This window comes from Tinamus guttatus, unplaced genomic scaffold (assembly GCF_059628265.1).
Source record: "Tinamus guttatus ecotype Peru unplaced genomic scaffold, ASM5962826v1 Tinamus_guttatus_pri_ptg001207l, whole genome shotgun sequence".
NCBI lineage: Eukaryota > Metazoa > Chordata > Aves > Tinamiformes > Tinamidae > Tinamus > Tinamus guttatus.
In genome coordinates, this window is record NW_028289741.1 from 6,140 (window position 1) to 67,395 (window position 61,256).

Consider the following 61,256-nt stretch of genomic DNA (forward strand, 5'->3'; position numbering starts at 1 on the left):
GGGTGGTCAGGAGGGTGACAGGGTGACGGGGTGGCCGGGCGGGTGACAGGGTGACATGGTGACAGGGTGGCTGGGGAGGTGACATGGTGACGGGGTGACGGGGTGGCCGTGATGGTGACACGGTGACGGGGTTGGCCGAGAGGGTGACAGGGTGACGGGGGACACGGTGACGGGGTGGCCGGGAGGGTGACAGGGTGACGGGGTGGCCGAGGGGTGACGGGGATGGCCGGGGGGGTGACAGGGTGACAGGGTGACAGGGTGACACAGTGACGGGTGTGGCCGGGAGGGTGACAGGGTGGCCAGGGGGGTGACACGGTGACGGGGTGATGGGGTGGCCGGGGGGGTGACAGGGTGACGGGGTGGCCAGGGAGGTGACACAGTGACGGGTGACATGGTGACGGGGTGACACGGTGACGGGGTGGCCGGGGGGGGTGACGGGGTGACGGGGTGGGTGACACGGTGATGGGGTGACACGGTGACGGGGTGGCCGGGAGGGTGACGAGGTGGCCGGGAGGGTGACAGGGTGGCCGGGAGGGTGACGGGGTGGCCAGGGGGGTGACAGGGTGACCGGTAGGGTGACACGGTGGACAGGGTGGCCGGGAGGGTGACAGGGTGGTCAGGGAGGGTGACATGGTGACGGGGTGGCCGGGCGGGTGACAGGGTGACACTGTGACAGGGTGGCTGGGAGGTGACATGGTGAGGGGGTGGCTGAGAGGGTGACAGGGGTGGCCGGGAAGGTGACAGGGTGGCCGGGGGGGTGACAGGGTGGCCGGGAGGGGGGTGACAGGGTGGCCAGGGAGGTGACAGGGTGACGGGGTGGCCGAGAGGGTGGCAGGGTGGCCGGGGAGGGTGACAGGTGGCCAGGGAGGTGACAGGGTGACGGGGTGGTCGGGGGGTGACGGGGTGGCTGGGCGGGTGACACGGTGACACGGTGACAGGGTGGGTGCCCCGGTGCCCCGGTGACCCGGTGTCCCCCGCTGTCCCCCCTCCCCCCGCAGCGGGGCTGGCTCCTGGGCCCCGGCGGCTCCTACAGCTTCTGGGCGGCAGCAGCTCAAGGCCGAGGACGGGACCATCCCGGCCACCGAGCTGGCCACGCAGGTCATCGAGTACGCGCGCCAGCTCGAGATGATCGTCTAGGGGACACCGAGGCCACCACGTCCCCATCCCGGTGCCGGCTCCGCGTCCCTGCGGCGTTCCCGGCGTTCCCGCGGCATTCCCGGCGTTCCCGGTCCCCGCGGCGCCTTCCCGCGCTCAATAAAGCCTTGGATTCCCGGAGTGACCTCCTCGTTGTCACCTGTCCCCCCCCCCCCCCGTGATGACGCGAGGCGGGGGGCTCATGGGGGGGGTTTAATGCACCGGGGGGGGTTGGTTTAATGCACCGGGGGGGGTTGGTTTAATGCACCGGGGGGGTTAAATGCACCGGGGGGGTTGGTTTAATGCACCGGGGGGGGGGGGGTTAATGCACCGGGGGGGTTTAAGGCACGTGGGGGGGTGGTTTAATGCCCGGGGGGCATTTAATGCACCGGGGGGGTGGTTTAATGCACCAGGGTGGTTTAATGCACCAGGGGGGGCATTTAATGCACCGGGGGGGGTGGTTTAATGTACCAAGGGGGGTTAATGCACCGAGGGGGGGTTTAATGCACGGGGGGGGGGGGGTAGTTTAATGCATCGGGGGGGCATTTAATGCACCGGGGGTTTTAATGCACCTGGGGGTGGTTTAATGCACCGGGGGCGCTTTAATGCACCGGGGGGGGTAGTTTAATGCACGGGGGGGGGGGTTAATGAACCAAGAGCGCTTTAATGCATGGGGGGGGGTGTTTAATGCACGGGGGGGGGGGGGTGTTTAATGCCCCGGGGGGTAGTTTCATGCCCCAGGGGGGTGTTTAATGCCCCGGGGGGTAGTTTAACGCCGCGGGGGGTAGTTTAACGCCCCGGGGGGGTGGTTTAACGCCCCAGGGGGGTGTTTTAACCGCCCCGGGGGTAGTTTAACGCCCCGGGGGTAGTTTAACGCCCCGGGGCTCAGTCGTCCCCCGCTCCCAGCTCCTCGAACGCTTCCAGCAGGAATTCCGAGCCGGCCACGAGGGAGCCGGCCAGGATGGCCGTGGACACCCAGGGCGGCTCGGCCAGGTGGTTGGCGCTGGGGGACAGCCTGGGGGGACGGGGGTGGCAGCGGCCACGCGTGTCCCCGTGTGTCCCCATGTCCCTCCCCATGTCCCCAACCTGTCCCCATGTCCCCACCTTGTCCCCATGTCCCCAACCTGTCCCCATGTCCCTCCCCATGTCCCCAACCTGTCCCCATGTCCCCAAGCTGTCCCCCCGTCCCCATGTCCCCAACTTGTCCCCATGTCCCCAACCTGTCCCCATCCCCATGTCCTCAACCTGTCCCCATGTCCCCATGTCCCCCATCCCCATGTCCCCACCTTGTCCCCCGTCCCCATGTCCCCAACCTGTCCCCATGTCCCCCATCCCCATGTCCCCAACTTGTCCCCATGTCCCCAACCTGTCCCCAAGTCCCCATGTCCCCCCGTCCCCATGTCCCCAACCTGTCCTGAAGTTCCCAAGTCCCCCGTCCCAATGTCCCCACCTTGTCCCCATGTCCCCATGTCCCCCCCATCCCCATGTCCCCAACCTGTCCCAATGTCCCCAACTTGTCCCCATGTCCCCCCGTCCCCATGTCCCCACCTTGTCCCCATGTTCCCCCTGTCCCCATGTCCCCAAGCTGTCCCCATGTCCCCACCGTCCCATGTCCCCACCTTGTCCCCATGTCCCCCCCATCCCCATGTCCCCAAGCTGTCCCATGTCCCCACCTTGTCCCCATGTCCCCCCGTCCACATGTCCCCCCCCGTCCCATGCCCCCCCATCCCCATGTCCCGCCCCTTGTCCCCATGTCCCCACCTTTGTCCCATGTCCCCATGTCCCCCCTGTCCCCATGTCCCCACCTTGTCCACATGTCCCCCCCATCCCATGTCCCCCCCCGTCTCCATGTCCCCACCTTGTCCCCATGTCCCCATGTCCCCATGTCCTCCCCATCCCCATGTCCCCCCCCCGTCCCCATGTCCCCAACCTGTCCCCATGTCCCCCCTTGTCCCCGCCATGTCTCCACGTCCCCCCCTTGTCCCCGTGTCCCCCCCTTGTCCCCACGTCCCCCCCGTCCCGTGTCCCCCGCTCACCAGGCGCTCACGTTGGGGGGCAGCCGCCGGGGGGGGCTGGTGGCGGCAGCGGCAGCGCCGGCCGCACCCCCCCCCCACCTCGAAGGGGGGCCAGCGCGGGGGAGCCCCCCCCGGGGGGGCCGGCTCCGCGGGGGGGCCCTTGGGCACCGGCTCCGCCCCCCCCGGGCCGCGACCGGCCCCTCTGCGCCTTGGCCTTGACCTCCGGGGGGGCTCCGGGGGGGCCCCCTTGGCCTGGGGGGGCCCTTTGGCCTCCAGGGGGGTCCCCTTGGGCTGGGGGGGCCCCTTGGGCTGGGGGGGCCCTTTGGCCTCCAGGGGGGTCCCCTTGGGCTGGGGGGGGCCCCTTGGGGCTGAGGGGGGCCCTTGACCTCCGGGGGGGCCCCTTGGGCTGGGGGGGGCCCCCTTTGGCCTCTGGGGGGGCCCCCTTGGCCTGGGGGGGGCCCCTTGGCTGAGGGGGGGGCCCTTTGGCCTCCAGGGGGGTCCCCTTTGGCTGGGGGGGGCCCCTTGGCCTCCAGGGGGGTCCCTTTGGCCTGGGGGGGGCCCCTTGGACTGGGGGGGGGCCCTTGACCTCCGGGGGGGCCCCCTTGGGCTGGGGGACCCCCTTGGGTTGAGGGGGGGCTCCCTTGGCCTCCGGGGGGGCCCCCTTGGGCTGGGGGGGGCCCCTTGGGCTGAGGGGGGGCCCCTTTGGCCTCTGGGGGGCCCCCTTGGGCTGGGGGGGCCCCTTGGGCTGAGGGGGGGGGGCCCTTGGGCTGAGGGGGGTCCCCCCTTGGCCTTGGGGGGGGCCTCCCTTGGTCTGGGGGGGGGCCCCCTTTGGCCTCCGGGGGGGCCTCCGGGGCGACCCCCTTGGACTGGGGGACCCCCTTGGGCTGAGGGGGGGGCCCTTTGGCCTCCTGGGGGGCTCCTTTGGTCTGGGGGGGGCCCCCCTTGGCCTCCGGGGGGGGCCCCCTTGGCCTCTGGGGGGGACCCCCTTGGGCTGGGGGGGGGGGCCCCTTGGGTTGAGGGGGGGGCCCCTTTGTCCTCCGAGGGGGCCCCCCTGGGCTCCGTTCCGGGTGGCTCCGGGGCGGCCCGCGGCGGCGGGGGGGGGGGCGCGGGGGGGGGCCGCCTTGCCCGCCCCCCCCCCCCAGGGCAGCCCCTTGGCCTTGGCCCCCGCCCGCTTGGCCTTGGCCCGGGCCAGGGCCCGGCACGGCCCGGGGGGGGGGCACCCGGGGGCGGGGGGGGGGCCCGCGCGGCCCCCCCGCGCCCGCCGCCTCCCCCCCGGCGTCGCCGTCGCCGCGGGGCGGGGGGGGACACGGGGCCGATGTCCCCGTCGCTGTCGCTGTCCCCGTCGTTGTCCCCATCGTTGTCCCCGTCGCTGTCCCCGTCGTTGTCCCCATCGTTGTCCCCGTCGCTGTCCCCGTCGGTCCCTCGAAGCGGAAGGTCCGCGGCAGCCACGGGGGGGGCGGCGGCGGCGGCTCCGTGTCCCCGGGGGGGCCGTCGGGGCCGCCCCCGCACCGGGAACGGGGTGGGCGGCCGCGGGGGGCCCCTCGACGGCGCCGCCGCCCTCGGGGACGCGGGCGGTGACATCGGGCGGCGGCTCCGGTGCCACCGGGTCCCCCCGGGGCTCCCCGTGGGCCCCGCCGGGCTCCGCGGGCGGCGGCGGCGGCTCCGGGGCCGCTCGGGCGGCGACACCGGCCCCGTCGTCGCCCTCCCGGTGCCGCCGCGGGGGGGTCCCAGCTCCAGGCCGGGGGGGCCCCGTCCTGCCCCCCCGCTACGGACGGCCCGCTTTGGCGGCCCCGCGGCACCGGCCCCGCGGCAGCGCCTTCTTCCAGCGCCGGTAGCCCGGTTCCGACGGGACCCCCGGCGGTACCGGCGACCCGGCCCGGGCCGCGGGCGGTTCCGGGGGGCCCGGCGCCCCTCCGGGGTCACCGGGGGCTCTGCCCTTGGGTTCGGCCCGGTTTTTGGCTCCGCCGAAACCCGGCGCCGTCTCGGACTGCGCGTTGCCCATGACCGGGGGGCGCGGGGCGGGGGCGGGGGGGTCCCTCGGCGGCTGCGGTACCGGGGGGGTCCCCCAGGGTCTCCCCTCGGGCTGCGCCGCCCCCTGCCCCCCCCCGTTCCCCGGTGCCCCCCCCCCGTGCTCCGTGACACCCCAGCCCCCGTGTCCCCGTGTCCCGTCACCCCCAAATCCGGGCTGCCCCCCCTTCTTTTGATCCCCAACCCCCCCCCCGGTACCCCCCCCGGTGCCCCCCCCCACCTCTCTAACCCCCCCCATTTGGTCCCCAACCCCCCCGCCCCGGTGCTCCCCCCCGCCCCGGTGCTCCCCCCCGGTGCCCCTCCCCCACCTCTCTGACCCCCCCCCCCCACCTTTTGATCCCCAACCCCCCCCCACTGCCCCCCTCCCACCTCTCTAACCCCCCCCATTTGATCCCCAAACCCCCGGTGCCCCCCCCCGGTGCCCCTCCCCCCTCTCTAACCCCCCCCCATTTGATCCCCAACCCCCCCCCACCCCCGGTGCCCCCCCGTGCCCCTCCCCCCTCTCTACCCCCCCCCCTTTTGATCCCCAAACCCCCCCACCCCCGGTGCCCCCCCCGGTGCCCCCCTCCCACCTCTCTAACCCCCCCTTTTGATCCCCCCCCTGGTGCCCCCCCCGGTCCCCCCCCCCCCCGCCTTGCCCCCGCCCCCCCCCCCCCGCGCTCACCGGCCCCTCCGCCCGCAGCGGCGGGTGGAAACGGCCGCAACGGCCGCGCCTGGCGGGGGGGGGGGGGGGGCGGAACGTGCGTGCCCCCCCTCCCCCCCCCGCGCCGGGGCGGAGGGGCCCAGGCGTCCGGCGGCCGCCGCACCGGGAGCAGCAGCGGCGGCGGCCGGGGGGGGGGAGGGGGGGGGCATCTCCGCCGTGCCCCCCCCCTCAATCCCCCCCCCCCCCGCCGCAGCGGGGCATTAGGAGCGGGAGGGATCGCGGCGCTCGCAGCTCGGATCGGGCTCCGCTGCCGTGGTCAGTGGGGCCGGGGGGGGCACCGGGACGAGGGGGGGGGGGGCACCGGGGCGGGGGGGGAACGGACCGGGGCGGGGGGGGGGACGGACCGGGTCACCCCCCCCCCCCCTCCCGTTTTCCCGCCGGAGGGAGGGACCGGCCGCTCCGGGAGGGGGGGCGGGCGCCCCCGTTTCCTCCCGCCCCCCCGTGCTGGGCCCACGCGCGACCCCCCGTTCCCGCGCGACCCTCTCGTTGCGGGGGGGGGGGCAGCCCCTTCTCTAGGGGCCTCCACGCCCCCTCCTCCCGGCCCCCCCCCCCGCCGTTTTTATCCCCCCTTTTCCCTTCCCGAGGCGGGGGGGGGGGGGGGCATTTTGCCCCCTGCGACCCCCCCCCCCCGCCCTGTTCCCCGTGGGGCCCTTCGCCGTGGGGGGGGGGGCCGCGATGGCCGTGGGGGGTGACCCCATTTCCACGGGAGGGGGCGGGGCGGGGGCGGCCGGGGTGGGTTTTTTTTCTGTGAATGAACCGGCCCCCCCGCGCGTGCCCCCCGCCCCCCCGGGGCGCGCGCGCGCGTTTGTGAATGAGCGGCCGGGGCCCCATTCATAAAAACGGGGGGGGGCGGATTGGGGCGGGGGGGGGGGCCGCGCGCGCCCCGGCGGGGGGGGGGGGATAAGGGGGGGGCGGGGGGGGCACCTCGTCGTGCCCCTCCCCCACCCCGTTGTTATGGCACGGACAAAGCGCCGTGTCACGTGACCCCCCCCCATCATTCACAAAAATCCCGGCCCCATTGAGGGCTCCGCGCGCGGCCCCCCCGCACGGGAGGGGAGGGGGGGGGGGGGGCAGCGGGTCCCGGTCACCCCCCCGGTTGGGGGGGGGGGGGTCTCCGCCGCCCGCCCCCCCCCTCCCTCCCCGGGAGCCCCTCCCTTCCGCGGCGCGGATTGCCATGGCAACGCATGGTGATGTCACGGGGCCGCCCGGACGCCTGGGCCGCACGCGGGGCGGGGGCTCGCGTGGGGGTGTGGGGACCTGTTGGGGAGGGGGGGGGTTGTCCCCAAGCGTGAGGGGGGGGGGGGTGGCAGGTGACAGCGCTGTCCCCACGGTGCCCCCCCCGTGTCCCCCCCCCCCCCAGGTACATGCTGCGGGTGCGGGCCGTGGTGATGACCCGGGACGACTCGAGTGGGGGCTGGGTGCCGCTGGGCGGGGGGGGCCTGAGCCACGTCGCTGTCACCAAGGCCCCGCGGCGCCCGGACGGCGGCCGCCACCGGCAGCGCCTCATCCGCGGGCAGCGGCTGCGGGACCAGAGCGTGAGTGCGGGGGGACAGCGGGGACACGGGGGACCGTGGGGACACGGGGGGGACATGGGGGGACATGGGGGACAGCGGGGACACGGGGGGACAGCGGGGACAGCGGGGGGACAGCGGGGACCGTGGGACAGCGGGGACACGGGGGGACATGGGGGGGACAGCGGGGACCGTGGGGACAGCGGGGGACACCGGGGACACGGGGGGACAGCGGGGACCATGGGGACAGCGGGGACACGGGGGGGACATGGGGGGACAGCGGGGACACGGGGGGACAGCGGGGGGACAGCGGGGACACGGGGGGACATGGGGGGGACAGCGGGGACAGCGGGGACACGAGGGGACAGCGGGGACACGGGGGGACAGCGGGGACAGCGGGGACCGTGGGGACACGGGGGGACAGCGGGGACACGGGGGGAACAGCGGGGACCATGGGGATAGCGGGGGGCCTGGGATGGGGACAAGGGGACGGGCGCACAGGGTGTCACATGGGGTGGGCGTGCATGGGGACAGTGGCGTGTGTGGGGACATGGGACATCAGGGTTGGCCTGCATGGGGACAGCGGGGTGCATGGGGACACCAGGGTTGGCCTGCATGGGGACAGTGGAATGCATGGGGACACAGGGCACCAGGGTTGGCATGCATGGGGACAGTGGCATGTGTGGGGACATGGGGTACCAGGGTCGGCATGCATGGGGACAGCAGCTTGCATGGGGACATGGGGTAATGGAGCTGGCACGCATGGGGACAGTAGCATGCACGGGGACAGTGTCGTGCATGGGGACACAGGGCACCGGGGTTGGCGTGCATGGGGACAGTGGCATGCGTGGGGACACAGGGCACCAGGGTTGGCATGCATGGGGACAGTGGCATGCGTGGGGACATGGGGTACCAGGATTGGCCTGCATGAGGACAGTGGCATGCATGGGGACAGTGGCATGCGTGGGGACATGGGGTACCAGGGTTGGCCTGCATGGGGACAGTGGCATGTGTGGGGACATGGGGTACTGGGGGTTGGCATGCGTGGGGACAACGGGGTGCATGGGGACACCAGGGTTGGCCTGCATGGGGACAGTGGCATGTGTGGGGGACACGGGGTACCAGGGTTGGCATGCATGGGGACGGTGACATGCATGGGGACAGTGGCACGCTTGGGGACAACGGCGTGCATGGGGACATGGGGCACTGAAGTTGGCATGCATGGGGACAGTGGCATGCGTGGGGACATGGGGTACCGGGGGGTGGCATGCATGGGGACAGCGGTGTGCATGGGGACACAGGGCCCTGGGGGTGGCACGCATGGGGACAACAGCGTGCATGGGGATACAGTGTGCTGGAGGTGGAATGCATTGGGACAACGCCATGCATGGGGACAACGGCACACATGGGGACAGTGGCACGCATGGTGGGGGACATGGGGTACTGGGGATGGCATGCATGGGGACAATGACATGCATGGGGACAGCGGTACACATGGGGACAATGGCATGCATGGGGATACAGGGCCCTGGGGGTGGCATGCATGGGGACAATGGCGCGCATGGGGACAATGGCGCCCATGGGGACAATGGCATGCATGGGGACAGCAGTACACATGGGGACAATGGCGCGCGTGGGGACAATGGCATGCATGGGGACAATGGCGCGCATGGGGACAATGGCGCGCGTGGGGACAATGGCACACATGGGGACAATGGCGCGCGTGGTGGGCCGCGGGTGCCAGCGTCCCCGTCCCCAGACCATCCTGGAGTGTCCCTGCGCCGGGACCTGGTCTACAACAAGGTGACCCCCACGTTCCACCACTGGCACGTTGGGGACAGCAGGTTCGGCCTGACCTTCCCCAGCCCGCGGAGGCTGCGGCCTTCGAGCGGGGCGTGCGGGGCGCCCTGGAGGCCCTGGGGACAGGTGGGGACACTGGGGACACCTGGGGACACCCCTTGGCTGGGGACCGTTGGGGTGTCCCCGTTTGGGGACGGGCTGGTTGGGGGGGTCCCACTGGGTGTCCCAGTTGGTGGCCATGGGGGTGCCAAGGGGCATGGGGATGCTGGGGGTTGTGGGGACATCATGGGGGGACCTGGGACACCGTGGGGTGTGGGGACACCAGGGGACACTGTGGGGAGCCTGGGGACACCAGTGTTTGTGGGGACACCGTGGGGCATGGGGACACCATGGGGCGTGGGGACACCAGGGGACACTGTGTGTCCTGGGGGACGTGGGGAGCCTGGGGACACCAGGGTGCATGGGGACACTATTGGGGACATCATGGGGGGACCTGGGGACACCATGGGGTGTGGGGACACCAGGGGACACTGTGGGGAGCTGGGGACACCAGTGTTTGTGGGGACACCAGGGGACACTGTGTGTCCTGGGGACGTGGGGAGCCTGGGGACACCAGGGTGCTATGGGGACACCATGGGGCATGGGGACACCAGAGGACACTGTTTGTCATGGGGGACATGGGGAGCCTGGGGACACCAGGGTGCATGGGGACACTATTGGGGACATCATGGGGCATGGGGGGACCTGGGGACACCAATGTTTGTGGGGACACCATGGGGCATGGGGACACCATGGGGCGTGGGGACACCAGGGGACTCTGTGTGTCATGGGGGACGTGGGGAGCCTGGGGACACCAGGGTGCATGGGGACACTATTGGGGACATCATGGGGGGACCTGGGGACACCAGTGTTTGTGGGGACACCGTGGGGACACCAGGGGACACTGTGTGTCCTGGGGGACATGGGGAGCCTGGGGACACCAGGGGGACATGGGGACACCATGGGGCATGGGGACACCAAGGGACGCTGTGGGGAGCCTGCGGACACCAGGGTGCATGGGGACACTGTTGGGGACATCGTGGGGCATGGGGGACTTGGGGACACCAGTGTGTGTGGGGACGCCATGGGACGTGGGGACACCAGGGGACACCGTGTGTCCTGGGGGACGTGGGGAGCCTGGGGACACCAGGGTGCATGGGGACACCGTTGGGGACATCAAGGGGCGTGGGGACACCAGTGTGTGTGGGGACACCGTGGGGCATGGGGACACCATGGGGCATGGGGACACCAGAGGACACTGTTTGTCATGGGGGACATGGGGAGCCTGGGGACACCAGGGTGCATGGGGACATTATTGGGGACATCATGGGGGGACCTGGGGACACCAATGTTTGTGGGGACACCATGGGGACACCAGGGGACACTGTGTATCATGGGGGACATGGGGAGCCTGGGGACACCAGGGTGCATGGGGACATTATTGGGGACATCATGGGGGGACCTGGGGACACCAATGTTTGTGGGGACACCATGGGGACACCAGGGGACACTGTGTGTCATGGGGGACGTGGGGAGCCTGGGGACACCAGGGTGCCATGGGGACACTGCTGGGGACATCGTGGGGCATGGGGGGACCTGGGGACACCAGTGTTTGTGGGGACACCGTGGGGCATGGGGACACCATGGGGCATGGGGACACCAGAGGACACTGTTTGTCATGGGGGACATGGGGAGCCTGGGGACACCAGGTGCATGGGGACATTATTGGGGACATCATGGGGGGACCTGGGGACACCAGTGTTTGTGGGGACACCATGGGGACACCAGGGGACACTGTGTGTCATGGGGGACATGGGGAGCCTGGGGACACCAGGGGGACATGGGGACACCATGGGGTGTGGGGACACCAGGGGACACTGTGTGTCATGGGGGACGTGGGGAGCCTGGGGACACCAGGGTGCCATGGGGACACTGCTGGGGACATCGTGGGGCATGGGAGCCTGGGGACATCATGGGGCGTGGGGACACTGTTGGGGACATCCTTGCCCAGGACACTGTGGGGCACAGAGGGATTTGAGGACCACTAGGACACGGGGACACTTGGGGACACCGATGCCCTGGGATGGCACGGGGCGCGGGGGGAGCCCATGGGGACACTGTCCCCCGCGTCCCCCATGTCCCCGCAGCCTCCCCGTCCTCGTCCTCGTCCTCGTCCTCGCCGGGGGACGCGGGGGACGCGGCGGTGCCACCAGGCCGGGGCGCGGAGCCGGGGGGCCCGTCCCCGCCGGGGTCCCCGCGCGTCCCCGTCACCATCGTCACCATCGTCACCAGCGAGTCCTCGGCCGGGGCCTTCGGCCACCCGTCCCCACCGCAGCCCCCGGGGGCCACCCAGGTGGGGGACACGCGGGGACCGGGGTTTGGGGACACCAGGGGGACCCCTTTGTTGGGGACAGTCCCTATGGGGGTGGCTGGCTGGGGGCTCCCGTTTGGGGACAGTCCGGTTGGGGGGTCCCATTGGGTGCCCCAATTGGTGGCCGCTGGTTGGGGACGGGGTGTTGGGGGGTCCTATAGGGGATGTCCCATAGGGGATGTGCCATAGGGGATGTCCCATGGAGGGGCAGGCTGGGGGGGTCCCATTGGGGGTCCCATAGGGGATGTCCCATAGGGGATGTCCCATGGAGGGGCAGGCTGGGGGGGGGTCCCATTTGGGGTCCCATAGGGCATGTCCCATAGGGGATGTCCCATAGGGGATGTCCCATGGAAGGGCAGGCTGGGGGGGTCCCATTGGGGGTCCCATAGGGGATGTTCCATAGGGGATGTCCCATAGGGGATGTCCCATAGGGGATGTCCCATGGAGGGGCAGGCTGGGGGGGTCCCATTGGGGGTCCCATGGGGATGTCCCATAGGGGATGTCCCATAGGGGATGTCCCATGGAGGGGCAGGCTGGAGGTCCCATTTGGGGTCCCATGGGGGATGTCCCATAGGGGATGTCCCATAAGGGATGTCCCATGGAGGGGCAGGCTGGGGGGGGTGCCCATTGGTGGGGGTCCCATTTGGGGTCCCATGGGGATGTTCCATAGGGCATGTCCCATAGGGGATGTCCCATGGAGGGGCAGGCTGGGGGGGGTCCCATTTGGGGTCCCATAGGGCATGTCCCATAGGGGATGTCCCATAGGGGATGTCCCATGGAAGGGCAGGCTGGGGGGGTCCCATTGGGGGTCCCATAGGGGATGTTCCATAGGGGATGTCCCATAGGGGATGTCCCATGGAGGGGCAGGCTGGGGGGGGTGCCCATTGGTGGGGGTCCCATTTGGGGTCCCATGGGGATGTTCCATAGGGCATGTCCCATAGGGGATGTCCCATGGAGGGCAGGCTGGGGGGGGGTCCATTTGGGGTCCCATAGGGCATGTCCCATAGGGGATGTCCATAGGGGATGTCCCATGGAAGGGCAGGCTGGGGGGTCCCATTGGGGTCCCATAGGGGATGTTCCATAGGGGATGTCCCATAGGGGATGTCCCATAGGGGATGTCCCATGGAGGGGCAGGCTGGGGGGGTCCCATTGGGGGTCCCATGGGGATGTCCCATAGGGATGTCCCATAGGGGATGTCCCATGGAGGGGCAGGCTGGAGGTCCCATTTGGGGTCCCATGGGGGATGTCCCATAGGGGATGTCCCATAAGGGATGTCCCATGGAGGGGCAGGCTGGGGGGGGTGCCCATTGGTGGGGTCTCCCATTTGGGGTCCCATGGGGATGTCCCATAGGGGATGTCCCATGGAGGGGCAGGCTGGGGGGGTCCCATTTGGGGTCCCATGCCCATAGGGGATGTCCCATAGGGGATGTCCCATGGAGGGGGCAGGCTGGGGGGGGTGCCCATTGGTGGGGGTCCCATTTGGGGTCCCATGGGGATGTCCCATGGATGGGTCACAGAGGGGGGTCCCATAGGGTGTCCTATGGGGATGCCACAAGGGTTCCTGTTGGTGGGTGCCATGGTGGGTCCTGTAGGGTATCCCATAGGGTATTCTGTGGGGGGCAGGTCCCATGGTGGGGTCCCATAGGGTGTCCCACAGAGGGGTCCATAGGGTGTCCCACAGAAGGGTCCATAGGGCGTCCATTGGGGTGTCCCATAGAGGGATCCATAGGGTGTCCCGCTGGGGTGTCCCATAGAGGGGTCCCTAGGGTGTCCCATAGGATGTCCTGCTGGGGTGTCCCATAGAGGGATCCATAGGGTGTCCCGCTGGGGTATCCCATAGGGTGTCCCACAGAGGGGTATCCCATAGGGTGTCTGTAGAGGAGTGCATAGGGTGTCCCACAGAGGGGTCCATAGGGTGTCCCACAGAAGGGTCCATAGGGCGTCCCATTGGGGTGTCCCATAGAGGGATCCATAGGGTGTCCCGCTGGGGTATCCCATAGGGTGTCCCACAGAGGGGTATCCCATAGGGTGTCTGTAGAGGAGTGCATAGGGTGTCCCATAGAGGGATCCATAGGGTGTCCCGCTGGGGTGTCCCATAGAGGGGTACCCCATCGGGTGTCCCATAGAGGGGTCCCTAGGGTGTCCCATTGGGGTGTCCCATAGGATGTCCTGCTGGGGTGTCCCATAGAGGGGTCCACAGGGTACCCCATTGGGGTGTCCTATACGGTGTCCCACTGGAGTGTCCCATAGAGGGGTCCATAGGGTGTCCCATAGGGCGGTCCATAGGATACCCCATTGGGTGTCCTGCTGGGCTATCCCATAGAGGAGTGTCCCGTAGGGTGTCCCGTAGGGCGGTCCATAGGGTGTCCCATAGGATGTCCCATAGGGCGGTCTATAGGGTGTCCAATTGGGGTGTCCCATAGGGTGTCCTGCTGGGGTATCCCATACAGGGCTGTCCCATAGGGTACCCCATAGGGCGGTCCATAGGCTCTCCCATTGGGGCGTCCCATAGTGTGTCCCATAGGGTGGTCCATAGGCTGTCCCATTGGGGTGTCCCATAGGGTATCCCATAGCGCGGTCCATAGGGTGTCCTGCTGGGGTATCCCATATAGGGCTGTCCCATAGGGTGTCCCATAGGGTGGTCCATAGGGTACCCCATTGGGTGTCCCATTGGGGTGTCCCATAGTGTGTCCCATAGGGTACCCCATTGGGTGTCCCATAGGGTGTCCTGCTGGGGGTGTCCCATAGGGTGTCCCATAGGGTGGTCCATAGGGTACCCCATTGGGTGTCCCATTGGGGTGTCCCATAGTGTGTCCCATAGGGCGGTCCATAGGGTACCCCATTGGGTGTCCCATAGGGTGTCCCATTGGGGTGTCCCATAGGGTACCCATTGGGTGTCCCATAGGGGTGTCCCACTGGGGTGTCTCATAGGGTGTCCCATAGGGGTGTCCCATAGTGTGTCCCATAGTGTGTCCCATAGGGCAGTCCATAGGGTACCCTATAGGGTGTCCCATAGGGCAGCCCCCCAGCCCTTCCCTCCCTCTCCCCCCTCTCCCCCCGCAGCCTCCGCCTCTTCCATCCTCCCCACCGGCCTCCCCGGCGGCTCCGTTGGCTCCATGGGACCCACGCGGCTACGGGGACTATCGCCACGGGGGGCCCCCCAGCAGCGCCCCCCCAACCCCGCGCGTCGCCAAGGGCCCTCCCAAGGGCTCCCCGTCCGCCCGCGTGACCGCGGAGCTGCAACGCTGCATTTACTGCAACCGCGAGCTGCAACGCGGCGGGCGCTGCCGCGACGCTGCAGGCCGCTGCATTTGGTGCACCGAGAGCCTCCTGCAGCGCTGCACGGCCGAGGCCGAGGGCGGCTTCGCGGCGCCCTGCTCGTGCGCGCGGCCGCGCTGCTGCTGCGCGCGCTGGCTGGCGCTGGCCGCGCGGGCGCTGCTCGTGCCCTGCGTGTGCTGCTGCTGCCCGCCGCTGCGCGCACGGTGCGGGGAGCGCTGCGGGGGCTGCGGGGGGGGGCACCGCGCGGCGCGGTGAGCGCGGGGGGGGCGGGGGGGGCGGGGGGGTGCGAGGGGGTGTGGGGGGCAATGGGGTGCGAGGGGGATTGCAAATTGCAAGGATGCACAGATGCTGTGGGGTGCAAGGACAGCGTGGGGTGCAATGGGGTGCAAGGGGGATTGCAAATTGCAAGGGGGCACAGATGGTGTGGGGTGCAAGGACAGCGTGGGGTGCAATGGGGTGCAAGGGGGATTGCAAATTGCAAGGGGGCACAGATGGTGTGGGGTGCATTGGGGATTGCAAATTGCAAGGATGCACAGACAGCGTGCAGTGTGCCGGGGTGCAAGGATACATGGATGGTGTGGGATGCACCAGGGTGCAAGGATGCACAGATGGTGTGGGGTGCAATGGGGTGCAAGGACGGTATGGGGTGCAAGGACGGCGTGGGGTGCATTGGGGATTGCAAATTGCAAGGATGCACGGACGGTGTGGGGTGCACCAGGATGCAAGGAGGCACGGATGGTGTGGGGTGCAATGGGGTGCAAGGACGGCGTGGGGTGCAAGGACGGCGTGGGGTGCATTGGGGTGCAAGGACGGCGTGGGGTGCAAGGGGGATTGCAAATTGCAAGGATGCACAGACGGTGTGGGGTGCACCAGGATGCAAGGAGGCACGGATGGTGTGGGGTGCGCCGGGATGCAAGGATGCACAGACAGCATGGAGTGCATCGGGATGCAAGGATGCACGGACAGCGTGGGGTGCACCAGGATGCAAGGATGCACGGACAGCGTGGAGTGCACCGGGATGCAAGGATGCACGGACAGTGTGGCGTGCAATGAGGATTGCAAATTCCAAGGATGCACAGACGGCATGGGTTGCGCCAGGATGCACGGATGACGTGGAGTGCAATGGGGATTGCAAATTGCAAGGATGCACAGATGGCGTGGGGCGCACCGGGATGCAAGGATGCACGGACAGTGTGGAGTGCAATGAGGATTGCAAGGATGCACAGGGATGCATGGATGCAGCGGGACCCATGGATGCAGCAGGACCCATGAATACACTGGGACTCGTGGATGCGCTGGGAACCCATGGATGCACCCGGACCCCCAGATTCCCTGGGATCCATGGATGCACTGGGACCCATGGATGCGCTGGGACCCATGGATGCACCCGGACCCCCAGATTCCCTGGGATCCATGGATGCACTGGGACCCATGGATACACTGGAACCCATGGATGCACCAGGACCCACGGATTCCCTGGGATCCATGGATGCACTGGGACCCATGGATACACTGGAACCCATGGATGCACCCGGACCCCCGGATTCCCTGGGATCCATGGATGCACTGGGACCCATGGATACACTGGAACCCATGGATGCACCAGGACCCACGGATTCCCTGGGATCCATGGATGCACTGGGACCCATGGATACGCTGGAACCCATGGATGCACCGGGACCCACGGATTCCCTGGGATCCATGGATGCACTGGGACCCATGGATACGCTGGAACCCATGGATGCACCGGGACCCACGGATTCCCTGGGATCCATGGATGCACTGGGACCCATGGATACACTGGAACCCATGGATGCACCGGGACCCACGGATTCACCGGGATCCATGGATGCACCGGGACCCATGGATACGCTGGAACCCATGGATGCACCCGGACCCCCGGATTCCCTGGGATCCATGGATGCACTGGGACCCATGGATACACTGGAACCCATGGATGCACCGGGACCCACGGATTCCCTGGGATCCATGGATGCACTGGGACCCATGGATACGCTGGAACCCATGGATGCACCGGGACCCCCGGATTCCCTGGGATCCATGGATGCACTGGAACCCATGGATGCACTGGAACCCATGGATGCACCGGGACCCACGGATGCACCAGGACCCACGGATGCACCGGGCCCCACGGATGCACCGGGACCCACGGATGCACCGGGATCCATGGATGCACCAGGACCCACGGATGCACCAGGACCCACGGATGCACCGGTATCCATGGATGCACCGGGACCCCCGGATTCCCTGGGATCCATGGATGCACTGGGACCCATGGATACACTGGGATCCATGGATGCACCGGGACCCACGGATGCACCGGGCCCCACGGATGCACCAGGACCCACGGATGCATCCGGCCCCACGGATGCACCGGTATCCATGGATGCACTGGGACCCATGGATACACTGGGATCCATGGATGCACCAGGACCCACGGATGCATTCGGCCCCACGGATGCACCGGGCCCCACGGATGCACCGGGCCCCACGGATGCAGGACGCCGTGGGGTGCAATGGGGATTGCAGCGGTGCACGGTTGGCCCTGCCCCCCCCGCCCCATTTATTTACGGACATCATTAATTTATGTTAATTTATTACCGCCGGGCCCCTCCCCCTCCGTTATTTATTGGCCCCGCCCCTCGGGATCGTCCTTCCTCTGTAATTAACGCGCAGGTTTTAATGACCCGGGGGGGGGGGATAAACACCCGCCCCCCCTCCGTGCGTCGTCATTAAACCGGAGCAACGAGCTCGCTGATTGGCGGGGACGCGGGGGAGAATGCCCGCGCCGCGCGCTGATTGGCTGGGCGCCGCGGAGGGGCGGGGGCTGCGAGGCGAAAGGCTCGCTCTGATTGGCCGGCGGCGGCCGCGATACCGAAAGAGGAGCCGCGTTTGGCGACGCCCATTGGGCCAGAGCAAGGCCCGCCCACCGAGATACCCCAAATACCCCCAGACCCCAAATACCCCCCGAGACCCCAAATACCCCCCTGAGGCCCCCCTGGGACCCCAAATACCCCTCAGGACCCTCCCGGGACCCCAAATACCCCCCCAGACCCCAAATAGCCCCCTGTGCCCCCCCCGGGACCCCAAATACCCCCTGTACCCCCCCTGGGACCCCAAAATACCCCCCAGAGCCCAAATACCCCTGAGGCCCCCCCGGGACCCCAAAATACCCCTCAGGAGCCTCCTGGGACCCCAAATACCCCCCGAGACCCCAAATACCCCCCTGTGGCCCCCCAGAACCTCAAATAACCCCCGAGACCCCAAATACCCCCCTGTGCCCCCCCCCGGGACCCCAAATACCCCCCAGACCCCAAATACCCCCCTGTGGTCCCCTTGGACCCCAAATACCCCCCGAGACCCCAAATACCCCCCTGTGCCCCCCCTGGGACCCCAAAATACCCCTCAGGACCCTCCCGGGACCCCAAATACCCCCCCAGACCCCAAATAGCCCCCTGTGCCCCTCCCCGGGACCCCAAATACCCCCTGTACCCCCCCTGGGACCCCAAAATACCCCCCAGAGCCCAAATACCCCTGAGGCCCCCCCGGGACCCCAAAATACCCCTCAGGACCCTCCTGGGACCCCAAATACCCCCCTGTGCCCCCCCCCAGAACCTCAAATACCCCCCCAGACCCCAAATACCCCTGAGGCCCCCCTGGGACCCCAAAATACCCCCCAGGACCCTCCCGGGACCCCAAATACCCCCCTGTGGCCCCCCAGAACCTCAAATAACCCCCGAGACCCCAAATACCCCCCCCCAGGACCCCAAATACCCCCCAGACCCCAAATACCCCCCTGTGGCCCCCTTGGACCCCAAATTCCCCCCGAGAGCCCAAATACCCCCCTGTGCCCCCCCCCCCGGGACCCCAAAATACCCCTCAGGACCCTCCTGGGACCCCAAATACCACCCCCCCCCGTGGCGCCCCAGAACCTCAAATAACCCCCCAGACCCCAAATACTTCAGAGACCCCAAATACCCCCCTGGGGCCCCCCTGGGGCCCCAAATACCCCCCCGAACCCCAAATACCCCCCGAGGCCTCCCTGGGACCCCAAATACCCTCGAGACCCCAAATACCCCTGAGACCCCTCTGGGACCCCAAATACCCCCCGAGACCCCAAATACCCCCAGACCACAAATACCCCCCCAGACCCCAAATACCCCCGAGCCCCCCCTGCGACCCTAAATACCCCTCGAAACCCTCCCGGGACCCCAAATACCCCCCTGTGTCACCCCCGGGACCTCAAATACCCCCCGAGGCCCCAAATACCCCTGAGACCCCTCTGGGACCCCAAATACCCCCTGAGGACCCCCTGGGACCCCGAATACCCCTCCGGACCCTCCTGGGACCCCAAATACCCCCCTGTGGCCCCCCTGGAACCCCAAATACCCCCCAGACCCCAAATACTCCCTGAGGCCCCCCCTCCGACCCTAAATACCCCTTGAGACCCCCTCGGGACCCCAAATATCCCCCTGTGGCCCCCCTGGGACCCCAGATACCCCCCAGACCCCAAATACCCCCTGAGGCCCCCCCTGGGACCCCAAATACCCCCCTGAGGGCCCCCCAGGCCCCACAAGACCCCCCAGATCCCCCCTACCCCCCCCCAGCCCCTCCAGCCTCTATTGACCCCCCCCAAGGACCCGAATGTCCCCAGACCCCCCCGAGGCCCCAGGGACCGACCGGGCTAAAGGGGGGGGGGGTCCCCATTTTTGGGGTGTCCCAACACCCCCCCCCCCGTTTTGTGCCCCCCCCGGTGCTGATGGGGCCGGTGCCCGAGCTGGGGGGGGGGGGGGGGCGCCCGTTTACGTCACCGCCCCGGGCACCGAGGGCGTCCCTGTCCCCAACCCTGTCCCCATCCCTGTCCCCATCCTGTCCCCGTCCCCATCCTTGTCCCCATCCCTGTCCCCATCCCCGTCCCCGTCCTGTCCTCATCCTGTCCCCATCCCCATCCTTGTCCCCATCCTGTCCCCGTCCTGTCCCCGTCCTGTCCCCATCCTGTCCCCGTCCTGTCCCCGTCCCCATCCCTGTCCCCATCCCCTGTCCCCGTCCTGTCCCCACCCTGTCCCCGTCCCCATCTTGTCCCGGTCCTGTCCCCATCCTGTCCCCATCCCTGTCCTCATCCTGTCCCCGTCCCCATCCTGTCCCCATCCTTGTCCCATCCTGTCCCCGTCCTGTCCCCATCCTGTCCCCATCCCCGTCCCCATCCCCGTCCCCATCCCTGTCCCCATCCTGTCCCCGTCCCCATCCCTGTCCCTGTCCCCATCCCTGTCCCCATCCTGTCCCCGTCCCTGTCCCCGTCCCTGTCCCAATCCTGTCCCCATCCTGTCCCTGTCCCCGTCCTGTCCCCATCCTGTCCCCGTCCTGTCCCCGTCCCTGTCCCTGTCCCCGTCCTGTCCCCACCCTGTCCCCGTCCTTGTCCCCATCCTGTCCCCATCCTGTCCCCATCCTGTCCCCATCCCTGTCCCCGTCCTGTCCCCGTCCTGTCCCGGTCCTGTCCCCATCCCTGTCCCTGTCCCTATCCCTGTCCCCATCCCTGTCCCCATCCTGTCCCTGTCCCCATCCTGTCCCCATCCTGTCCCGGTCCTGTCCCCGTCCCTGTCCCCGTCCTGTCCCCGTCCTGTCCCCGTCCTGTCCCGGCCCCCCCAGGGCAGCTCTCTGGCCCCACGTGACACGGGGGGGAGGGGACATCCCCCCCCCCCCCCGGACGCCTGGGCCCCTCCGCGCTGCGCCCGGGGCTATTTCTGGCCCGTGGGACGGGGGAGGGGGGAGGAATTTGGAGCCTCGGCCCCTCCCCCTGCCCCCCCCGGACGCCGGGGCCCCCCCGCGCCTCGTGTGACCCCCCCCCAAACCGCTGCTCCGGGGGGGGCCCCGGTGCTGCCCCCCCCCCCCCCGGGATGAACGGGGCGCGCGGGCCCCTCCCCCGCCCCCCATGGGGCCCAGGCGTCCGGGGGGGGGGGGGTCGGTGCCTCAGTCCCCCCCCCCCGCCCCGTTACGTGACAGGGGGGCGGGGCCAGCGGCACCGGGAGGCGGCGGCGCCCCCGGCTCCGCGGACACCGGCACCGGCACCGGCTCCGTAACGGGACGGGGCGGCCCCGGGGTCGGTACCGCGCGGGGAGGGGGACACGAGGGGAGCGGGACCCACTCGTGACCGGGACCCACCGGGGGAGCAGGAGCCACCGGTGACCGGGACCCGTCGGTGACACCGGGACCCGCCGGTGACACCGGGCGGTGACAGCGGCGCCCGCAGCGATGGCCGAGGCCGACGGCGAGGACGACGTCCAGTTCCTGCGCACGGTGCGTGGGGGGACACGGGGGACACCGGGAGAGCCGCGGGGACCCCCCCCCCGTGCACGGGGCTCGTGTGCAACGAGTGTGCAAGGGGGGGGGCGCGCGTGCAAGGGCGGCGGGGCCGGGCGCAGGTTGCTCGTGTGCAACGAGTGTGCAAGGGGGGCGCGTGCAAGAGCTGCGGGGGCAACGGGGCAGGTTACAAGTGTGCAACGAGTGTGCAAAGGGGGGGGGCGCGCGTGCAAGAGCCGCGGGGCGACGGGGCCGGGCGCGGGTTGCTCGTGTGCAACGAGTGTGCAAGGGGGGGCGCGTGCAAGAGCTGCGGGGGCAACGGGGCAGGTTACGAGTGTGCAACGAGTGTGCAAAGGGGGGGCGCGCGTGTAAGAGCTGCGGGGGCAGGTTACGAGTGTGCAACGAGTGTGCAAGGCGGGGGGGCGCGCGTGCAAGAGCCGCGGGGCGACGGGGCCGGGTGCGGGTTGCTCGTGTGCAATGAGTGTGCAAGGCGGGGGGGCCGCGCGTGTAAGAGCTGCGGGGGCAGGTTACGAGTGTGCAACGAGTGTGCAAGGCGGGGGGGAGGGCGCGTGTGCAAGAGTTGCGGGGGTGACGGAACCGGGCGCAAGTTGCTCGTGTGCAATGAGTGTGCAAGGGGGTCGCGTGCAAGGCGGGGGGGGGACGACGGGGCCGGGCGCAGGTTACGAGTGTGCAAAGGGGGGGTGCGCGTGCAAGGCGGGGGGGGTGACGGGGCCGGTGCAGGTTGCTCGTGTGCAACGCGTGTGCAAGGCGGGGGGGTCGCGCGTGCACGCCCCCCTTGCACACGCGCGTGCCCGGCCGCACCTGTCCCGGGGCAACCCGAGAGGCGCCCAAAAAAGCAACGGGGGGGGGGGGGGAGCAGCTGTCGGGGGGGAAACCGGATCCCCCCCCCGCCCCTCCCCCCCCCCCGGACGCCTGGGCCCTCGCGCCCCCCCCCCCCCCTTGCGTTGGGTCCCTTTTTTTGGGGGGGGGGGTGGCCTAGTTCGCTGCTTTGTCCCAATTTCTGGGTTTTGGCCTTAAAACGGCAGCGGGGGGGGGGGTGCTCATTGCTCCGCGCCCCCCCCCCGGGAGCAGCCGCCTCAATTCCGAGGGGGGGGGGGAGGCGCCTTGGAGGGGGGGCCCCGGCGTCCGGGCGCCCCTCTGCCCCCCCCCCATACGGGGGGTCTGGGGGGGGGTCTGAACCCTATGGGGAGCCCAGGGAGGGGGCCCCGGCGTCCGAGCCCCCCCACACCCCCATTTCCCCAGCTGGGCCCAGTCCCGTCATACGGGGGGGTCTGAACCCCATGGGGAGCCCAGGGAAGGGGCCCCGGCGTCCGAGCCCCCCCCCCCCAATTTGGCCGCACCCCAGGGCGGGCCCCGGCGTCCGGGCGCTCCAGGAATCCCCCCCTCCCCTCCCGGAGCGACGGGCGCAGGTGGCCGCTGTTGGCGGCAGGTGCCGGGGGGGCGGGGGGGGGGGGCTCGGACGCCGGGGCCCCCTGCGGAGCCCGGGGGGTCGTTGAGGGCCCCGGGGGTCGTTGAGGGGCCCGGGGGTCGTTGAGGGATCCGGGGGCCGTTGAGGGTCCCCTGCGGAGCCCGGGGGTCGTTGAGGGGCCCCGGGGGTCGCTGAGGGTCCCCTGCGGAGCCCGGGGGTCGTTGAGGGGTCCGGGGGTCGTTGAGGGGCCCCGGGGGTCGCCGAGGGTCCCCTGCGGAGCCCGGGGGTCGTTGAGGGGCCCGGGGGTCGCCGAGGGTCCCCTGCGGAGCCCGGGGGTCCCCTGAGGAGCCCGGGGGTCGTTGAGGGCCCCGGGGGTCGTTGAGGGTCCCCCGCGGAGCCCCGGGGGTCGTTGAGGGGCCCGGGGGTCGCCGAGGGTCCCCTGCGGAGCCCGGGGGTCGTTGAGGGGCCCGGGGGTCGTTGAGGGGTCCCCGCGGAGCCCGGGGGTCGTTGAGGGGTCCCGGGGTCGTTGAGGGGTCCGGGGGTCGTTGAGGGGCCCCGGGGGTCGCCGAGGGTCCCCTGCGGAGCCCGGGGGTCGTTGAGGGGTCCGGGGGTCGCCGAGGGGTCCGGGGGTCGTTGAGGGTCCCCTGAGGAGCCCGGGGGTCGTTGAGGGGCCCCGGGGGTCATTGAGGGGTCCCCGCGGAGCCCGGGGGTCGTTGAGGAGCCCGGGGGTCGTTGAGGGTCCCCGCGGAGCCCGGGGGTCGTTGAGGGGCCCCGGGGGTCGTTGAGGAGCCCGGGGGTCGTTGAGGGTCCCCCGCGGAGCCCCGGGGACACTGAGGGGCCCCGGGGACACTGAGGGGCCCCGGCGTCCGGCAGGACGACGAGGTGGTCCTGCAGTGCACGAGCGCCCTGCTCAAGGAGCAGCTCAAGCTGTGCCTGGCGGCCGAGGGCTTCGGGAACCGCCTCTGCTTCCTGGAGCCCACGTCCAACGCGCAGGTGGGAGCGGGGGGCGCGGGGGGGCGCGTGGGGACACGGGGGGACACGGGGACGGGGGACACGGGAGGGGGACGCGGGGGGGTGGGGGGACACGCGGGGGGGCGGGGGGACACGGGGACCGGGGACACGGGGGAGCCGCCGGGGACAGGGACACGCGGGGACACGCGGGGATGCGCGGGGACACGGGGACGGGGGACACGGGGGAGCCGCTGGGGACGGGGACACGCGGGGACACAGTGTGCGAGGGGACAGGGGACAAGGGACACGGGGACGGGGGATGCGGGGACAGGGGACACGGGGACCGGGGACACGGGGATGGGGGACGCGAGGGAGCCGCTGGGGACGGGGACACGCGGGGACACGGGGTTCGAGGGGACAGGGGACGCGGGGATGGGGGACACGGGGACGGGGGACACGGGGGAGCCGCCGGGGATGGGGAATTGCGGGGACACGGGGGGACACGCGGGGACACGGGGACGGGGGATGCGGGGACAGGGGACACGGGGGAGCCGCCGGGGACAGGGACACGCGGGGACACGCGGGGACACGGGGTGCGAGGGGACAGGAGACGCGGGGACACGGGGGAAACGCCGAGCTGCCGCGCGTGGGGCCAGGGGACACGCGGGGACACGGCGTGTGAGGGGACACCCACGTCCCTGGCCGCGGGGCGCGGGACACGGGGGACTCGAGGACGCGGCGCGTTCTAACCCGCCACCCGCGGTGCCACCCGCTTCCACGGGGACACTGTCGCGCGTGGGGGGGACACCCGTGGGTGACCCCGCCGTCCCCAGAATGTCCCCCCGGACCTGGCCGTGTGCTGCTTCGTGCTGGAGCAGTCGCTCTCGGTGCGGGCGCTGCAGGAGATGTTGGCCAACAGCGCCGAGACGGGCGCCGAGGTGAGCGCCGCGAGGGGCCCCGGCGTCCGGGGCGGCTCCGTGGGGCCGATCCCCCCCCCCGCCACCCCCACGCGTGACCTCTTTTCTCTCTCTCCCCCCGCCCGCCCCAGGGGCTGGACCTGGATAAGTGGGTAGGTGCCACCGTGGTGCAGTGACCCCCTCCCCTTCCTCTTTGCCTTCGTCCCCTCCTCTTCCTCCTGGGGGGCAGCCCCCCCCCACCCGTGTCCGCATGGGCCCAGGCGTCCGGGCGGGCTCCCGTGTGTGTCCCGACCCTGTCCCGACGTTGTCCCTTGATCCCGCGGTCCCCTCCTGCCTCCGCATGGATCCTGGATGCGCCGGGGCGGTGCGCGAAGTGCGCGTGCAAAGCACTTGTGCAAGGCGCGAAGTGCGCGTGCAAAGCACTTGTGCAAGGCGCAAGGTGCCCGGGGTTGCTCGTGCAAAGCACTTGTGCAATGCACGAGCGCCTGGCACGGCCATGCAAAGCACTTGTGCAATGCACAAAGTGCCCGTGCAAAGCACTTGTGCAATGCACAAACTGCCCTGTGTTGCTCGTGCAAAGCACTTGTGCAATGCACAAACTGCCAGGTGGTGCCCGTGCAAAGCACTTGTGCAATGCATGAGTGCCCAGAACAGCCATGCAAAGCACTTGTGCAATGCACAAAGTACCAGGTGTTGCTCATGCAAAGCACTTGTGCAATGCACAAGGTGCCCTATATCCGTGCAATGCACTAGTGCAATGCACAAGGTGCCCAGGGTTGCTCGTGCAAAGCACTTGTGCAATGCACGAGCACCGGGCATGGCCATGCAAAGCACTTGTGCAATGCACAAGGTGCCCAATATTGGCCATGCAATGCACTTGTGCAATGCACGAGCGCCTGGCACGGCCATGCAAAGCACTTGTGCAATGCACAAAATGCCCGGTGTTGCTCGTGCAAAGCACTTGTGCAATGCACGAGCGCCCGGCACAGCCATGCAAAGCACTTGTGCAAGGCACAAGGTGCCCGGGGTTGCTCGTGCAAAGCACTTGTGCAATGCACAAGGTGCCTGACATTGGCCGTGCAAAGCACTTGTGCAATGCACAATGTGCTCCATGTTGGCCGTGCAAAGCACTTGTGCAATGCACAAGGTGCCCGACATTGGCCATGCAATGCACTTGTGCAATGCACGAGCGCCCGGCACAGCCATGCAAAGCACTTGTGCAATGCACAAAGCCCTTGTGCAATGCACAAAGTGCCCAGTGTTGCTCGTGCAAAGCACTTGTGCAATGCACAAGCACCTGGCATGGCCGTGCAAAGCACTTGTGCAATGCACGAGCGCCCAGCACAGCCGTGCAAAGCACTTGTGCAATGCACAAGGTGCCCGACATTGGCCATGCAAAGCACTTGTGCAATGCACGAGCGCCCGGCACGGCCATGCAAAGCACTTGTGCAATGCACAAGGTGCCCTATATCCGTGCAAAGCACTTGTGCAATGCACAAGGTGCCTGACATTGGCCGTGCAAAGCACTTGTGCAATGCACGAGCACCCGGCACGGCCATGCAAAGCACTTGTGCAATGCACAAAGTGCCTAGTGTTGCTCGTGCAAAGCACTTGTGCAATGCACAAGGTGCCTGATGTTGGCTGTGCAATGCACAAGTGCCCGACATGGCCATGCAAAGCACTTGTGCAATGCACGAGCACCTGACATGGCCCGTGCAATGCACGAGCACTCGACATGCTCCGTGCAAAGCACTTGTGCAATGCACGAGCACTTGACATGGCCATGCAAAGCACTTGTGCAATGCACCAAGTGCTCCATGTTGGCCGTGCAAAGCACTCGTGCAATGCACGAGCACCCAACATGGCCCATGCGATGCACGAGCACCCGGCGTGCTCCGTGCAAAGCACTTGTGCAATGCACAGTGTGCCCAGTGTTGCCCGTGCAAAGCACTTGTGCAATGCACGAGTGCCGGGCATGGCCATGCAAAGCACTTGTGCAATGCACGAGCACCCGACGTGCTCTGTGCAAAGCACTTGTGCAATGCACCAAGTGCTCCATGTTGCCTGTGCAACACACTCGTGCGATGCACGAGCACCCGACATGCTCCGTGCAAACCCCTTGTGCAATGCACGTGGGTCTCGGCCATGCACGAGGGCTCCCGGTGCCGCGGTGGCCTCGCGCCCACCGTGTCCCCTCGTGTCCCCTCGTGTCCCCGCAGTCCTCGCAGGGCGGTGGCCACCGGACGCTGCTCTACGGCCACGCCATCCTGCTGCGGCACTCGCACAGCGGCATGGTGAGTGTGCAAGGGGCGCGTGCAAGGGGCGCGTGCAAGGGGCGCGTGCAAGGAGCGCGTGCAAGGACCCCGTGCATGGAGCCCGTGCAAGGAGCGCGTGCAAGGAGCGCATGCAAGGAGCGCGTGCAAGGAGCGCGTGCAAGGACCCCGTGCAAGGAGCGCGTGCAAGGAGCGCGTGCAAGGACCCAGTGCAAGGTGCCCGTGCATGGAGCCCGTGCATGGAGCCCGTGCAAGGACCCCGTGCAAGGAGCGCGTGCAAGGAGCGTGTGCAAGGACCCCGTGCATGGACCCTGTGCATGGAGCCCGTGCAAAGACCCTGTGCATGGAGCCCGTGCAAGGAGCGCGTGCAAGGACCCAGTGCATGGGCCCCGTGCAAGGACCCCGTGCAAAGACCCCATGCACGGACCCCATGCACAGACCCTGTGCAAAGACCCTGTGCATGGACCCCGTGCAAGGAGCGCGTGCAAGGAGCGTGTGCAAGGCACCCGTGCAAGGACCCCGTGCACAGACCCCACGCACAGACCCCACGCACGGACCCCACACACAGACCCCGTGCACAGACCCCGTGCACAGACCCCGTGCAATGACCCCATACACAGACCCCATTCATGCACCCCATGCAATGACCCCACGCACGCACCCCATTCACGGCGCCCGCGGGCCCCGGCGTCCGGGCCGCCCTCACGCCGTCCCCTCCGCAGTACCTGAGCTGTCTGACCACGTCCCGCTCCGTCACCGACAAACTGGCCTTCGACGTGGGGCTGCAGAGGGACGCGGCAGGTGGGGGCCCTGTGGGGCCGGTGTGTCCTCCCGTGGGGCCCTATGGGGTGGAGGGCCCTGCGTGGGGGGGCTGTCTGTGCCCTATGGGGTGGGGGTCCCCACGGGGTCCCTGTGGGGCAGGGTCCCCACTGGCCCCTCTAGGGGTTCCCTATGGGGCAGGGTCCCCACCAGCCCCTCCATGGGGTCCCTACCAGCCCCTCTGTGGGGTCCCCATTAGCCCCTCCATGTCTCCCTATGGGGCAGGGTCCCCACCAGCCCCTCCATGGGGTCCCCGCCAGCCCCTCCGTGGGTCCCTATGGGGCAGGATCCCTATGGGGCAGCCCCTCCGCGGGGTCCCTATGGGGCACGGTCCCTATGGGGCAGGCTCCCTATGGGGCAGGGTCCCTATGGGGCAGCCCCTCCGCGGGTCCCTGTGGGGCGGGATTCCTATGGGGCGGGGTCCCTATGGGGCACGGTCCCTATGGGGCAGGTCCCCCCCCAGCCCCTCCGCGGGTCCCTATGGGGCGGGATCCCTATGGGGCAGGGTCCCTATGGGGCAGGCTCCCTATGGGGCAGGGTCCCTATGGGGCGGGATCCCTATGGGGCAGCCCCTCTGTGGGTCGCTATGGGGCAGGGTCCCTATGGGGCAGGCTCCCTATGGGGCAGGCTCCCTATGGGGCAGGATCCCTATGGGGCAGGGTCCCTATGGGGCAGCCCCTCCGCGGGTCCCTATGGGGCAGGCTCCCTATGGGGCAGGGTCCCTATGGGGCAGGGTCCCCATGGGGCAGCCCCTCTGTGGGTCGCTATGGGGCAGGGTCCCTATGGGGCAGCCCCTCTGTGGCTCCCTACGGGGCGGGGTCCCTATGGGGCAGGGTCCCTATGGGGCAGCCCCTCCGTGGGTCCCTATGGGGCAGGCTCCCTATGGGGCAGCCCCTCTGTGGGTCGCTATGGGGCAGGTTCCCTATGGGGCAGGTTCCCTATGGGGCAGGGTCCCTATGGGGCGGGTCGCTATGGGGCAGCCCCTCTGTGGGTCCCTATGGGGCGGGGTCGCTATGGGGCAGGGTCTCTATGGGGCAGCCCCTCTGTGGGTCGCTATGGGGCAGGATCCCTATGGGGCAGGGTCCCCATGGGGCAGCCCCTCCGTGGGTCGCTATGGGGCAGCCCCCCCGCGGGTCGCTATGGGGCAGCCCCCCACTCGGCGCCGTGGGGCTGCCCCCCGCCCCCCAGGCGAGGCGTGCTGGTGGACGATGCACCCGGCGTCCAAGCAGCGCTCGGAGGGCGAGAAGGTCCGAGTGGGCGACGACCTCATCCTCGTGAGCGTCTCCTCCGAGCGCTACCTGGTGAGCCCGGACGCCGGGGCCCTTCATCCCGGACACTGGGATCCCCCATCCCGGACACCGGGACCCCCATCCCGGACACTGGGATCCCCCATCCCGGACACCGGGGCCCCCATCCCGAAAACCAGGACCCCCATCCCGGACACTGGGATCCCCCATCCTGGACACTGGGATCCCCATCCCGGACACCAGGGCCCCCCATCCCGGCCCCCCATCCCGGACGCCAGGGCCCCCCATCCCGGACGCCGGGGCCCCCATCCTGGCCCCCCATCCCGGACGCCGGGGCCCCCATCCTGGACACTGGGATCCCCCATCCCGGACACCAGGGCCTCCCATCCTGGACGCCGGGGCCCCCTGTCCCAGTCCCCTGTCCTGGTCGCTGGGTCCCCCATCCCGGACACTGGGATCCCCCATCCCGGCCCCCCATCCCGGACACCGGGGCCCCCATCCCGGCCCCCCATCCCGGACACCGGGACCCCCATCCTGGACACTGGGATCCCCATCCCGGACACTGGGATCCCCCATCCCGGCCCCCCATCCCGGACACCGGGGCCCCCATCCCGGCCCCCCATCCCGGACACCGGGATCCCCATCCCGGACGCCGGGGCCCCCTGTCCCAGTCCCCTGTCCTGGTCGCCGGGTCCCCCATTCCGGACACTGGGATCCCCCATCCCGGACGCCGGGGCCCCTCATCCCGGACCCCCATCCTGGACACCAGGGCCCCCATCCCGGACACCGGGACCCCCTGGCCCAGCCCTCCATCCCGGACACCAGGACCCCCCATCTCGGGCACCAAGGCCCCCATCCTGGACACTGGGATCCCCCATCCCAGACACCGGGATCCCCCATCCTGGACGTTGGGTCCCCCCATCCTGGACCCCGGGACCCCCCGTCCCAGCCCCCTGTCCCGGACACCAGGGCCCCCCATCCCATCCCAGACACCGGGGCCCCCCATCCCGGACGCCGGGTCCCCCATCCCGGCCGCCGGGGCCCCCCGTCCCATCCCGTCCCCAACGCCGTCCCCTGTCCCCAGCACCTGTCCACGGCCAGCGGGGAGCTCCAGGCCGACGCGTCCTTCATGCAGACGCTCTGGAACATGAACCCCATCTGCTCGGGCTGCGAGGAAGGTGGGTGACCCCGGGGACGGCGCGGGGACCCCACGGGGACAATGTGGGGACCTCATGGGGACAATGTGGGGACCCCATGGGGACAGCACGGGGACCCCATGGGGTGGGGACAATGCGGGGCCCCCATGGGGACAATGCGGGGGCTCCCATGGGGTGGGGACAACGTGGGGCTCCCCATGGGGACAATGTGGGGACTCCATGGGGACAACATGGGGACCCCATGGGGACAATGTGGGACCCCCATGGGGTGGGGACAATGTGGGGCTCCCCATGGGGACAATGTGGGGACCCCATGGGGACAACGTGGGGACCCCATGGGGACAATGTGGGACCCCCATGGGGTGGGGACAATGTGGGGCTCCCCATGGGGACAATGTGGACCCCCATGGGGACAATGTGGGGACCCCATGGGGTGGGGACAATGCAGGGCCCCCATGGGGACAATGTGGGTGCCCTCCATGGGGACAACGTGGGGACCCCCATGGGGTGGGGACAACGTGGGGACCCCCATGGGGACAACGCGGGGACCCCATGGGGTGGGGACAATGTGTGGACCCCATGGGGACAATGTGGGGACCCCATGGGGACAATGTGGGGGACCCCATGGGGTGGGGACAATGCAGGGCCCCCATGGGGACAATGACGTGGGGCCCCGCATGGGGACAATGTGGGGACCCCCATGGGGACAGCGCGGGGACCCCATGGGGACAATGCAGGGCCCCCCATGGGGACAATGCAGGGCCCCCACAGGGACAATGTGGGTGCCCCCCATGGGGACAATGTGGGGACCCCATGGGGTGGGGACAATGTGGGGACCCCCATGGGGACAACGTGGGGACCCCCCATGGGGACAATGCGGGACCCCATGGGGACAATGTGGGGACCCCATGGGGACAATGATGTGGTGCCCCCATGGGGACAACGTGGGTGCCCCCCGTGGGGACAATGGGAAGGTGGGTGCCCCCATGGGGACAACGTGGGGACCCCCATGGGGACAATGTGGGGACCTCATGGGGACAATGCGGGACCCCATGGGGACAATGTGGCCCCCCATGGGGACAACGCGGTGCCCGGACGCCTGGGCCCCTGCGCTCACCGCCGTCCCCAGGCTACGTGACGGGCGGCCACGTCCTGCGCCTGTTCCACGGCCACATGGACGAGTGTCTGACCACGGCGGCGCCCGAGCCGGGGGACGAGCGCAGGTGACGCCCGGACGCCTGGGCCCCGCGCGGGGGGTGGCCGGGGGTGTCACCCGGGGGTGGCTGGTTGTGTCACCGGGGGTGGCCGGGGGTGTCACCCAGGGGGTGGCCAGGGGTGTCACCTGGGGGATTGTTGTTGGGGGGTGTCCGGTTGTGTCACTGGGGGGGTGGCTGAGGGTGTCACCCGGGGGTGGCCAGGGGTGTCGCCTGGGGGATTGTTGTTGGGGGGTGGCCGGTTGTGTCACCCGGGGGTGTCTGGTTGTGTCACCCGGGGGGGTGTCCGAGAGGTTGTTGCTGGGGGTGTCCGGTTGTGTCACCCAGGGGTGGCCGGGGGGTTGTTGTCGGGGGGTGTCCGGTTGTGTCACCCGGGGGTGGCTGGTTGTGTCACCGGGGGTGGCCGGGGGTGTCACCAGGGGGTGTCTGGTTGTGTCACCTGGGGGGTGTCCAGTGGTGTCACCCAGGGGGTTGTTGCTGGGGGGTGTCCGGTGGTGTCACCCAGGGGGTGTCCGGTTGTGTCACCTGGGGGGGTGGCCGGGGGGTTGTTGTCAGGGGGTGGCCGGTGGTGTCACCCAGGGAGTGGCTGGTTGTGTCACCCGGGGGGTGGCTGGGGGTGTCACCCGGGGGGTTGTTGTTGGGGGTGTCTGGTTGTGTCTCCTGGTTGTGTCACCCGGCGGTGTCACCCAAGGTGGGTGTCCGGGGGTGTCACCAGGGGGGTTGTTGTTGGGGGGTGTCCGGTGGTGTCACTGGGGGGTATCCGGGGGTGTCACCCGTTGGTGTCACCCGGTTGTGTCACCCGGGGGGTGTCCGGTGGTGTCACCCTGTTGTGTCACCCGGTTGTGTCATTCGGTGGTGTCACCCAGGGGTGTCCAGTTGTGTTACCTGGGGGGTTGTTGTTGGGGGTGTCACCGGGGGGTGTCCGGTTGTGTCACCCGGGGGGTGGTGTCACCTGGCGGTGTCACCCGGTTGTGTCACCCGTTGGTGTCACCCGGTTGTGTCACCCGGTGGTGTCACCTGGGGGGTGGCCGGTTGTGTCACCTGGGGGGTTGTTGTTGGGGGTGTCACCGGGGGGGTGTCCGGTTGTGTCACCCGGGGGGGTGGTGTCACCCGGCGGTGTCACCCGGCGGTGTCACCCGGGGGTGTCTGGTTGTGTCACCCGGGGGGTGGTGTCACCCTGTTGTGTCACCCGGTTGTGTCACCCGGTGGTGTCACCTGGGGGGTGGCTGGTTGTGTCACCTGGGGGGTTGTTGTTGGGGGTGTCACCGGGGGGTGTCCGGTTGTGTCACCCGGGGGGTGGTGTCACCCGGTTGTGTCACCCGTTGGTGTCACCCGTCCCGTCCCCAGCAGCGCCGTCAGCTACGAGGGCGGCCCCGTCTGCACCCACGCGCGGTCCCTGTGGCGCCTGGAGCCCCTGAGGATCAGGTGGGGGGGACGGGGGGGCCGGGGGGGTCCAAGGGGGTCTGGGGGGTCCTGGGGGGTCCTGGGGGTCCTGGGGGTCCTGGGGGGTCCCAATGGTTTGGGGGGGTCCTGGGGGGGCCCTGGGGTCTGGGGAGTCTGGGGGTCCTGGGGGGTCCTGGGGCTCTGCGGGGTCTGGAGGGTTTGGGGGGGGCCCTGGGGGTCTGGGAGATCTGGGGGGGTCCTGGGGGTCCAGGGGTGTCCCCTGGGACAGTGTCCCTATCCCCCGTCCCCCCGTGACGCGTCCCCAAGCGCTGTCCCCTGTCCCTCCATCCCCCCGTGATGTCCCCTGTAGCTGGAGCGGCAGCCACCTCCGTTGGGGACAGCCCTTCCATGTCCATCACGTCACCTCGATGTGTCCCCAGTGTCCCCAGTGTCCCCAGTGTCCCCGTCCCCCCATGATGTCCCCATGATGTCCCCAGTGTCCCCATGATGTCCCTTGTCCCCTATCCAGCTGGAGCGGCAGCCACCTCCGTTGGGGACAGCCCTTCCATGTCCATCACGTCACCTCGATGTGTCCCCAGTGTCCCCAGTGTCCCCAGTGTCCCCAGTGTCCCCATGATGTCCCCTGTCCCCTGTAGCTGGAGCGGCAGCCACCTCCGTTGGGGACAGCCCTTCCGTGTCCATCACGTCACCTCGATGTGTCCCCAGTGCCCCCAGTGTCCCCAGTGTCCCCGTCCCCCCATGATGTCCCCATGATGTCCCCAGTGTCCCCATGATGTCCCTTGTCCCCTATCCAGCTGGAGCGGCAGCCACCTCCGTTGGGGACAGCCCTTCCGTGTCCGTCACGTCACCTCAGCGTGTCCCCAGTGTCCCCAGTGTCCCCAGTGTCCCCATGATGTCCCTTGTCCCCTATAGCTGGAGCGGCAGCCACCTCCGTTGGGGACAGCCCTTCCGTGTCCGTCACGTCACCTCGATGTGTCCCCAGTGCCCCCAGTGTCCCCAGTGTCCCCGTCCCCCCATGATGTCCCCATGATGTCCCCAGTGTCCCCATGATGTCCCTTGTCCCCTATCCAGCTGGAGCGGCAGCCACCTCCGTTGGGGACAGCCCTTCCGTGTCCGTCACGTCACCTCGATGTGTCCCCAGTGTCCCCAATGTCCCCATGATGTCCCCTGTGTCCCCAGTGTCCCCAGTGTCCCCACGATGTCCCTTGTCCCCTATAGCTGGAGCGGCAGCCACCTCCGTCGGGGACAGCCCTTCCGTGTCCGTCACGTCACCTCGATGTGTCCCCAGTGTCCCCATGATGTCCCCTGTGTCCCCATGATGTCCCCAGTGTCCCCAGTGTCCCCATCCCCATGATGTCCCCAGTGTCCCCAGTGTCCCCATGATGTCCCCAGTGTCCCCATGATGTCCCTTGTCCCCTGTAGCTGGAGCGGCAGCCACCTCCGTTGGGGACAGCCCTTCCGTGTCCGTCACGTCACCTCGATGTGTCCCCAGTGTCCCCATGATGTCCCCATGATGTCCCCACGATGTCCCTTGTCCCCTATGCAGCTGGAGCGGCAGCCACCTCCGTTGGGGACAGCCCTTCCGTGTCCGTCACGTCACCTCGGGCCGCTACCTGGCGCTCACCGAGGACAAGGGACTGGCCGTGGTGGAGGCGGCGGCGGCCAACACGCGCGCGGCGGCGTTCTGCTTCCGGGTGTCCAAGGTGGGTGACACGTTGGGGACATTGGGGACATCATGGGGACATGGGGACACATAGGGGACATGGGGTGACATGGGGACATGGGGACACGGCGGCCAACACGCGCGCGGCGGCGTTCTGCTTCCGGGTGTCCAAGGTGGGTGACACGTTGGGGACATTGGGGACATGGGGACACGTAGGGGACATGGGGTGACATGGGGACATGGGGACACGTAGGGGACATGGGGACACGGCGGCCAACGCGCGCGGCGGCGTTCTGCTTCCGGGTGTCCAAGGTGGGTGACACGTTGGGGACATTGGGGACATGGGGTGACATGGGGACACGTAGGGGACATGGCCGCCGACACGCGCGCGGTGGCGTTCTGCTTCCGGGTGTCCAAGGTGGGTGACACCGGGTGACACGGGGTGACACGGGGTGACATGGGGTGACATGGGGACACATAGGGGACACAGGGTGACATGGGGACATGGGGACACGGCGGCCAACACGCGCATGGCAGCGTTCTGCTTCCGGGTGTCCAAGGTGGGTGACACGTTGGGGACATTGGGGACATCATGGGGACATGGGGACACATAGGGGACACAGGGTGACATGGGGACATGGGGACACGGCGGCCAACACACGCGCGGCGGTGTTCTGCTTCCGGGTGTCCAAGGTGGGTGACACGGGGTGACACAGGGTGACATGGGGACACATAGGGGACATGGGGACATGGGGACACGTAGGGGACATGGGGTGACATGGGGACATGGGGACACGGCAGCCAACACGCGCGCGGCGGCGTTCTGCTTCTGGGTGTCCAAGGTGGGTGACACAGGGTGACACGGGGTGACATGGGGACACATAGCGGACACATAGGGGACATGGGGAGGTGGGGACACAGAGGGGACATGGGGACATGGGGTCCAGCACCCGTGTGGCGCCGTTCTGCTTCTGGGTGTCCAAGGTGGGGACATGGGGACACAGAGGGGACACGGGCACACGGGAACATGGGGACATGGGGACATGGGGACCAGCACCCGTGTGGCGCCGTTCTGCTTCTGGGTGTCCAAGGTGGGGACATGGGGACACAGAGGGGACACGGGCACATGGGAACATGGGGACATGGGGACACGGGGGGACACAGGGTCCCATGGGGACAGCCGGCCATGGGCCCTGTCCCTGTGTCCATCCTAGTGCCGTCCGCATCCCTGTCCCCATCCCCATGTCAGTCTCAGGAGTCCCATGGCCACCCTGTCCCTGTTCCCGTGGATGTCCCCATGTCCCCATGGTGTCCCATGTCCCCACGGTGTCCCCATGTCCCCATGGTGTCCCCATGGGTGTCCCATGTCCCCACAGTGTCCCATGTCCCCACGGTGTCCCCATGTCCCCATGTCCCCATGGTGTCCCATGTCCCCATGGGTGTCCCATGTCCCCATGGTGTCCCATGTCCCCATGGTGTCCCCATGGTGTCCCCATGTCCTCCATGTCCCCATGGTGTCCCCATGTCCCCATGGTGTCCCCATGTCCTCCATGTCCCCATGGTGTCCCATGTCCCCATGGGTGTCCCCACGGTGTCCCCACGTCCCCGTGTCCCCCCAGGAGAAGCTGGAGGTGGCCCCCAAGCGCGACGCGGAGGGCATGGGCGCCCCCGAGATCAAGTACGGGGAGTCGCTGTCCCCATGGTGTCCCATGTCCCCATGGTGTCCCCATGTCCCCATGGGTGTCCGATGTCCCCATGGTGTCCCATGTCCCCATGGTGTCCCCATGGTGTCCCCATGGTGTCCCCATGGGTGTCCCCATGGTGCCCCCATGTCCCCATGGTGTCCCACGTCCCCACGGTGTCCCCATGGTGTCCCATGTCCCCATGGTGTCCCCATGGTGTCCCACGTCCCCACGGTGTCCCCCACGTCCCCGTGTCCCCCCAGGAGAAGCTGGAGGTGGCCCCCAAGCGCGACGCGGAGGGCATGGGCGCCCCCGAGATCAAGTACGGCGAGTCGCTCTGCTTCGTGCAGCACGTGGCCAGCGCGCTCTGGCTCACGTACGCGGCCGCCGACGCCAAGGCCCTGCGCATGGGGCTGCTCAAGAGGAAGGTGGGCGCCCGGGGGGCGACGTGGGGGGAAATGGGGGGAAATGGGGGTGTTTTGGGGGGCTCTGGGGGCTCTGGGGTGTCTTGGGTGTCTTGGGGGTCTCTGGGGTCTCTGGGGTGTCTTCAGGTTCTCTAGGGGTTTCTGGAGGTGTCTTGGGGGTCTCTAGAGGCTCTGGGCGTCTCTTGGGTGTCTTGAGGGTCTCTGGGGTCTCTGGGGTGTCTTGAGGGTCTCTAGGGGTTCCTGGGGTGTCTTGGGGGTCTCTAGAGGCTCTGGGGGTCTCTGGGGGTCTCTTCGGTGTCTTAGGGGTCTCTGGGGGTGTCTCTGAGGTCTTGAGGGTCTCTTGGGTGTCTTGGGTGTCTCTGGGAGTGTCTTCAGGATCTCCAGGGGTCTCTGGGGTGTCTTGGGAGTCTCTTGGGTGTCTTAGGGGTCTCTTGGGTGTCTTGAGGGTCTCTGGGGGTGTCTCTGGGGTCTCTAGGGGTCTCTGGGGTCTCTTGGGTGTCTTGGGGGTCTCTGGGGTCCCTAGGGTGTCTTCAGGGTCTCTAGGGGTTTCTGGAGGTGTCTTGGGGGTCTCTAGAGGCTCTAGGGTGTCTCTGGGCTCTCTGGGGGTGTCTTGGGTGTCCTGGGTGTCTCTGGGGTCTCTTGGGTGTCTTGGGGGTCTCTGGGGGTGTCTTCAGGGTCTGTAGGGGTTTCTGGAGGTGTCTTAGGGGTCTCTTGGGTGTCTTGAGGGTCTCTGGGGGTGTCTCTGGGGTCTGTAGGGGTTTCTGGAGGTGTCTTGGGGGTCTCTAGAGGTTCTGGGGGTCTCTGGGGTCCCTAGGGTGTCTTGGGGGTCTCTGGGGGTGTCTTCAGGGTCTCTAGGGGTCTCTGGGGTGTCTTGGGGGTCTCTGGGGTCCCTAGGGTCTCTTCAGGGTCTCTAGGGGTTTCTGGAGGTGTCTTGGGGGTCTCTAGAGGCTCTGGGGGTCTCTTCGGTGTCTTAGGGGTCTCTGGGGGTGTCTCTGAGGTCTTGAGGGTCTCTTGGGTGTCTTGGGTGTCTCTGGGGGTGTCTTCAGGATCTCCAGGGGTCTCTGGGGTGTCTTGGGTGTCTCTAGAGGCTCTGGGCCTCTCTTGGGTGTCTTGGGGGTCTCTGGGGTCTCTGGGGTGTCTTGGGGGTCTCTTGGGTGTCTTAGGGGTCTCTTGGGTGTCTTGAGGGTCTCTGGGGGTGTCTCTGGGGTCTGTAGGGGTTTCTGGAGGTGTCTTGGGGGTCTCTAGAGGTTCTGGGGGTCTCTGGGGTGTCTTGGGTGTCTTGGGGGTCTCTGGGGGTGTCTTGGGGGTTTCTAGGGGTCTCTGGGGTGTCTTGGGGGTCTCTAGAGGTTCTGGGGATCTCTGGGGAGTCTTGGGTGTCTTGGGGGTCTCTGGGGTCCCTAGGGTGTCTTCAGGGTCTCTAGGGGTTTCTGGAGGTGTCTTGGGGGTCTCTAGAGGCTCTGGGGGTTGTCTCGGGGTCTCTAGGGTGTCTTGGGGGTTTTAGGGGTCTCTGAGGGTGTCTTCAGGGTCTCTGGGGGTCTCTGGGGGTGTCTTGGGGGTCTCTAGGGGTTTCTGGAGGTGTCTTGGGGGTCTCTAGAGGTTCTGGGGGTCTCTGGGGTGTCTTGGGGGTCTCTGGGGTCCCTAGGGTGTCTTCAGGGTCTCTAGGGGTTTCTGGAGGTGTCTTGGGGGTCTCTAGAGGCTCTGGGGTCTCTGGGGGTCTCTTGGGTGTCTTGGGTGTCTCTAGGGTGTCTTAGGGGTCTCCAGGGGTGTCTCTGAGGTCTTCAGGGTCTCTTGGGTGTCTTGGGGGTCTCTGGGGTGTCTTCAGGGTCTCTAGGGGTCTCTGGGGTGTCTCTGGGGTCTCTGGGGTGTCTTGGGGCTCTCTAGGGGTTTCTGGGGTGTCTTGGGGGTCTCTAGAGGCTCTGGGGGTCTCTGGGGGTCTCTTGGGTGTCTTAGGGGTCTCTGGGGGTGTCTCTGAGGTCTTGAGGGTCTCTAGGGTGTCTTGGGGGTCTCTGTGGGTGTCTTGGGTGTCTTGGGTGTCTTGGAGGTCTCTTGGGGTGTCTTGGGGGTCTCTGGGGGTTTCTGGAGGTGTTTTGGGGGTCTCTAGAGGCTCTGGGGGTCTCTTGGGTCTCTTGGGTGTCTCTGGGTGTCTCTTGGGGTGTCTCTGGGTCTCCCAGGGTGTCTCCGGGTGTCTGGGGGTGTCCCAGGGGTGTCCCTGTCCCCCGGCCGTCCCACTGTCCCCTGCCCCGTCCCCCCAGGCCATCCTGCACCAGGAGGGCCACATGGACGACGCGCTGTCGCTGTCGCGCTCGCAGCGCGAGGAGTCGCAGGCGGCGCGGATGATCTACAGCACCGCGGGGCTGTTCGGGCTGTTCATCCGGTGCGGGCACCCATGGGTGCTATGGGTGCTATGGGTGCCTATGGGCTCCTATGGGTGCTAGGGCTCTGCTATGGGTGCCTATGGGCTCCTATGGGTGCTAGGGGTCTGTTATGGGTGCCTATGGGCTCCTATGGGTGCCTATGGGATCCTATGATCTACAGCACCGCGGGGCTGTTCGGGCTCTTCATCCGGTGCGGGGGCACCCATGGGTGCTATGGGTGCTATGGGTGCCTATGGGCTGCTATGGGTGCTAGGGCTCTGCTATGGGTGCCTATGGGCTCCTATGGGTGCCTATGGGCTCCTATGGGTGCTAGGGGTCTGCTATGGGTGCCTATGGGTGCTGGGGGTCTGTTATGGGTGCCTATGGGCTCCTATGGGTGCTAGGGGCCTGCTATGGGTGCCTATGGGCTCCTATGGGTGCTGGGGGTCTGCTATGGGTGCCTATGGGCTGCTATGGGTGCTAGGGGTCTGCTATGGGTGTCTATGGGATCCTATGGGTGCTGGGGGTCTGCTATGGGTGCCTATGGGCTCCTATGGGTGCTAGGGGTCTGCTATGGGTGCCTATGGGCTCCTATGGGTGCTAGGGGGTCTGCTATGGGTGCCTATGGGCTGCTATGGGTGCCTATGGGATCCTATGGGTGCTAGGGGTCTGCTATGGGTGCCTATGGGCTCCTATGGGTGCTAGGGGTCTGCTATGGTGCCTATGGGCTCCTATGGGTGCTGGGGGTCTGCTATGGGTGCCTATGGGATCCTATGGGTGCTAGGGGTCTGCTATGGGTGCCTATGGGCTGCTATGGGTGCCTATGGGCTCCTATGGGTGCTAGGGGTCTGCTATGGTGCCTATGAGCTCCTATGGGTGCTAGGGGTCTGCTATGGTGCCTATGGGCTGCTATGGGTGCTGGGGGTCTGCTATGGGTGCCTATGGGCTCCTATGGGTGCTAGGGGTCTGCTATGGTGCCTATGGGATCCTATGGGTGCTGGGGGTCTGCTATGGGTGCCTATGGGATCCTATGATCTACAGCACCGCGGGGCTGTTCGGGCTGTTCATCCGGTGCGGGGGCACCCATGGGTGCTGGGGGTGCTGGGGGCTGCTATGGGTTCCTATGGGTGCCTATGGGCTCCTATGGGTGCTAGGGGTCTGCTATGGTGCCTATGGGCTGCTATGGGTGCTAGGGGTCTGTTATGGGTGCTAGGGGTCTGCTATAGGTGCCTATGGGCTCCTATGGGTGCTAGGGGTCTGCTATGGGTGCCTATGGGCTGCTATGGGTGCTAGGGGTCTGCTATGGTGCCTATGGGCTGCTATGGGTGCTAGGGGTCTGCTATGGGTGCCTATGGGCTGCTATGGGTGCTAGGGGTCTGCTATGGTGCCTATGGGATCCTATGGGTGCCTATGGGCTGCTATGGGTGCCTATGGGCTCCTATGGGTGCTAGGGGTCTGCTATGGTGCCTATGGGCTCCTATGGGTGCTAGGGGTCTGCTATGGGTGCCTATGGGCGCCTATGGGTGCTGGGGGCGCCTATGGGTGCCTGTGGGCTCCTATGGGCTGCTATGGGCCCCTATGGGTGCCTATGGGGGCTGCTATGGGCGCTGTGGGGCTTGCACGGTCCTGGGGTCTATAGGGCCTCAGCACGGGGTCTGCACAGTGCTGGGGGCTATAGGGCTGTGCCTTGGGGTCTGCATGGGGGCTATAGGGCCGCGCTATGGGGGCTATAGGGCCGCGCTATGGGTCTCCATGGGGCCTATGGGTCTCCATGGGGGCTATAGGGTCTCCATGGGGTCTATAGGGCCGCGCTATGGGGTCTATAAGGCCACACTATGGGGTCTATAGGGCCACGCTATGGATCTCCATGGGTCTCTAGGGCCACGCTATGGGGTCTATAGGGCCGCACTATGGGGTCTCCATGGGGTCTATAGGGCCGCGCTATGGGTCTCCATGGGGTCTATAGGGCCGCGCTATGGGGTCTCCATGGGAGCTATAGGGCCACGCTATGGGGTCTATAGGGCTGTGCTATGGGTCTCCATGGGGGCTATGGGGTCTCCATGGGGTCTATAGGGCTGCGCTATGGGGTCTATAAGGCCATGCTATGGGGTCTATAGGGCCGCGCTATGGGGTCTCCATGGGGTCTATAGGGCCGCGCTATGGGGTCTATAGGGCCGCGCTATGGGTCTCCATGGGGTCTATAGGGCCGCGCTATGGGGCTATAGGGCCACGCTATGGGTCTCCATGGGGTCTATAGGGCCGCGCTATGGGGTCTATAGGACCGCGCTATGGGTCTCCATGGGGGCTATAGGGCTGCGCTATGGGGTCTATAGGGCCACGCTATGGGGTCGGCCACGCTATGGGGTCTATAGGGCCACGCTATGGGTCTCCATGGGGTCTATAGAGCCGCGCTATGGGTCTCCCCCATGGGTCTCCCCCCATGGGTCTCCCCCCGTGGGTCCCCCCGTGCCCCCCCCCGCCCCCCTAGCCCCACACGCCCCCCATTCCCCCCCAGGAGCCTGGACGGGCTCTGCGCGAGGCCCAAGGGGGCGGCCGGGCCGGCCCTGCCCATCGGCGCCGTCATCCTGACCCTGCGCGACCTCATCGGCTACTTCGAGCACCCGGCGGCCGAGCTGCAGCACGAGGAGCGCCAGAGCCGCCTGCGCTCGCTCAAGAGCCGCCAGAACCTCTTCCAGGAGGAGGTGACCCGCGTGGGGGGCGGGACCCGCGCGTGGGGGGTGGGACCCGCACTTGGGGGGTGGGACCTGTGCGTGTGGGGCGGGACCCACATATGGGGGGCGGGACCCACATATAGGGGGCGGGACCCGCACTTGGGGGGTGGGACCCACATATGGGGGGGTGGGACCCACATATAGGGGGCGGGACCCGCACTTGGGGGGTGGGACCTGCACTTGGGGGGTGGGACCTAGATATGGGGCAGGACCCGCATGTGTGGGGTGGGACCTGCGCGTGTGGGGGCGGGACCCACATATGGGGGGTGGGACCTGCACTTGGGGGGCGGGACCCACACTTGGGGGGCGGGACCCGCGCGTGGGGGGCGGGACCCACACATGGGGGGTGGGACCCACACGTGGGGGTGGGACACACATATAGGGGGGCGGGACCCACATATGGGGGTGGGACACACACTTGGGGGGCAGGACCCCAAATATGTGGGGCGGGACCCACACTTGGGGGGTGGGACCTGCACTTGGGGGGTGGGACCCACACCTGGGGGACGGGACCTATATATGGGGCGGGACCCGCACTTGGGGGCGGGACCTACATATGGGGCGGGACCCACACTTGGGGGCGGGACCCACATATGGGGGGTGGGACCTGCGTGTGTGGGGTGGGACCCGCACTTGGGGGGCGGGACCCGCACTTGGGGGGCGGGACCCACATATGGGGGTGGGACACACACTTGGGGGGCGGGACCCACATATGGGGGGCAGGACCCACACTTGGGGGGCGGGACCCACACTTGGGGGGGTGGGATCCACATGTGTGGGGTGGGACCTGCGTGTGTGGGGTGGGATCCACACTTGAGGGGCGGGACCCGCACTTGGGGGGCGGGGACCCACATATGGGGGCGGGACCCACATATGGGGGGCAGGACCCACACTTGGGGACGAGATCCACCTATGGGGAGCAGCTGCAGGACCCACACATGGAGGGCAGTCCCACACACGTAGGGTGGCTGCGGGACCCACACTTGGGGGGCGGGACCCGCACTTGGGGGGCGGGACCCACACTTGGGGGGCGGGACCTGCACTTGGGGGGTGGGACCCACACTTGGGGGGCGGGACCCACACTTGGGGGGCAGCCCCACACGTGTGGGGCAGCCGCCCCGCGGCCGCCCCCAGGGCATGATCGCGCTGGTGCTCAACTGCATCGACCGCCTCAACGTGTACAGCACGGCCGCCCACTTCGCCGAGTTCGCGGGCGAGGAGGCCGCGGCCTCCTGGAAGGAGATCGTCAACCTGCTCTACGAGCTGCTGGGTGCGGGGGCCTGGGGGGCTGGGGGGCTGGGGGGCGCCGGGGGCACTATGGGGCTGTGGGGCACTGTGGGCCTGGGGGGCGCCGTGGGGCTGGGGGGCACTATGGGGCTGGTGCATGGGGCAATGGGCACGCTGTGGGGCTGTGGGTGCACTGTGGGGCTGTGGGGCCTGGGGGGCGCCGTGGGGCTGTGGGGCACTGTGGGGTTGGTGTGTGGGGCTGTGGGGCACTATGGGGCTGGTGTGTGGGGCAATGGTCACGCTGTGGTGCTGGGGCATGGGGCTGTGGTCGCACTGTGGGGCAGTGTGGGACAGTGGTTGCGCTGTGGGGCAGTGGTCGCGCTGTGGGGCTGGGGGCGCCGTGGGGCGCCGTGGGGCGCTATGGGGCAGGGGTTGCGCTGTGGGGCTGGGGGTGCTGTGGGGCGCTGTGGAGCGCTGTGGGGCTGGTCACACCATGGGGCAGCGGTCGCACCGTGGGGCTGGGGGTGGTGTGGGGCGGTGTGGGGCTGTATGGGGCGCTGTGGGGCAGGGGTTGCGCTGTGGGGCTGGGGGCGCTGTGGGGCAGGGGTTGCGCCGTGGGGCGCTATGGGGCAGGGGTTGCGCTATGGGGTGCTATGGGGCAGGGGTTGCGCCGTGGGGCGCTATGGGGCGCTATGGGGCGCTATGGGGCGCTATGGGGCAGGGGTTGCGCTATGGGGCGCCGTGGGGCCGGTCGCACCGTGGGGCTCTATGGGGCGCTATGGGGCAGGGGTTGCGCCGTGGGGCGCTATGGGGCGCTATGGGGCGCCGTGGGGCCGGGCTCCTCACCGTCCTCCCCCGCAGCCTCCCTGATCCGCGGCAATCGCTCCAACTGCGCCCTGTTCTCCAACAACCTGGACTGGCTGGTCAGCAAGTTGGACCGGCTGGAGGCCTCGTCGGGTGAGCGGGGACGGGGACAAGGGACGGGGACAGGGGATGGGGACAGGGACGGGGACGGGGACCAGGACCAGGGATCGGGAACTGGGACCGGGACGGGGACGGGGACTGGGGACAGTGACCGGGAACCGGGGACAGGGACCGGGGACAGGGGACAGGGACAAGGACCGTGCATGGGGACAGGGACAGTGACCGGGGACGGGGGACAGGGACTGTGCATGGGGACGGGGACTGGGAACAGGGACTGGGACAGGGATGGGGACAGGGATGGGGATGGGGACGGGGACAGGACGAGGGACGGGGACAGTGACCAGGAACCGGGGACAGGGACCGGGGACAGGGACTGGGGATGGGGACGGGGATGGGGACCGGGGACAGGGACAAGGACCGTGCATGGGGACAGGGACAGTGACCGGGGACGGGGGACAGGGACTGGGATGGGGACTGGGGGTGGGGATGGGGATCAGGGACGGGGACTGGGAACAGGGACCGGGGACGGGGATGGGGACAAGGACCATGCGTGGGGACAGGGATGGGGACCGGGGACGGGGACAGGGATGGGGACGGGGATGGGGACAAGGACCGTGCACGGGGACGGGGATGGGGACCGGGGACGGGGACAGGGACCGGGGACGGAGACCGCGGACAGGGAGCAGGGACGGGGATGGGGATCGGGGATGGGTCTGGGGACCATGCGTGGGGACAAGGACCATGTGTGGGGACAAGGACCGTGCGTGGGGACGGGGACCTTGCACGGGGAATGGGGACCTCGTATAGGGACAGGGACCTTGCATAGGGACGGGGACCTCCCATGGGGAGGGGACATTGCATGGGACTGGGAATTCCGTGTAGGGATGGAACCTCCATGGGGACCTCCCGTGGGCCATGGGGACATCGCGTGGGCAATGGGGACATCACATGGGCAGTGGGGACATCACATGGGGAATGGGGACCTCTCATGGGCAATGGGGACATCACGTGGGGAATGGGGACATTGCGTGGGGAATGGGGACCTCTCATGGGCAATGGGGACCTCGCGTGGGCAATGGGGACATCGCGTGGGCAATGGGGACCTCCCGTGGGCAATGGGGACCTCGCGTGGGGAATGGGGACATCGCGTGGGCAATGGGGACATCCCGTGGGCAATGGGGACATCACATGGGGAATGGGGACATCGCATGGGCAATGGGGACATCACATGGCAATGGGGACCTCTCGTGGGCAATGGGGACATCGCATGGGCAATGGGGACCTCCCGTGGGCCATGGGGACCTCCCGTGGGCAATGGGGACATCGCGTGGGCAATGGGGACCTGTTGTGGGCCATGGGGACATCGTATGGGCAATGGGGACCTCTCGTGGGCAATGGGGACCTCTGATGGCCATGGGGACCTCTTGTGGGCAATGGGGACATCGCATGGGGAATGGGGACATTGCGTGGGGAATGGGGACATCACATGGGCAGTGGGGACCTCTCATGGCAATGGGGACATCGCGTGGGGAATGGGGACCTCTCATGGGCAATGGGGACCTCTCATGGCCATGGGGACCTCCCGTGGGCCATGGGGACCTCGCATGGGTAATGGGGACCTCGCGTGGGCAATGGGGACATCACATGGGCAATGGGGACATCGCATGGGCAATGGGGACCTCGCGTGGGCAATGGGGACATCACATGGCAATGGGGACATTGCATGGGTAATGGGGACATCGCATGGGGAATGGGGACATCGCGTGGGCAATGGGGACATCACATGGCAATGGGGACATTGCGTGGGGAATGGGGACATCACATGGGCAATGGGGACCTGTTGTGGGCCATGGGGACATCGTATGGGCAATGGGGACCTCTCGTGGGCAATGGGGACCTCTGATGGCCATGGGGACCTCTTGTGGGCAATGGGGACATCGCATGGGGAATGGGGACATTGCGTGGGGAATGGGGACATCACATGGGCAGTGGGGACCTCTCATGGCAATGGGGACATCGCGTGGGGAATGGGGACCTCTCATGGGCAATGGGGACCTCTCATGGCCATGGGGACCTCCCGTGGGCCATGGGGACCTCTCGTGGGCAATGGGGACATCGCATGGGCAATGGGGACATCGCATGGGCAATGGGGACCTCCTGTGGGCGATGGGGACCTCTCATGGGCAATGGGGACATCGCATGAGCAATGGGGACCTCTCGTGGCCATGGGGACCTCCCGTGGGCCATGGGGACTTCCCCTGGGCACTGGGGACATCGCATGGGCAATGGGGACATCGCGTGGGCAATGGGGACCTCTGATGGCCATGGGGACCTCCCGTGGGCAATGGGGACCTCTGATGGCCATGGGCCCCGCAGGCATCCTGGAGGTCCTCTACTGCGTCCTCATCGAGAGCCCCGAGGTGCTCAACATCATCCAGGAGAACCACATCAAGTCCATCATCTCCCTGCTCGACAAGCACGGCCGCAACCACAAGGTGGGTCATCGTCCCCGAGGAGGTGACACCGCGGGGTGTCCCCATGGTGCCACCCCGTGTCACCGCGCCGCCCGCAGGTGCTGGACGTGCTCTGCTCGCTGTGCGTGTGCAACGCGGTGGCCGTGCGCTCCAACCAGAACCTCATCACCGAGAACCTGCTGCCGCGGCGGGACCTGCTGCTGCAGACGGGGCTGGTCAACTACGTCAGCAGGTGGGGGGCCTGGGGACACTTGGGGGGTCCTGGGGGGCCCTTGGGTGCTCTTAGGGACCCTTGGGTGCTCCTGGGGGCTTGGAGCACCCTGGGAATCCCGGGATGGCCTGAGTTGTTCCTGGGGCTCCTGGTGGCTCTCGGGGTCCTCCTGGAGGCATCTGAGATGGTTCTGGGATCCCTTGGGGGTTCTTGGGTGCTCTTGGGGGCTCAGAGCACCCCAAGATGTCCCTAGGGAGTCCCGGGATGACCTGGGTAATTCCTGGGGCTCCTGGTGGCTCTTGGGGTCCTCCTGGAAGCATCTGGGCTGGTTCTGGGGGTCCTGGGGTGCTCCTGGTGGATTGGAGCACCCTGGGATGTTCCTAGGGAGTCCCGGGATGGCCTGGGTCATTCCTGGGGGTCCTGGTAGCTCTTGGGGTCCTCCTGGAGGCACCTGGGCTGGTTGTGGGATCCCTTGGGTGCTCTTGGGGGCTCCTGGGGGCTTGGAGCACCCTGGGATGTTCCTAGGGAGTCCCGGGATGACCTGGGTCATTCCTGGTGGCTCTTGGGGTCCTCCTGGAGGCATCTGAGATGGTTCTGGGCTCCCTTGGGTGCTCTTGGGGTGTCCTGGGGGCTCGGAGCACCCCGAGATGTCCCTAGGGAGTCCCAGGATGACCTGGGTCATTCCTGGTGGCTCTTGGGGTCCTCCTGGAGGCATCTGAGATGGTTCTGGGATCCCTTGGGTGCTCTTGGGGGGCTCCTGGGGGCTTGGAGCACCCCGAGATGTCCCTAGGGAGTCCCAGGATGACCTGGGTCATTCCTGGTGGCTCTTGGGGTCCTCCTGGAGGCATCTGAGATGGTTCTAGGGCTCCTGGTGGCTCTTGGGGTCCTCCTGGAGGCACCTGGGCAGGTTCTGGCCTCCCTTGGGTGCTCCTGAGCGGTTCCTGGGGTTCTCCTGGATTATTCCAACGGGATACAAGGACACATGGGATACAGGGGTGCTGATGGTCCCCCTGTCCCCGCAGCGTGCGCCCCAACATCTTCCTGGGCACGCACGAGGGCTCCACGCAGTACAAGAGGTGGTACCTGGAGGTGCTGGTGGAGCACGGGCTCCTGGAGGAACCTGGGCTGCTTCTGGGGTGTCCTGGGGGACCCTTGGGTGCTTGGAGCACCCTGGGATGTTCTTAGGGAGTCCTGGGATGGCCTGGGTCATTCCTGGGGCTCCTGGTGGCTCCTGGGGTCCTCCTGGAGGCACCTGGGCTGGTTGTGGGATCCCTTGGGTGCTCTTGGAGGCTCCTGGGGGCTTGGAGCACCCCGAGATGTCCCTAGGGAGTCCCAGGATGACCTGGGTCATTCCTGGTGGCTCTTGGGGTCCTCCTGGAGGCACCTGAGATGGTTCTGGGGCTCCTGGTGGCTCTTGGGGCTCTCCTGGAGGCACCTGGGCTGGTTCTGGCCTCCCTTGGGTGCTCCTGAGCGGTTCCTGGGGTTCTCCTGGATTATTCCAACGGGATACAAGGACACTTGGGATACAGGGGTGCTGATGGTCCCCCCGTCCCCGCAGCGTGCGCCCCAACATCTTCCTGGGCACGCACGAGGGCTCCACGCAGTACAAGAGGTGGTACCTGGAGGTGCTGGTGGAGCACGGGCTCCTGGAGGAACCTGGGCTGCTTCTGGGGTGTCCTGGGGGACCCTTGGGTGCTTGGAGCACCCTGGGATGTTCTTAGGGAGTCCCGGGATGACCTGGGTCATTCCTGGGGGTCCTGGTAGCTCTTGGGGTCCTCCTGGAGGCATCTGAGATGGTTCTGGGATCCCTTGGGTGCTCTTGGCGGCTCCTGGGGGCTTGGAGCACCCCGAGATGTTCCTAGGGAGTCCCAGGATGACCTGGGTCATTCCTGGTGGCTCTTGGGGTCCTCCTGGAAGCATCTGGGCAGGTTGTGGGGGTCCTGGGGTGCTCTTGGTGGCTTGGAGCACCCTGGGATGTTCCTAGGGAATCCCGGGGTGGTCTGGGTCGTTCTTGGGGCTCCTGGTGGCACTTGGGGGCTCCTGGGTGCTTGGAGCACCCCGAGATGTCCCTAGGGAGTCCCAGGATGACCTGGGTCATTCCTGGTGGCTCTTGGGGTGCTCCTGGAGGCATCTGAGATGGTTCTAGGGCTTCTGGTGGCTCTTGGGGTCCTCCTGGAGGCATCTGAGATGGTTCTAGGGCTCCTGGTGGCTCTTGGGGTCTCCTGGAGGCACCTGGGCAGGTTCTGGCCTCCCTTGGGTGCTCCTGAGCGGTTCCTGGGGTTCTCCCGGACTATTCCAACGGGATACAAGGACACATGGGATACAGGGGTGCTGATGGTCCCCCCGTCCCCACAGCGTGCGCCCCAACATCTTCCTGGGCACGCACGAGGGCTCCACGCAGTACAAGAGGTGGTACCTGGAGGTGCTGGTGGAGCACGGGCTCCTGGAGGAACCTGGGCTGCTTCTGGGGTGTCCTGGGGGACCCTTGGGTGCTTGGAGCACCCTGGGATGTTCTTAGGGAGTCCCGGGATGACCTGGGTCATTCCTGGGGGTCCTGGTGGCTCTTTGGGTGCTCCTGGAGGCACCTGGGCTGGTTGTGGGATCCCTTGGGTGCTCTTGGGGTGTCCTGGGGGCTTGGAGCACCCCGAGATGTCCCTAGGGAGTCCCAGGATGACCTGGGTCATTCCTGGTGGCTCTTGGGGTCCTCCTGGAGGCATCTGAGATGGTTCTAGGGCTCCTGGTGGCTCTTGGGGGCTCCTGGAGGCACCTGGGCTGCTTCTGGGGTGTCCTGGGGGACCCTTGGGTGCTTGGAGCACCCTGGGATGTTCTTAGGGAGTCCCGGGATGGCCTGGGTCATTCGCGGGGCTCCTAGTGGCTCCTGGGGTCCTCCTGGAGGCATCTGAGATGGTTCTGGGATCCCTTGGGTGCTCTTGGGGGCTCCTGGGGGCTTGGAGCACCCCGAGATGTCCCTAGGGAGTCCCAGGATGACCTGGGTCATTCCTGGTGGCTCTTGAGGTCCTCCTGGAGGCATCTGAGATGGTTCTGGGTCTCCTGGTGGTCTTGGGGTCCTCCTGGAGGCACCTGGGCTGGTTCCTGGGGTTCTCCCGGACTATTCCAACGGGATACAAGGACACATGGGATACAGGGGTGCTGATGGTCCCCCCGTCCCCGCAGCGTGCGCCCCAACATCTTCCTGGGCACGCACGAGGGCTCCACGCAGTACAAGAGGTGGTACCTGGAGGTGCTGGTGGAGCACGGGCTCCTGGAGGAACCTGGGCTGCTTCTGGGGTGTCCTGGGGGACCCTTGGGTGCTTGGAGCACCCTGGGATGTTCTTAGGGAGTCCTGGGATGGCCTGGGTCATTCCTGGGCCTCCTGGTGGCTCTTGGGGTCCTCCTGGAGGCATCTGGGCTGGTTGTGGGATCCCTTGGGTGCTCTTGGGGGCTCCTGGGGGCTTGGAGCACCCCGAGATGTCCCTAGGGAGTCCCAGGATGACCTGGGTCATTCCTGGTGGCCCTTGGGGTCCTCCTGGAGGCATCTGAGATGGTTCTAGGGCTCCTGGTGGCTCTTGGGGTCCTCCTGGAGGCATCTGAGATGGTTCTAGGGCTCCTGGTGGCTCTTGGGGTCCTCCTGGAGGCACCTGAGATGGTTCTGGGTCTCCTGGTGGCTCTTGGGGTCTCCTGGAGGCACCTGGGCTGGTTCCTGGGGTTCTCCTGGATTATTCCAATGGGATACAAGGACACATGGGATACAGGGGTGCTGATCGCTCCCATGTCCCCGCAGCGTGCGCCCCAACATCTTCCTGGGCACGCACGAGGGCTCCACGCAGTACAAGAGGTGGTACCTGGAGGTGGTGGTGGAGCTCGGGCTCCTGGAGGAACCTGGGCTGCTTCTGGGGTGTCCTGGGGGACCCTTGGGTGCTTGGAGCACCCTGGGATGTTCTTAGGGAGTCCCGGGATGACCTGGGTCATTCCTGGGGGTCCTGGTAGCTCTTGGGGTCCTCCTGGAGGCATCTGAGATGGTTGTGGGATCCCTTGGGTGCTCTTGGGGGCTCCTGGGGGCTTGGAGCATCCCGAGATATCCCTAGGGAATCCTGGGATGACCTGGGTCATTCCTGGTGGCTCTTGGGGTCCTCCTGGAGGCATCTGAGATGGTTCTGGGTCTCCTGGTGGCTCTTGGGGTCCTCCTGGAGGCATCTGAGATGGTTTTGGGTCTCCTGGTGGCTCTTGGGGTCCTCCTGGAGGCATCTGAGATGGTTCTGGGGGTCCTGGTGGCTCTTGGGGTCCTCCTGGAGGCACCTTGGCTGGTTCTGGCCTCCCTTGGGTGCTCCTGAGCGGTTCCTGGGGTTCTCCTGGATTATTCCAATGGGATACAAGGACACATGGGATATGGGGGTGCTGATCGCTCCCATGTCCCCGCAGCGTGCGCCCCAACATCTTCCTGGGCACGCACGAGGGCTCCACGCAGTACAAGAGGTGGTACCTGGAGGTGCTGGTGGAGCACGGGCTCCTGGAGGAACCTGGGCTGGTCCTGGGGGACCCTTGGGTGCTTGGAGCACCCTGGGATGTTCTTAGGGAGTCCTGGGATGACCTGGGTCATTCCTGGGGCTCCTGGTAGCTCTTGGGGTCCTCCTGGAGGCATCTGAGATGGTTCTGGGCTCCCTTGGGTGCTCTTGGGTGCTCCTGGGGCTTGAAGCACCCTGGGATGTCCCTAGGGAGTCCCGGGATAACCTGGGTCATTCCTGGTGGCTCTTGGGGTCCTCCTGGAGGCACCTGGGCTGGTTCTGGCCTCCCTTGGCTGCTCCTGAGCGGTTCCTGGGGTTCTCCTGGGCTATTGCAATGGGATACAAGGATATGGGGGTGCTGATGGTCCCCCCGTCCCCGCAGCGTGCGCCCCAACATCTTCCTGGGCACGCACGAGGGCTCCACGCAGTACAAGCGGTGGTACCTGGAGGTGGTGGTGGACCACGCCGAGCCCTTCGTGACGCCGCAGGCCGCCCACCTGCGCGTGGGCTGGGCCATGAGCGACGGCTACAGCCCCTACCCGGGCGGCGGGGAGGCCTGGGGGGGCAACGGCGCCGGCGACGACCTCTGCTCCTTCGCGTTCGACGGGCTGCACCTGTGGACGGGTGAGCGGGGCGCGCCTTGCACGCGCCTTGCACGCCCCCCTCGTGCATTGTGCACATCCCCTCGTGCACACCTTGCACGCGCCTTGCACGCACCTTGCACTCCCCTTGCACGCGCCTTGCACGCCCCCCTCGTGCATTGTGCATGCGCCTTGCACGCGCCTTGCACAGTCCTTGTGCATTGTGCACATCCCCTCGTGCACGCCTTGCATGCGCCTTGCACGCCCCTCTCGTGCATCATGCACGCGCCTTACATGGTCCTTGTGCATTGTGCACATCCCCTCGTGCACGCCTTGCATGCACCTTGCACGCACCTTGCACGGTCCTTGTGCATCGTGCGCATCCCCTCGTGCACGCCTTGCACGCGCCTTGCACGCGCCTTGCACGCGCCTTGCACGGTCCTTGTGCATCGTGCACATCCCCTCATGCACGCGCCTTGCACGTGCCTTGCACGCGCCTTGCACGGTCCTTGTGCATCGTGCACATCCCCTCGTGCACGCCTTGCACGCGCCTTGCACGCCCCCCTTGTGCATCGTGCACACCCCCATGCACCCCTTGCACGCGCCTTGCACGCGCCTTGCACGGTCCTTGTGCATTGTGCACATTCCCTCGTGCACGCCTTGCACGCGCCTTGCACGCGCCTTGCACGCCCCCCCTTGCATGGTCCTTGTGCATCGTGCACACCCCCTATGCACGCCTTGCACGCGCCTTGCATGGTCCTTGTGCATTGTGCACATCCCCTCGTGCACGCCTTGCACGCGCCTTGCACGCGCCTTGCACGCCCCACTTGTGCATCGTGCACACCTTGCACGCGCCTTGCACGCGCCTTGCATGGTCCTTGTGCATTGTGCACATCCCCTCGTGCACGCCTTGCACACACCTTGCACGCCCCCCTCGTGCATCGTGCATGCGCCTTGCACGCGCCTTGCATGGTCCTTGTACATTGTGCACAGCCCCTCGTGCACGCCTTGCACGCGCCTTGCACGCGCCCCTCGTACATCGTGCACGCGCCTTGCACGCCCCCCCTTGCACGGTCCTTGTGCATTGTGCACATCCCCTCGTGCACACCTTGCACGCGCCTTGCACGCCCCCCCTTGCACGGTCCTTGTGCATCGTGCGCATCCCCTCGTGCACGCCTTGCACACGCCTTGCACGCCCCCCTCGTGCATCGTGCATGCACCTTGCATGCGCCTTGCATGGTCCTTGTGCATCGTGCGCATCCCCTCGTGCACGCCTTGCACGCGCCTTGCACGCGCCTTGCACGGCCTTCTCGTGCATCGTGCGCATCCCCTCGTGCACGCCTTGCACACGCCTTGCACACCCCCCTCGTGCATTACACACCCCCCTCGTGCATTGCACACCCCCCTCATGCATTGCACACCCCCCTTGTGCATTGCACACCCCTCATGCATTGCACACCCCTCATGCATTACACACCCCTCTCGTGCATTGCACACCCCTCATGCATTGCACACCCCTCGTGCATTGCACATGCCCCTCGCACACCCCTCTCATGCATTACACACCCTCCTCGTGCATTGCACACCTCTCTCATGCATTGCACACCCCTCGTGCATTGCACACCTCTCTCATGCATTGCACGCCCCCCTCGTGCATTGCACACCCCTCTCATGCATTGCACACCCTCCTCGTGCATTGCACACCCCTCTCGTGCATTGCACACCCCTCGTGCATTGCACACCCCTTGCACACCTCTCTCATGCATTGCACCCCCCTCGTGCATTGCACATGCCCCTCGCACACCCCTCGTGCATTGCACACCCCTCGCACACCCCTCTCATGCATTGCACACCCCTCGCACAGCCCTTGCACACCCCTCGTGCATTGCACATGCCCCTCGCACACCCCTCTCATGCATTGCAAATCCCCCCTTGTGCATTGCACACCCCTCTCATGCATTGCACACCCTCCTCGTGCATTGCACACCCCCCTCGTGCATTGCACACCCCTCTCATGCATTACACACCCCTCTCATGCATTGCACACCCCTCGTGCATTGCACATGCCCCTCGCACACCCCTCTCATGCATTACACACCCTCCTCGTGCATTGCACACCTCTCTCATGCATTGCACACCCCCCTCGTGCATTGCACACCCCCCTCATGCATTGCACACCCCTCGCACACCCTCCTCGTGCATTGCACACCCCTTGCACACCCCGTCTCACCCCGTCCCCGTAGGCGGCGTGGCGCGCGCCGTGGCCTCCCCGCAGCCGCACGCGCTGGCGCCCGGCGACGTCGTGAGCTGCTGCCTGGACCTGGGCGTCCCCAGCATCTCGTTCCGCATCAACGGCTGCCCCGTGCAGGGCATGTTCGAGAACTTCAACCTCGACGCCCTCTTCTTCCCTGTCGTCAGCTTCTCCGCCGGCGTCAAGTGAGGCCCGGGGGGGTCCATGGGGATGATGGGGGCGCATGGGGGGCACATGGGGATGTTGGGGTCCATGGGGATGCTGGGGGTCCGTAGGGGTGATGGGGGTGCATGGGGGGCACATGGGGATGCTGGGGGTCCGGAGGGATGCTGGAGGGGCACATGGGGATGCTGGGGGTCCATAGGGATGCTGGGGGACACATGGGGATGTTGGGGGTCCATAGGGATGCTGGGGGTCCATAGGGATGCTGGGGGTCCGTAGGGATGCTGGGGGGCACATGGGGATGCTGGGGGTCCATAGGGATGCTGGGGGTCGGTAAGGATGCTGGGGGGGCACATGGGGATGCTGGGGGTCCATAGGGGTTCTGGGGGGCACATGGGGGGCTGTAGGGATGCTGGGGGTCCATAGGGATGCTGGGGGGCACATGCAGATGCTGGGGGTCCATAGGGATGCTGGGGGTCCGTAGGGATGCTGGGGGGCACATGGGGATGTTGAGGGTCCATAGGGATGCTGGGGGTCCGTAGGGATGCTGGGGGTCCGTAGGGATGCTGGGGGGCACATGGGGATGTTGAGGGTCCATAGGGATGTTGAGGGTCCGTAGGGATGCTGGGGGTCCGTAGGGATGCTGGGGGGCACATGGGGATGCTGGGGGTCCATAGGGATGCTGGGGACACATGGGGATGCTGGGGGTCCATAGGGATACTGGGGGTCCATAGGGATGCTGGGGGTCCGTAGGGATGCTGGGGGGCACATGGGGATGCTGGGGGTCCATAGGGATGCTGGGGGACACATGGGGGGCTGTAGGGATGCTGAGGGTCCATGGGGATGCTGGGGGTCCGTAGGGATGCTGGGGGTCCGTAGGGATGCTGGGGGGCACATGGGGATGCTGGGGGTCCATAGGGATGATGGGGGCGCATGGGGGGCACATGGGGATGTTGGGGTCCATGGGATGCTGGGGGGCACATGGGGATGCTGGGGGTCCATGGGGATGCTGGGGGTCCATAGGGATGCTGGGGGTCACATGGGGATGCTGGGGGTCCATAGGGATGATGGGGGCGCATGGGGGGCACATGGGGATGTTGGGGTCCATGGGGATGCTGGGGGGCACATGGGGATGCTGAGGGTCCATAGGGATGCTGGGGGTCCATAGGGATGCTGGAGGGGCACATGGGGATGTTGGGGGTCCATAGGGATGCTGGGGGTCCATAGGGATGCTGGAGGGGCACATGGGGATGTTGGGGGTCTATGGGGATGCTGAAGGGGCACATGGGGGGCACATGGGGATGTTGGGGTCCATAGGGATGTTGGGGTCCATGGGGATGCTGGGGGTTCGTAGGGATGCTGGGGGGCACATGGGGATCCTGGGGGTCCATAGGGATCCCGGGGGTCCATAGGGATCCCGGGGCTCCATGCAGGATGCTGGGGGTCCACGCAGGATCCTGGGGGTCCATAGGGCTCCATAGGGATCCCAGGGCTCCATAGGGATCCCAGGGCTCCATGCAGGATCCTGGGGCTCCATGCAGGATCCCAGGGCTCCATAGGGATCCTGGGGCTCCACACAGGATGCTGGGGGTCCATAGGAGTCCTGGGGGTCCATAGGGATCCTAGGGCTCCATGCAGGATGCTGGGTCTCCATCCAGGATGCTGGGGCTCCATGCAGGGTCCTGGGGCTCCATAGGGATCCCGGGGCTCCACAGGGATCCCCCCCATCACCCCCGTCCCCACGGTGCCACCCCCGTGTCCCCAGGCTGCGGTTCCTGCTCAGGGGCCGCCACGGCGAGTTCCAGTTCCTGCCGCCCCGTAGGGATCCCGGGGGTCTATAGGGATCCCGGGGGTCCATAGGAGTCCTGGGGGTCCATAGGGATCCTGGGGCTCCATAGGGATGCCGGGGCTCCATAGGGATCCCGGGGCTCCATAGGGATCCTAGGGCTACATGCAGGATCCTGGGTCTCCATGCAGGATCCCGGGGCTCCATAGGGATCCTGTGGGTCCATAGGGATCCTAGGGCTCCATGCAGGATGCTGGGTCTCCATGCAGGATGCTGGGGGTCCATAGGGATCCCGGGGGTCCATGCAGGGTCCTGGGTCTCCCTGCAGGATCCTGGGGGTCCATAGGGCTCCATGCAGGATCCCAGGGGTCCATGGGGGTCCATAGGGGTCCTGGGGCTCCATAGGGATCCTGGGGCTCCATAGGGATGCCGGGGCTCCATGCAGGATGCTGGGTCTCCATGCAGGATCCCGGGGGTCTATAGGGATCCCGGGGCTCCATAGGGATCCTAGGGCTCCATGCAGGATCCTGGGGCTCCATAGGGGATCCCGGGGCTCCATAGGGATCCTGGGGGTCCATAGGGATCCTGGGGGTCCATAGAGTTCCTGGGGGTCCATAGGGATCCTGGGGCTCCATAGGGATCCTGGGGGTCCATAGGGATCCTGGGGCTCCATAGGGATCCTGGGTCTCCATAGGGATCCTGGGTCTCCATGCAGGATCCTGGGTCTCCATGCAGGATCCCGGGGCTCCATAGGGATCCCCCCATCCCTGTCCCCGTCCCCACGGTGCCACCATCGTCCCCAGGCTGCGGTTCCTGCTCGGCGGCCGCCACGGCGAGTTCCAGTTCCTGCCGCCCCGTAGGGATCCTGGGGCTCCATAGGGATCCCCCCATCCCCATCCCCGTCACCCCTGTCCCCGTCCCTGTCCCCACGGTGCCACCATCGTCCCCAGGCTGCGGTTCCTGCTCGGCGGCCGCCACGGCGAGTTCCAGTTCCTGCCGCCCCGTAGGGATCCCGGGGCTCCATAGGGGTCCTGGGGCTCCATGGGGGTCCTGGGGCTCCACAGGGATCCCCCCGTCCCTGTCCCCACGGTGTCACCCCCGTGTCCCCAGGCTGCGGTTCCTGCTCGGCGGCCGCCACGGCGAGTTCCAGTTCCTGCCGCCCCCCGGCTACGCGCCGGTGTCGGAGGCGCTGCTGCCCCGCGAGCGCCTGCGCCTGGAGCCCATCAAGGCCTATCGGGGCGACGACGGCGGCGGCGGCGGCGCCCGCTGCCTCCTGGGGCCCGCGAGGGCCCTGGCGCACACGGCGTTCACCCCCTGCCCCGTGGACACCGCGCAGGTGGGAGCGGGGATGGAGGGGATGGGGTGGGATGGGATGGGATAGGGTGGGATGGGATGGGAGGGGATGGGATGGGATGGGATGGGAGGGATGGGATGGGATGGGATGGGGAGGGATGGGATGGGAGGGGATGGGGAGGGATGGGATGGGAGGGATGGGATGGGATGGGAGGGGAGGGGAGGGGATGGGATGGGATGGGAGGGGATGGGATGGGTGGGGTGGGATGGGATGGGATGGGATGGGATAGGATGGGATGGGATGGGATGGGATGGGATGGGATGGGATGGGATGGGGAGGGATGGGATGGGAGGGATGGGATGGGATGGGAGGGATGGGGATGGGATGGGATGGGATGGATAGGATGGGATGGGATGGGATGGGATGGGATGGGGAGGGATGGGATGGGAGGGATGGGATGGGATGGGATGGGATGGGAGGGGATGGGATGGGATGGGAGGGATGGGAGGGGATGGGATGGGGAGGGATGGGATGGGATGGGATGGGATGGGATGGGATGGGAGGGGATGGGAGGGGATGGGGAGGGATGGGATGGGATGGGATGGGATGAGATGGGATGGGATGGGATGGGATAGGGTGGGATGGGATGGGATGGGAGGGATGGGATGGGATGGGATGGGATGGGAGGATGGGATGGGATGGGATGGGATGGAGAGGGATGGAGGATGGGAGGGTGGGGAGGGATGGGATGGGAGGGGATGGGATGGGAGGTGAGGGGAGGGGAGGGGATGGGATGGGAGGGATGGGATGGGATGGGATGGGAGGGGAGGGGAGGGATGGGATGGGGAGGGATGGGAGGGGAGGGATGGGAGGGGATGGGATGGGAGGGATGGGATGGGAGGGGATGGGATGGGATGGGGAGGGATGGAGGATGGAGCAGGACGGGAGGATGGAGAGGGATGGAGGGTGGGATGGAGGATGGAGAGGGAGGATGGGGAGGGATGGGATGTGGGGATAGGATGGGAGGATGGAGAGGGATGGGAGGATGGAGAGGGAGGGAGGATGGAGAGGGAGGATGGAGCAGGAGGGAGGACGGGGAGGGACAGGAGGATGGGATGGGATGGGAGGATGGAGAGGGAGGGAGGATGGAGCGGGATGGGATGCTGGGATGGAGGATGGAGCGGGAGGAAGGAGGGAGAGGGACGGGAGGATGGGGAGGGACGGGATGTGGGGATGGAACGGGATGGAGGATGGGGAGGGATGTGGGGGGACGGGATGCTGGAGCAAGACGGGATGCTGGGGATGTTGGGATGCTGGGATGTGGGTGCACATGGACCAAGTGGGATAAGAGGTCCGGGATGCTGGGGGATGTTGGGATGCTGGGGGCGAGAGGGTTGGGATGCTGGGATGTGGGTGCACATGGGACAAGAGGTCTGGGATGCTGGGGCAGGGATGGGATACTGGGGATGTTGGGATGCTGGAATGTGGGAGCACATGGGACAGATGCGTCAAGAGGTCTGGGATGCTGGGAGGGAGGGATGCTGGGATGCGGGTGCACATGGACCAAGTGGGACAAGAGGTCCGGGATGCTGGGGATGTTGGGATGCTCAGGACAAGCAATCTGGGATGCTGGGATGCGGGTGCACATGGGACAAGTGGGATAAGAGGTCTGGGATGCTGGAATGGGGCGGGATGCTGGATGTGGGGTGCATGGCCAAGGGGGTGACATCGGGGTGACATGGGGGCGATGGGGGGCCCAGGGGGTGGCCCTGGGGGGCTCAGGGCCGCCCGTCCCCCCCGCTCCAGATCGTCCTCCCGCCGCACCTGGAGCGGATCCGGGAGAAGCTGGCGGAGAATATCCACGAGCTGTGGGCGCTGACCCGCATCGAGCAGGGCTGGACCTACGGCCCGGTGAGCGGCGCCGGCCCCGCAATGGGGTCCAGGGGGGGGCCCGGCGTCCGGGTGGGCTGGGACCAACCCCCTGCCCTGGAATGGGGTCCATGGGGGGCCCAGGCATCCGAGCGGGCTGGGACCGACCCCCTGCCCCGCGATGGGGTCCATGGGGGGCCCCGGCGTCCGGGAGGGCTGGACTGACCCCCTGCCCTGCAACGGGGTCCTTGGGGGGCCCAGGCGTCCGAGCGGGCTCGGACTGACCCCCTGTGCAGCCCCGGGGGTCCCAGGCGTCCGGGTGGGCTATGACCGACCCTCTGCACGGCCCTGGGGGTTCCAGGGGGGCCCAGGCGTCCGGGTGGGCTATGACCGACCCCCTGTGCGGCCCTGGGGGGCTCCGGGGAGCCTGGGGGGCCCAGGCGTCCGGGTAGGCTGGGACTGACCCCCTGCCCTGCAATGGGGGGCTCCGGGGGGCCCAGGCATCCGGGCGGGCTGGGAACGACCCCCTGTGCAGCCCCAGGGGGTCTGGGGGGCCCAGGTGTCCGGGAGGGCTCGGACTGACCCCCTGCCCCGGAATGGGGTCCATGGGGGGCCCAGGCGTCCGAGCGGGCTGGGAACGACCCCTTGTGCAGCCCTGGGGGCCCCGGCGTCCGGGCGGGCTGGGAACGACCCCTTGTGCAGCCCCAGGGGGTCCCGGGGGGCCCAGGCATCCGGGAGGGCTGGGAACGACCCCCTGCCCCGCAATGGGGTCCATGGGGGGCCCCGGCGTCTGGGCGGGCTGGGACCGACACCCTGTGCAGCCCCAGGGGGTCCCGGGGTGCCCAGGCGTCCGGGTGGGCTGGGACCAACCCCCTGCCCTGCAACGGGGTCCTTGGGGGGCCCAGGCATCCGAGCGGGCTCGGACTGACCCCCTGCGCAGCCCCGGGGGGCCCAGGCGTCCGGGTGGGCTATGACCGACCCTCTGCACGGCCCTGGGGGTTCCAGGGGGGCCCAGGCGTCCGGGCAGGCTGGGACTGACCCCCTGCCCCGCAATGGGGTCCATGGGGGGCCCCGGTGTCCGGGCGGGCTATGACCGACCCCCTGTGCGGCCCTGGGGGGCTCCGGGGAGCCTGGGGGGCCCAGGCGTCCGGGTAGGCTGGGACTGACCCCCTGCCCTGCAACAGGGTCCTTGGGGGGCCCAGGCGTCCGGGTGGGCTGGGAACAACCCCTTGTGCAGCCCCAGGGGATCTGGGGGGCCCAGGTGTCCGGGAGGGCTCGGACTGACCCCCTGCCCCGGAATGGGGTCCTGGGGGGCCCAGGCGTCCGGGTGGGCTGAGACCGACCCCCTGCCCTGCAACGGGGTCCTTGGGGGGCCCAGGGGGGCCCAGGCGTCCGGGTGGGCTCGGACTGATCCCCTGTGCAGCCCTGGGGGTCCCGGGGGGCCCAGGCGTCCGGGTGGGCTGAGACCAACTCTCTGTGCAGCCCCAGGGGGTCCCGGGGGGCCCAGGCGTCCGGGTGGGCTGGGACCGACCCCCTGCCCCGCAATGGGGTCCATGGGGGGCCCAGGCGTCCGGGAGGGCTCAGACTGACCCCCTGCCCCGGAATGGGGTCCTGGGGGGCCCCGGCGTCCGGGCGGGCCGGGACCGACCCCCTGCCCTGCAACAGGGTCCTTGGGGGGCCCCGGCGTCCGGGCGGGCCGGGACCGACCCCGGTGTCCCCCGGTCCCCAGGTCCGCGATGACAACAAGCGGCTGCACCCCTGTCTGCTGGACTTCCACAGCCTGCCCGAGCCCGAGAGGAACTACAACCTGCAGATGTCCGGGGAGACCCTCAAGTGCGGAGGGAACGGGAATGGGGAATGGGGCTGGGATGCGGAATGGGGCTGGGATGGGGAATGGGGATGGGATGGGGAATGGGGATGGGATGGGGAATGGGAATGGGATGGGGAAGGGGGATGGGGAATGGGAATGGGAATGGGATGGGGAATGGGACGGGATGGGGAATGGGATGGGATGGGGAAGGGGGTGGGATGGGGAATGGGAATGGGATGGGGAATGGAACGGGATGGGGAATGGGGCTGGGATGGGGAATGGGAATGGGATGGGGAATGGGGATGGGATGGGGGAATGGGGATGGGATGGGGAATGGGGATGGGGAATGGGAATGGGAATGGGATGGGGAATGGGGACGGGATGGGGAATGGGGCTGGGATGGGGAATGGGGCTGGACTGGGATGGGGAATGGAATGGGGAAGGGGAATGGGATGGGGAAGGGGAATGGGGAATGGGGCTGGGATGGGGAATGGGGTGGGATGGGGAATGGGAATGGGATAGGGAATGGGAATGGGAATGGGATGGGGAATGGGGCTGGGATGGGGAATGGGATGGGGAATGGGAATGGGATGGGGAGGGGGCGGGATGGGGAAGGGGGAGGGATGGGGAATGGGATGGGATAGGGAATGGGAATGGGATGGGGAATGGGGCTGGGATGGGGAATGGGAATGGGATAGGG

The 61,256-nt window shown here is 67.7% G+C and overlaps 2 protein-coding genes and 1 pseudogene across 3 annotated transcripts in view; all 3 read left to right on the forward strand.

The window, feature by feature from the left end:
• The window catches only part of LOC148590620 (26S proteasome non-ATPase regulatory subunit 8-like), a 6,916-nt pseudogene extending 5,773 nt beyond the window's left edge, over window positions 1-1,143 (forward strand). The window contains exon 7 of the transcript XR_015914281.1: window positions 999-1,143. The product of XR_015914281.1 is annotated as a 26S proteasome non-ATPase regulatory subunit 8-like (transcript). The remainder of the gene's footprint in view (window positions 1-998) is intronic.
• Window positions 1,144-7,244: 6,101 nt separating this feature from the next.
• LOC148590621 (sprouty-related, EVH1 domain-containing protein 3-like) lies at window positions 7,245-18,550 on the forward strand. The gene is given in 7 exon segments (XM_088538816.1): window positions 7,245-7,415; window positions 9,151-9,163; window positions 9,166-9,249; window positions 9,252-9,317; window positions 11,444-11,583; window positions 14,665-15,083; window positions 18,514-18,550. Coding segments are annotated over 7 exon segments (930 nt in total).
• Window positions 18,551-21,150: 2,600 nt separating this feature from the next.
• LOC148590622 (ryanodine receptor 1-like) lies at window positions 21,151-60,579 on the forward strand (the record flags this gene model as incomplete). Its single annotated transcript, XM_088538818.1, has 22 exons — window positions 21,151-21,195; window positions 23,501-23,620; window positions 24,412-24,516; window positions 26,715-26,789; window positions 27,491-27,569; window positions 28,776-28,888; window positions 29,919-30,012; window positions 31,121-31,214; window positions 32,556-32,630; window positions 34,156-34,312; window positions 36,218-36,382; window positions 38,632-38,753; window positions 41,249-41,435; window positions 42,600-42,735; window positions 43,554-43,649; window positions 45,993-46,111; window positions 46,189-46,322; window positions 51,186-51,427; window positions 53,628-53,820; window positions 56,694-56,919; window positions 58,684-58,788; window positions 60,476-60,579. Coding segments are annotated over exons 1-22 (2,786 nt in total), but the record flags the coding sequence as incomplete, so codon positions are not given.
• Between the last annotated feature and the right edge of the window lie 677 nt (window positions 60,580-61,256).